Source organism: Phalangium opilio, unplaced genomic scaffold (assembly GCF_054372755.1).
Source record: "Phalangium opilio isolate 3A_F unplaced genomic scaffold, DU_Popi_V2 ptg000098l_1, whole genome shotgun sequence".
In the NCBI taxonomy this organism is placed as follows: Eukaryota; Metazoa; Arthropoda; class Arachnida; order Opiliones; family Phalangiidae; genus Phalangium; species Phalangium opilio.
Window position 1 is genome coordinate 959,057 of NW_028324201.1, and position 72,089 is coordinate 1,031,145.

The 72,089-nt window shown below is 37.9% G+C and overlaps 8 non-coding genes across 8 annotated transcripts; all 8 read right to left on the reverse strand.

The window, feature by feature from the left end:
- Positions 1–35,542: 35,542 nt before the first annotated feature.
- Positions 35,543–35,615, reverse strand: TRNAV-CAC (transfer RNA valine (anticodon CAC)). The gene has a single exon. It is a non-coding gene; the product is annotated as a tRNA-Val (tRNA).
- Positions 35,616–36,230: 615 nt separating this feature from the next.
- Positions 36,231–36,300, reverse strand: TRNAI-AAU (transfer RNA isoleucine (anticodon AAU)). Its single transcript has one exon. It is a non-coding gene; the product is annotated as a tRNA-Ile (tRNA).
- Positions 36,301–36,506: 206 nt separating this feature from the next.
- Positions 36,507–36,576, reverse strand: TRNAV-CAC (transfer RNA valine (anticodon CAC)). Its single transcript has one exon. It is a non-coding gene; the product is annotated as a tRNA-Val (tRNA).
- A 344-nt stretch (positions 36,577–36,920) lies between these two features.
- Positions 36,921–36,993, reverse strand: TRNAV-UAC (transfer RNA valine (anticodon UAC)). The gene has a single exon. It is a non-coding gene; the product is annotated as a tRNA-Val (tRNA).
- A 202-nt stretch (positions 36,994–37,195) lies between these two features.
- On the reverse strand, positions 37,196–37,268 carry TRNAV-UAC (transfer RNA valine (anticodon UAC)). Its single transcript has one exon. It is a non-coding gene; the product is annotated as a tRNA-Val (tRNA).
- A 341-nt stretch (positions 37,269–37,609) lies between these two features.
- TRNAV-CAC (transfer RNA valine (anticodon CAC)) lies at positions 37,610–37,679 on the reverse strand. Its single transcript has one exon. It is a non-coding gene; the product is annotated as a tRNA-Val (tRNA).
- A 2,828-nt stretch (positions 37,680–40,507) lies between these two features.
- TRNAV-UAC (transfer RNA valine (anticodon UAC)) lies at positions 40,508–40,580 on the reverse strand. Its single transcript has one exon. It is a non-coding gene; the product is annotated as a tRNA-Val (tRNA).
- A 1,719-nt stretch (positions 40,581–42,299) lies between these two features.
- TRNAV-UAC (transfer RNA valine (anticodon UAC)) lies at positions 42,300–42,372 on the reverse strand. The gene has a single exon. It is a non-coding gene; the product is annotated as a tRNA-Val (tRNA).
- Between the last annotated feature and the right edge of the window lie 29,717 nt (positions 42,373–72,089).

The window sequence follows — 72,089 nt, forward strand, 5'->3', positions numbered from 1 at the left end:
TTCGTGTCAACACTCCTCCCCGGAACGAAACCATGCTGACAATCATTAGGAAAGGCTTTAAACCACTTTTGTACTTTAGTATGTACTAACATGTCAAATAGTTTGGCTAGTGTAGACAATAGAGATATGGGACGATAATTTTTAACGTCGCATGCTGCGCCAGACTTAAAGACAGGGGTAACCGCTGCTTCTTTCCAAATGGTAGGGAATGTCTGGTTAGTGACAGATAAATTAAATATATGAATAAGTGGTTCTAGTAAAAGGTCACCGCAACCTTTTAAAATAAAGGCGGGTATTCCATCAGTACCGGTTGACTTTTTGTTAGGGAGTTTCATAATAGAACTATGTATGTCATCGCGAGTGAAAAACATATATAATAATAATAATAATAATAATAATAAAAATAAGAAAGCCAAATTCTTGGAAAACGTTGGTTGAAAATGGCCCTTAATTTAAAGTCAGGAATAATATCTCATTTTACAGGCGAATAGTTGCAACAATGGCTTCGGTAATGATTGTTCAATATTATAAAAATAGCTATTATACCGGTAATTAAGGTTTCGATTGATTTAAACTTTAAAGCATAGCGCGGCTCCTGTGGATCCCCTACATGGGGACTTTCCTCCTGAGCTCCGGTTTTGGCTTAGCAAAGGCTAGTGGGCGGGATTCATACATGCACGTATAAATCCCGCCCACAAGTGCCTCTAGCTTCGCCAAGCCAAAAATGGAGTTCTTAAGGAAAGTCAACTTGTAGGGGATCCACAGGAGCCGCGCTATGCAAATAATGGTACCAAGGTTTAATAGATAAACTGAACATTTCAGCAATTGTGGTCCATCTATTGTCTATCTTATTTTGGTTTTTGTAATCTTGTTGTCTAACATCATAAGTATATGGCTGGTTCCGAAACTCTTCAATGAAATACTTGCAGCATCGAACTTCGGCATTCTCGGGGATTTGTACTAGTAACTGACTCGATTATAAACTGATTAAATAACAAGTTGGGAAAACCAAATTATTACCTCTCCGTGTCGAGAAGATTATATAAATTTAAGTATCCAATGAAAACGTCGATCTTTTTGCCTTCATCCTTTCCCGCGCTTTGCGCTTCCGCATTTCATCCTTACTCTCAACATTATCTTCCTCCATTTTACATACAAAAATCAAATACTCACAAAAAGAAGCGGCAAAAATCTGCTGGCTCTTAACAACCACTTAATTTGGCTTAATATGCAACTTCGAAACACAAATATTTACTGGTAGATAAATTGACAACCTACAAGCAAAGAAAATTTCTCAAGAATGGCTCCCGCAAATTTAAAAGGTCTATTTTCAACTAGGTGGGCGTATCTGATTAGATTTAAAATATATTTTTGAAATTTTTGGTCTGACTGTTATCTATACCTAGATGGTTTTCAGTCAAACAAACAAGGAGCATAAACACAAGTTTTATTTAAAACATGTAAAACAATTATCATCTCTGAAAATAGCTTAAACATGTCTTTTTTACCAATCCCTAACCGTTTGGATTTTTCTAAAGCAATCTCAGTACCAAAAAATATTTTTTTATACAAAATAAATGTTTTATATTCTTATTAAGAATAAAACAAGAGGATAAAAAAGGTCTATCCTCTCGTAATTTTTTAACCTTTTATCATGATTACTCTATACAACAGTAACAAGGAGTATAAACCCATTAGTGGAAGCAGTATTTTTTTTCCGAAACAATCTCGCTTATGTTTATCCTCTCTAGACTTCGCTAAAAACGTATTACTCAGACGTAAAATATTAATAGACAGGCAAGGATTCATACCATTAAAGAAGGAGCGCAATATTATCCATATTTTCATTTCATATACAGAGAAAAGAAATTATTATGTTTCTGAGAGGAGCTTCCCATTTTTGTTGTTGTTTTGAAAAATATATCGCAATGCACAGGGCTTGATAGATATAGGAGGCAATGAATGAAATATATCACAATGCAGGGCCTTGATAGATATAGGAGGCGATGAATGAAATATATCACAATGCACGGGCTTTGATAGATATAGGAGTCAATGAAGGAAATATTTCGCATGCACGGGCCTTGGTAGATATAGGAGGCAATGATAATCTCTCTCTTTGCACGAGAGGTTTATCTTTAATATTTAAATAAATATAATTATTTTTAATTATTTTAATCTTCAATAATTAACATAAATAATAGTTAAATCGTTTAAAATAAAGTTATGCCTATTATCATCTCAAACTTTGCTAATATTGACGTTTAAAGTGAAGGGTACCCCTCTTCCCCGCTTTCTTCAAATTTTGGGGTAAGGAAAAAGCGCAATTGCGAAAACCTTTGGTGGCCAATCCCACCTTAGGGAGGCTAGACGTTTCTTGTAACCCTAGCTGATCGCCGCGTATATCCTAAAACCAAACGATGATATTGGAGTAGAAGCCAATGATACAGATTGGTGTCTATGTGGAATAGACGGAAGACCAGTGGATGGTGGTGTTAGAAGCCAGTGTAAGTGCAGACTGGTGTCAATGTGGGATTGACAAAGAACAGAAGATGGTGGTGTTGGAAGCCAGAAAAGTACCAGTCTGGTGTTCATGTGTATTTCACAAAAGGACTTTTGGGAGACAGGTCGCCATCAAAATTAGCACTTTGAGTAGAGCTTACGCCATTTATTAAAATTAGGTCTTCAGATTCTGGTTCGTTAACTCGCTCGTTTGATTCGATTTCGGTAAGAGTATGAAAGCTTTTGTCATATGCTATAAGATCGCCAGATTTATAGTCAACTGAAGCTGAATTAGATTCGAATTCGGAATAGATAACCTCGTCTAGGGTGACGTTAATACCAACACTGTGTAGAGACTCTAACGTCTGAACTTGACTTTCGGAAATTATCATTGACCGGCAGTTCCTTGATGTTATTTTCTTCAGTGCAAAGCTTCTTTTTGTGTCGAATAAATTTTAATGTGACGTTTTCCGTGCTGGTTGAGAGTTCAATTTGTATATCGAGTCGTCTCAGGCGATACACAAGCTCCTGAACAGAAAAATTTATGACGTTTGAAAAAACACTCGCCATGCTACGACAAGCTTGAAAAAATCCTTCGCATTGTTGGCTTCCGACTAATGTGGGCAAAAAGGCTTCTTTTTTGTTTGAATTTTTCAAGTAAATTGACATCATTAGAAGGCAATGAGCATTAATTTCAAGACAAATAAGAAGATTTCGAGAAATGAAGTTTTCTTGAACCGAATACTCCTTTTGTCGTGAAAGCCAAAGCTTCCATCCTCAAAAGAAATAAACTGCGCACCAGACTTGCTCTCAACTTATAATCAAATTTTGATTCAGTTTCAAGCAAAATTGACAAGTAACCTCTACTGCATTTCAAGCGTCCCATTGGAAGTAGGATACTGTGTTGAAGTAGTCTCGTTCGAAATTTATCGCCTACATGTATTGAATCCTGGAAACACAACATCTCCTCTTTAAAAGGTTGTCCAGAATTGTTAAAAGCATTCTTTATTAAATGGTTGACTTGTTTGAAGATTTTGTTAGCCTTTAAACTATCGCTCATTGCTTGAAGATACTTAGGGTCACCGTCGGAGCCCACGGCCATTACAAATATTTCCCTTTGTTTAAGCAAATCAATTAAATGTTTCCAACGAGTTTGGATTGTACCCTTGGTGTATTTATTGTCAGTTCCAAATATAAGCAAAGCGTATGGAGGAGTACCCCTAGTAAGGCTCTGTACCATAATTGTGTGAACTAACTCTGACTTCTTTTTAGAGCGCATGAAAGACCCCGCTTTGTCAAAGTTTTCGAAAGGAAACTGTTGTATAAGAGGAAGTCCATTATGGTCTAAGGGTGGTACAAATCCTACACACTGGTTCGTAGTGGAATCATATGAGACCTTAGCGGTACACCTAGTCGCGTCTTCACACAAGTTAACCAAAAAGGGCTTTTTCCCGAACCTTTCAAGGTGTTTTTCTAAACCATCTAAGCGAATTTTTCCCTCAGCTTTGTCTGTGGATGCTACATATCTTTCCACCTGTCTTACGCTTGGCAAGGCTAAACCCAAATTTGTCGACACGAATTCATAAGACAACTTTCCAGACCAAATGAAAACCAATTTTGCAAAATTTTGGACCGAATCCGAGTGCCTTGGTGATTTTTTTTGGGAGTTTTGTACACTATTTTCGTATAGACTTCGTAACATTGGTTGAATTCCACTATTCTCGTCTTTTTGAAGTGAACTGTTTCTGTTTAAAGTGTCTCCTAAATGGAGGTCCAACCGATCCAGTTCTTCTCACAAGAAGTTGTTTTCCCGACGTAGCTTTAATACTTTGTCTTGATCACTTGAGGTAAGATAAGAAAGAATTATTTTACAATCCCTGGCAGCGTCGTGAAGCTTGCGCTTATTTCTTTCGGTTCTTGACAATTTATTGGGGTAAAATTTTGAGCTAGATGCGCGAGACGGTATTTCATCAAGCCTGAGATAATGTAAAAATCTAAGTATTAGTAAACGAATTCAAAAGTATTTTCGGTAATATTTATTGCTTATACACATTGAGAACAATTTACAAACGGCAAAACTTGTAATTAAACCAAAGTATTATTTGGTAATTAAGATTTTTTAAATGCTATATGAAGCACATGGTTGCCGTAAATTTTAAAATTTAGTTACACTGTAATTGTCGAGATAAGTGTTTAAGGTAATTACTCTGCAATAGGTTCGTGCGTATCCATTCCATTATGCGCGGGCCTGGTATCTTCAGCCGAAGACTCCGTGACCCTGTCCATCGCAAAATTGACTTCCTTTTCCGATTCTGGAATTTCTTGCGCGCGCGAACCAGCGATATTGAAAAATGATTCCACTCTTTGCTGAATTGGACTGCTCCGGCCTATCCCTTTTAATTTTTGGCATATCATTCCGTGTCTCGTATAGTTTGATAAAACTGCACTTCCATTACACATTGACAGTGTTATCGATTTCCCACACGGCAGACATATCATCTTTGGTGAAATTTTCTCATACAAAGCGTAAATTGTTCGTTTACCTTAGGGTTCTTCAAGTGTGGTTCTTTCGCGATTCGAGCACACAAATTACTCATGTTTTTAATCACTTGCTTGCTTTTTTCACTGAATAAAGGCACTACCTCGGTTGTTTTGCGCTTTTTAGGATGACTTTCAGTAGTAATATCCATGACGAGAGTTTCACTACTATTATCTTCACTTGGTCGCATTTTCTTTTTCGCATGTAGTGGGTGTTTTGAATCATTTATGAAAGATTGCAAAATACTCTTATGGCCAGGCAAAAACTCGAAACTTTCAGGTTCACACGCGAAAAGACCATACGCTATTTCTGCATCATGTTTAGCAAGCCTAATGAAAAGAGTCGATTTCTTTTAAGTTGGTTATGGATTTCAAGGCGTTTTTGTCCGAACATCCAGTTAATTCCAAACACTTCCGCAATTGAAAAGGCAATTCTTTAAATTTTTGCTGAAACATGTCATTGTCTTTGTCCTCTTGCTCATTTGACATGATCACACTGTTATTGTTAATTAATCAATCGTTTTAAGTACGAGTTGACGCTACTCTGATATTCTATAATCCAAACTAAAACCAAAACATAAAAAACAGAAAAGAACATAAGACGCCTACATAGATGTCGCCACATGTTCCATGTCTCTCACCAACGCTCACAATATAGGGGCGCATATATATGTATATATATAATGCGAAACCGCATAAAATTGGTATATGAAATGAATTCAACAGACTAAAGCAATGTAAGTATGCAAGTTAAAAATACAGAGATATATTTATTTTTACGACACGTCACTGAATCTTTGCGTGCCGCGAACCCATTAACCCCGGGGGTGATAAAGGTCGTCATAATTGGAAAAAGGTGACCATGTTGATTGAAACAAAGATTCGTTTATTTGAAACGGATTTGAAGATTTGGTTTACTTGAAACGGATTTGAAGATTTGGTTTATTTGAAATGGATTTGAAGATTTGGTTTATTTGAAATGGATTTGAAGATTTAGATGATTTGAAACGGATTTGAAGATTTAGATGATTTGAAACGGATTTGAAGATTTAGATGATTTGAAACGGATTTGAAGATTTTGATGATTTGAAACGGATTTGAAGATTAAGATGATTTGAAACGGATTTGAAGATTTTGATGATTTGAAACGGATTTGAAGATTTTGATGATTTGAAACGGATTTAAAGATTTGAAACGGATTTGAAGATTTGAATGATTTGGTAGATTTGGTTGATTTGAAATCGATTTCCTTGATTTCGTGGTGATTTGGCTGATTTGGATGATTTGCTTGATTTGGATGATTTGTGCGAGCTGTGTACGAGATTTGAACAAGCGACAGCCCCCTCGGTTCTCCCAGAATCAAGAATATATACAAATACAATACATAAGAAATCTAAGCCTTGGTCTTAAAGAACATCCAAAAACCAATATCTTATAATATAATGAAATCAATTACCTTTAGTTTTAAACCTGGATTGCTTTATTCAACAAAATTTCGACCTGATTGCAAAGTGTTTCTTAGCAAAAGTGTTACAGAAAATATATAAAATGAAATAAACATTTTAAGCCGCTAAAATACTTAACAAACGTCGACTGCTCAAAAACAAGTTCAACCATGGAGCCTGTATTTTTAAGATATAGGTTCCATGGTTCAACTTCCACAGAATGAAGCAAACTGAAAATGTCAACTTAACTTGTTATCAGGCACAAAGCTAGGCCCTCCCTTGTTCTCGTTCTGTTTGAAAACTGAAGAAATGGGTATCAGCGCGCTAACAGGTTAACCTGACATTTAACTCAAGAGTCGTACTTCTTTAATTAACTAAAATTAACATACTTAGACTTAATTGTTTTCATCAAACTGGCCGATAGCACACCCTGAATACTTAATTGTTAATTTAAGAGTATTCCGAAAAGTAACTTCGCTGTAGTTTTTAAGTTTTTAAGCAGACGTGTAGGAATGTTTCGAATTTAGGGGGGTACAGTCTAAATATGGATTTGGGCGCTCCTTCCCAAAAAATAAGAAAAATGTCGGAAAATACATTGAACAAGGTTGAAACATTGTACTTTAATTGCAGTATAATGTGAAATTGTGAATTATTATGGTTTTCCAAAAACGGCTGTCCGATAGATGTTGGTTGCGTAAAATTTTCTGCGCAAGAACTTTTTATCAATCTTGTCAATCCTATCTGAATGTGTTTAGATAATTGATATATGATTTGGTCTTTTTGAGTCATTGTTGCCCGTTAGTCAGCAAAATTGTAGGATTTTTTAGGATCGAATTCATCAAATTGTAGGATTATAAGGCACTCATAAATGATAAGACCTACAGTGTGGATAATTTTATTTTAGTGAGAATGTAAGATTCCTTAAAGTGCGTTACATTCCATCTTGATCTAATGAAATAATAAAGGGCTCACACTGAAGACACACTTTCAGATTCACTTGGAAAAAATTACTAATAATTAAAAAACAATATGCGGAATGAGACCTGAAAGTGACTGAAAATGACCAAATCAAGCTATTTAAGGAAGAGCAGTTTTTCAGAGAAAACCTATTTTCATAATTATTTTTTATAATTAAAGATTTTTCATAGGTCTGTGCTATAATTGAGCTTAAAGGGTATGGGAATTTACAATTTCATATCATATTTTAGCACGAAACTGGTATTATATCACACTTTCAAGTCTCTACTTTCAAAAGTTTCTATTTTTAAAATCCATTGGAAAATCACGAAAACTCAGTTTCGATATATCAACAATTTTGTGTTGTCAGCTTGTTCGGTTGGTTTATGACATCACACGGGGAAACCTATACGATTTGTGAAATTGTTGGATACAATATGCACAACAATAAGCAGAGGAATTAAGGTGCAAACTATTGGAAAAAGACTGAGTTTTGTCGTGCAACTTACTTGTTGGTATTGCCTTTAAAACAAGTTTTCTCCGATTCCGCTTTATTTTCACAGTAGACCATTTCGCTTTCCATCTCTACGCAGGCGTGAACGGTCTTAAGCGCCCCAAATTTGCGAAGCTGCCTTGATAAGCTGAAAAAGCTCTCTAGCTTTTCATGCCTTACCAAAAGACGGGCTCTTAGCTCCGCCACTACGACGGGGAACGACGCTGTGCGTAATACTTAAATGGTCTATTCATCTTCATTAGCCACATCGTATGATGTACATCTACGATGAGGCTCTTAGTTTGACCTGCCCTTTTGTCCTTGTAGTAGTATTAGCAGTGGGAAGCCTTCACCTGAGCAGTTCCCTTATGAGCATATTTCATAAGAGCGGCCCTCATAACATCAGCTCTCTAAATAGTGGTTCCCGAAATGGCAATTTACCCATTACAGCAATTACCGATACAGCGGATCTTGTAAACCGGCGTACCGTTACAGCAGTTCTCTAAAGAGCGGAAAAACTGATATGCGAAAAACTATAGTTGTTTATTCTGGTGAAAGCTGGCCCAGCTGGGTTATATGAACTCAAAAAGAAATAGGTCAGATATGGATAATTTGGTTAGGTTAAAGTTGATAGGTCTAGGCTTTTTAACGGATGGCAGTTTCAGAGGTTTGTCTGTGATAATTTGAATAAAACATAAGTGGTTGCTGGGCAGATATTTACTACAGACCTGATAATATATCACCTCACACGTATGCGTTTCGGTTCTTCGAGAAAAATCAATAATTTTTAAACAGTCTTTACAATGAAAAAGGCGCTCACTAGCGGCTTCTTACTGCTGGAAGATGCTAAGTGGCTTTGATAGCAATCATCGCTAAGAACTTGCGTAAACAAAACACATGTTTCCTCGGGGCTTTGGCAGATAGTGGGTCTCATGCAACTAAAACAAAAGTCATTACATTTATGCGATTGTATTCGCCAATAAGCGACGAGGCACTTTTCGTAGAATTGGTCGTGGCTAAAAAGTGGCCTTAATTTTGTAATAACGTTATAATGGTTATCTTCATTTAATAAAAAGAGGCGCGGCCTAGTATCATCGGGGTCGTTTTCACCTAAAATCAAGATAGGAACGCTATTTTCGAATTTGTAGACGAAAATCGAATACTGATTTAAATGAGTTTTGAACTTATCAAAAGATTCAGCCGTCCAACACTCACTAACTCTTATGTCACCTTATAACATAGTTCTAAAGCAGCGTCTTTTTGCGCTTTATTTCCTGGTCTTGCCGTAGATATAGCTTCGTATTGAGTTTTCAGAGCTTCGGTTGTATCGTTAGCATAAGCTGTATGAGCTATAGCCACACATAACGCTCGAGCTAGACACAGGTTATCTGATTTGATTATACGTGCAATACCTCGTATATCTCTACAGAATAGATTAAAAGGTTTAATGTCTCGGGCCGCCGAGAGGGTCTTACCCTCAGGCAATCGTACAATGCCAAAAATCATTTTAACAGGACCTATTTCGTCATCATAGAGCATAATGTTATGTCTTACGGACTAATAAAAACACGGGAGTCACAATAATGTTAACTAAACGAGATAGTTTATTAAGACTAAAAAATTATGAATCAACAGCAGTATATATACAAATCGTTATCAATAATAGGTTAGATGTTTTTTAACAATGTTAGCTAATGGCTATTAAAAAACTAAATACATAACATGCCCTTTTTCAACTAGTTATTTACAATTAAGGAACATAGTCTTTTATCCATACTGGTGGTTTCCGCACTCGAACTGGGCGGCTATCGTTTTGCTTTTCCGAGCTGACGTTGGCAGATGTAACAGGATCAGGCTCTGTTTTGGAATCTCTTATGTTTCAGGAGTTTCACTTTTGGGAACTGTTGTTGGACACTCTGCACTATAATCTTCGATGTTTGAGCGATCCCGACGTATGTAATAATGGTTTCTGGTATAGATAGTACCATCGGCCGACTTTATGCCATAAGATCGTCTTTGTGGACCGCATCGGATTATTTCACCTTGCTTCCAAGGTTCCTTAGGACGCTGTCGAAACCATGCTCTAGCGTGCTCTTGAAGTTGGTAAAGTGGCTTTGTTCTTAGATCCCCAAAGCGCTTTTGGTTCAATTGCCGGCGTTGGAGTTCTTCAGTTCCTTGACTTACATCATAGTGTGGCATTAACCTTTCCGGATGGGAAGGCAGAAGGGATCGAAGGCGCCTGCCCATTAGTAACTCCGCAGGAGATGAAAGTCCATGTGTCGGCGTAATTCGATAATCAAGGAGGACCAAGTGAAGGTCTTTACCATCTTCCACAGCCTTGACTAAACTTTTCTTTATGGTCTGGACAGCACGTTCTACCTGCCCATTCGAACGAGGATAATAAGGAGTTGTCATCGTATGACAAATATTCCAGTCTTTATGGAAGTCTCTCATTGCTCCTGAGGCAAAAGGCGGACCTCCGTCTGATACAACTTCTTCTGGTATCCCGAATCTGGCATAGACGGTCTTCATGGCTGTAATCACAGCAGGTGCTGCAGTTCCATGCATAAGCTGAATTTCGACGTATTTCGAAAAGTAATCCACGATGAGGAGATAGTGCTTGCCCTTGATCTCAAAGAAATCACATCCCACCTTTTGCCATGGTCTGATGGGTATGTCCTGTATGATCAAGGGTTCATATTGATTACTTCGCTGATAGGCCTGACAGGCATGGCATCCATTAACAAGTTCTTCGACATCCTGACCCATCTTAGGCCAATAAAAATATTCTCGAGCAGTAGCTTTTCCAGCAATTATCCCTCTATGACCAGCGTGCAATATGTCCAGAATATCAAGCCTTGCATCCTTAGGTACCACCAATCGCTGACCACGGCAAAGAATCCCGTCGGAAGACATATAGAGTTCAGCCCGACAATGAAAATAAGGTCTTGCTTGTAGTCGACATTCAGACTTGACGTCAGGCCAGCCATTCGTGATATGAAACAGGACATCTTGAATTTCTGGATCGTCAATCGTCATCTTCTTCAGATCATCCCATTTAGACTTCGAAGCTGTGACAATGAGACAAACTTCAACTCGTGCTGGATTGGTTTCTTCCATGAAGTAGGCATCCGGAAGCTGAGCTCTGGAGAGCGCATCGGCCACTAACAGCTTTCCCGGAACGTACGTCAAGGTAAAGTTGTATCGGTTCAGCTTTAATAACATCCGCTGCAGCCTCAAGGAAATGGCATCGTATGGTTTCTGACTGAGTTCCAACAGAGGTTTATGGTCAGTCTGGACTTCAACCGGAACTCCGTACGTGTAATAATGGAAATGCTCAAGCCCGAAGACAACCGCGAGAAGCTCTTTTCAATCTGAGCATACCTCTGCTGCGTTTCAGTTAACGAGGCTGATGCATAGCCGACAGGACCACCGCTTTGCAACAACACCATTCTTACTAGCATCGACGGACAATGTAACTGGACGGTTTCGATCGAAGAACCGAAGACACTGTGCGCGTGCCAGCGTATTCTTGATGTTTTCGAAGTCACGTTGAACGTTTACGTCCCAATGCCATTGTGTATATTGCTTCATTAGCTGACGTAAAGAGTGCGTTAATGTCGAGATATGCGGCGTAAACTTGGCAAGATACGTTATCATCCCCAGAAAGCGACGTACGTCATCTTTGTTCTTAGGTTCGGCATACTTCATAACTGCGTCTATCTTCCCAGGATCAGGTTCCAAGCCATCCTTAGAGATAATATGCCCAATATACTTGATCTTCGATAAAGCCAATTGGACCTTTCCAGGATTAAACTTCGAATTTGCTTCTCTTGCTAGACCCAGCGTGCGTCGAAGCAGAACGCAATGTTCTTCCACGTTCTTGGAACCCAGAACAATGTCGTCAAAATATTGACTGACTGAAGGCTCCTTTTCGAATATAGCATCCATAGACCTTTGGAACTCTTCCGGTGCATTGTTCACACCAAAGGGCAATACCAGGAACCGATATCTACCTCATGGCGTTGCAAACGTCGTAAGATTTGACGACTCTTCGTCCAGAGGCAGCTGCCAAAAGCCATCTTTAGCGTCCAGTAACGTAAAAACACCGCATCCCTGAAGGCCTGCCAGGAGCTTATCCGCAGTAGGAATTGGATAATGTGGCCGTCTAATAGCAACATTAAGATGCCTTGGATCTATGCAGATGCGTATCTTCGTTGGCTTTTCGATCACTACCATGTTGCTAACCCAATCTGTTGGCGTGTCAACCTTCGTTATTACGTTTAATTCTTCCATACGCCGTAGTTCTTGCTTAACTTTATCATGTTGGGCTATCGGAATCTTTCTTGGTGCTGCCACATGAGGAATGGCATCCTCCTTTAGGTGTATCTTGACTACTCTGTCCAACCGGCCCATGCCTTTGAAGACGTCCTCGAACTCTTCAAGTATCTTCTTAGGTGAATCTGTTGCTGCTTGGCAGACAGAGGCCAAGTTACCCGATGTTCTTGTAATTAAGCCAAGCTTGACGCAAGTGTGAGCACTGAGGACAGGTTTGACGTTCAAACTTGTTACGACGAACCGAAAAGTGCCTTCCTTTCCTCCGTTTTTGGTCAAGCATGATAAGAAACATTCCCCCAATAAGGGAATTTCATTGTCACTAAAATCCAAGACTCTTTGACTGGTCTTCTGTACTCGTGGACGTCTCGGCATCTTTTCCACATTATCCTTGGTAATGACATTAACTTGGGCCCCGGTATCCAACTTAAAGGCTATGATAGATCCATTAACTGATATATCCTCATACCAAACGTCGTGTGTGCTATTCACGACTTCCCTAGTAGCACTGCCGACGTAGGGCGTACATGGTCGGCTTTGTGTGTTACCGACGAGTTGGTAAAAAGTCACTAATATGTCGGGAGAGTAATGGTTTGAAAGTCGAAATGTCCGCCTGGAGGGACGACGGCCCGCCGGTTTTCGTACTGTTTTGAGGCTACTATAAAACGACTGTTGGCCGACTATATGTCGGAGTCATTATGCCTACCTAAAGCCGCGCTCAATCCGACAATTTCGCGGCTTTTTAGTATAGGAACGGTAAATCGTCGGTAAAGCGCTGGTAGAGTAATGGTTTGAGAGTCGAAATGTCCGCCCGGCGGGACGATGGCCCGCCGGTTTTCCGACTGTTATGAGACGACTATAAAACGACTGTTGGCCGACTATATGTCGGCGTCATTATGCCTACCAAAAGCCGCGCTCAATCCGATGATTTCGCGGCTTTTTAGTATAGGAACGGTAAAACGTCGGTAAAGGGCAGGTAGAGTAAGGGTTTGAGAATCGAAATGTCCGCCCGGTGGGACGACGGCCCACTGGTTTACATGACACGAATGAAATACGACTCTCATCCAACACGTTTGAGAGTCGACTTAACCGCCTGTCAGCAAGAGGTCCGACGCTTTTGCGATGATCAAACCTTAACTCGAGGCCCGACGGTTTTGGGACGATCAAGCCTTAACTCGAGGCTTCATTCGCTTATAGTAAAGGATACTGATACCTAGTATTGAAATTTCTTTAATACATTTTCAATGACAATCGCTTTAGAATTTGTACTGTTTCAAGTAACATACAGGTTGAGCATCAATTATAACATTTTCAAATATTAAACAATGTATTCGATATTACACGACTAGGCGAATGGAAATATTAGCTGCCTAGCTAATTGCTTTTAACAAAAAGTAAAATTTTTCAGGGCGAGTATAATATTTACATCAATTAAAGCATTTATTCTTATTCATTGTTAATATCTTCGATGTGGCCAGTTGCTATCTATTAAATTACAAAAATCTTAATGAAAAATATACACTTACAAATTTTTTTAAGGAAAAAGAAAAACATACAATTCTAAAGGGTATTATTTCACACATTTTTCTCTTAAAATGTTTGAAACCGCATAAAAATTCTGTAACTAAAACAAATTGAGATCTATTTTGGAATTCAGTATTATTTTCACAACCAAAAATCTTTAAAATATAAGGTTTTTGAACTCCAAGCACCCCAAAACACTTGCTTCTTTTATATTCAAACGAAGAAACTGAAGGTATACATAAACGTTTAAGTTTTGGTTTCACTTTATAGGGGTGTGGTTCCCAGCAGATGAGAAGCTAGGTAAAAAAGCAAAGGCTTATTCATAAAACTGGCTCTAAGAGGTAGATAAATTGATAATTCAATAACAAAATTCAAACCTTACGTGACAAACGAAGACGTTTCTAGTTTATATAGTGTGACAAAGAACCTTAGCGATGAAATTAAAAGTTAGCAAACCTAGAACTAATCATTTTCAACCACAAAAATCTCGCTTAAACATTCTAACGACCCAGCCGCGTCAGAGATACTGGAAAGGCTGTCTTGCTTTCGCACTAGCAGCGCCCTCTTCGATGATGACGTGTATGGCGTTACCTTAGTTACGCCAATAGAACAGAGGCGTGTCACCTGACCCGAGAAATTACAGGAGTGAAAATTCAAACTAGAAAATCAGATGTGTTTTCTTGCTTTGCAGTTTTTTGTAACGTTATGTTTCTAGTGTTGCCAAAAATATACTATTATCAACTTCTGCTTGTGGGTCGAAATATAGTATAAGATTAATATATAACAAAAAAAATTTGGTGGCATATGCGGAATAGTAAAAGTCAAAAAAAAAACGTCCCACGGAAAAAGAAGGCCTATACAACAACTTCGTTTTTCATTTTACTCTTTTAAAACGTGACCATACCAACTAGCGGGAAGGAGTTGGTAATCAATTGGCAAAAATGGGTTACATGTTTAGGACGGTAGGCAAGCCTACTTCAAACCACCACAGTTCCAACTGTCGGATAAATGTCGGTTACTAAACGGCCTAAGAATAACTTTGCTTTTAATTTTACTCTTCTTAAACGTCACAATAACGACTAGCGCGAGGGAGTTTGTAATCAATTGGCAAAAAATGTGTTGGAACTTTCTAGACGGTAGGCAAGCCTACTTTAAACCATCTCTGTTCCAACTGTCAGATAGATGTCGGCATTGCCAACTAAAAGAAGTAGTCGGCTTCATGAGTCGGAAAAGTGTCGGAATAAGCATGGTACAGCCGACTGGACCGTAAACCGACTATTCGACCTTTAACCAACTGTTATGCGGAAGACTTGTGCTACTGGGGTTGATCCGATTTCCTGCGCAACCCAGATTCGTCATTGCCGACTTCCACAGTACCGATGTACTCAACATCATCAGAAAGCTGAGTAATGGTATCAATCCGACGACTACTTGAGGAAGGACGCTGAGGTCTTCCTATCTGCTCCTTCGCATCTTTTTGACATTTTACGGCGAAGTGGTTCTTGTTACCACACCTCAGACACGTCTTTCCAAACGCCGGAGACTCCCTCGGCGCATGCTGGCGACCGCAATACCCACATTCCTTAGTCTCGGTATCTTTAACCTTAGACTTCTTTTTCCGTCGCTTTGCTTTGCTCGCTCTCGGGAAACAACATGTACTTCAGCACGAGATTCATTCATGGCATTTGCCTGGGCCCGTGACAATTCAGCGGCTTTACATTCAGCTACTATGTCATCCAGCATCTTCTTTGATCGGCCTGCTTCCCGCAAGAGACGTTCTTGCAAGGCTCTATCCTGAAGACCATGGACCAACTTGTCACGTAGCATCCTGTCCATAGCTTGTCCATACTTGCACTCCTCAATGGCCAGCCGGAATCGAGAATAGAACTCTTCAAATGGTTCTCCCTGCTTCTGTGAAATTCCCAACGCAATGAATGACGCCGATATCTCATTATGATAGGCATCGTACTGCTTGTCAAAGGCATCGAGAATTTGTTTCAGTGTAACTTCTTTAGCGGGTGAAACCGGCTTCAGGTTAAGCAATCGATACTGCTTCTTCAAATCGTCGCCACACACGTGACGTAATAAGGCTGTCTTCGTGGCCTCCTCCTCGGCGTCATATTTCAACGCGGCAAGGTAATCCATGAAGTCTTGACGCCAAATTTTCCATGCTTCGGCCGGGTTGGATCCAGCACAAAACGGTCTGATCGTCGGTATATTATTAGCCATAATCGCGACTGCAACATCGAGCCTACCCACTAAACAAAACATGAATCCTATTCCCCCGAAAAGGGCGCGACTTTCAGGTCTTCTGACACCATGTAATGTCTTGCGGACTAATAAAAACACGGGAGTCACAATAATGTTCACTAAACGAGATAGTTTATTAAGACTAAAAAATTATGAATCAACTGCAATATATATACAAATCGTTATGAATAATAGGTTAGATGTTTTTTTAACAATGTTAGCTAATGGCTATTAAAAAACTAAATACATAACACATAACACTAAGCTGGTCGAAAAGAATATTGGGGTCGACTTGATCTAATCGTCTAAAAGATAATTCTAGTTCGGACCTACAAATATTTGCCGCACTCTTTAAGGTTTTGGACGTAATATGTAGGCCTGTACTTACTAAGGATGCATTTGGTTACGGTACACACACTAGCGACGGAATCTTCAGTAACTCTAAAAACTACCTCTCGACCATACATGTTAAAATGTTTGCAAAATCTCTCACTTTGTCCTGTTATCTCGCAAGAAGGTACGTTGTCAATAGGTGTGGGCTGGTCCGTTTCTCCCCCTCCCCATTGTATGTCGATATCATCGCCAGAAAGGGCCTCCACAGATCCGTGTTCCCTAGGTAGGGTATCGTTTAATAGTGTCTCCTCTGCGGGTGGTCCTCGGTCCGTTCCGTTTGAAAATCCGGTTATCTCATCGTCATATTGCGAGTTGAAGTCGGTGATCTTTGTCATATTGCGAGTTGTTGTAGTGAGCGCCTTTTTCATTGTAAAGACTGTTTAAAAATTATTGATTTTTCTCGAAGAACCGAAACGCATACATGTGGAGAGATATATTGTCAGATCTGCAGTAAATATCTGCCCAGCAACCACTTATGTTTTATTCAAATTATCACAGACAAACATCTGAAACTGCCATCCGTTAAAAAGCCTAGACCTAATCAGCCTAACCTTATGTACATTTTCTTTGACGTTGAATGTATACAAACCAACGTATGTCAAGAAAAGTTAGGTGCCTATGAACACCAGGCTATCCTGTTAGTTAGCATAACGGTCTCCCTTTCAAAAATCTTCTTTAGAACTCTTTAGAAAATTCCTTGGGAGATTTCTTTAGAAATCCTTAAGGGGTTCTTTGGAAAATTGGGGAATAGTGGCCTCTTTTTCTTTGGAGAATAGTGGCCTCTTTTTCTTTTGAGAATGATTTGGAATTATCTTTGGAATTTACTTGGGAAATAACTTTGGAATTTTATTGGGAAATAACTTTGGAATTTTCTTGGGAAATAACTTTGGAATTTTCTTGGGAAATAACTTTGGAATTTTCTTGGGAAATAACTTTGGAATTTTCCTGGGAAATAACTTTGGAATTTTCTTGGAAAATATCTTTGGAATTTTCTTGGAAAATATCTTTGGAATTTTCTTGGGAAATAACTTTGGAATTTTCTGGGGAAATATCTTTGGAATTTTCTTGGGAAATATAGGGAAGATTATGTGGTAAATTAATTTAGCCCTCTAGAAACGAGGATAGTTCTCACATGCAGCACCATATCCCAATCCAGGGAGTGCGGTTCTTACATGCTGAACAACACCCCTTATAGTACTAGTAGGGTAGTTCTCGCATGCAGTGCGAAACTCCTTATAAAGTCAGACATTTAATCGACTTAAAAACATCCGAAAACAGCAGAAAGTTTTAACCTTGTGCAAATGTATGGGTACTAAGTGGGTTTTGGAGGCTTCAATGGCCAAGCAGTAGATACAGATGTTGATGTTAAGTTTAATAATGTGTTTTCACTGAGAGGTTTTTGAGTACCAGAAACGCGTATAACCAAATTTTGTCTACAATATTTTATATAAAAATATTTATTTGGGACTTTAATTACGATCGAAAAAAAGATAAAACATGTCACAAAATAATTTAGGTTAGTTTTACTTTTCAAAAGCGAAAGTTTCGACTGCCGGCTTATACTCCCTGTAAATCTAAACATAACGATTTTAATTACGCGTATTTTACTTTTAATTTAATTTATACTTTGCATAAACTACTCACGGATTATTAAAGTCAAAAAACAAAAATAGGTAGTTGCACTTGCTGAGCCTTAGCTACGGGACAAGCCTTCATGAAACGTTTTTAATTTTTTAGCCATCAAGTCAATGTCTATGCAGGAAAACTTTAGCAAAATAATTTGGGTAAATATTTTTTGAGATAATTATATGTAAAGCATAATTGCAAATATATCTGGCCCTTTGAAATTCATCTCTAGAATTCTTAACGTATTTCATTGGAAAATAAACCCCCATACCTTCTTTGGAAATTTATCTCAAGATTTCCTTAAGAATTTCGTTGGAAAATATTTCAAAGACGTTCTTTGGAAATTTATCTATTTCTTTGGGAAATTAAACCTAGACCTTCTTTGGAAATTTATCCTAAGCATTCCTTAAGAATTTCGTTGAAAAATATTCCATAGACGTTCTTTGCAAATTGATCTCAAGAATTCTTTAGGAAATTCCAAGGAAGTCTTTGGAAATCGTTTCATTAGAAAATGATCCCAAGGGCTCCGTAGGCTTCCAAAGAAATTCCTTTAGAACTCTTCAGAAGATTTTTTAAGGGTTTGGAAATTTATTTCTAGAATTCCTAAAGAATTTCTTTGGAAAATATTCGTTATACCTTCTTTGGAAATTAATTTCTTGAATTCCTAAAGAGTTTCTTTGGAAAATATTCGTTATACCATTTTTGGAAATTAATATCTAGAATTCCTAAAGAATTTCTTTGGAAAATTTTCGTTATACCTTCTTTGGAAATTAATTCCTAGAATTCCTAAGAGTTTCTTTGGAAAATAAACCTTATACATTCTTTGGAAATTTACCTCTAGAATTCTTGAAGAATTTCTTTGGAAAATATTCGTTGCACCTTCTTTGGAAATTAATCTCTAGAATTTCAAAAGATATTCTTTGGAAAATAAACCTTATACATTCTTTGGAAATTTACCTCTAGAATTCCTAAGGAATTTCTTTGGAAAATATTCGTTATACCTTCTTTGGAAATTAATCTCTAGAATTTCTAAAGAGTTTCTTTGGAAAATAAACCTTATACCTTCTTTGGAAATTTATCTCTACAATTCCTAAAGAATTTCTTCGGAAAATAATCTCAAGACATTCTTTGGACATTTGTCTCAAGACTTCTTTAGAAAATTCCAAAGAAAGTCTCTGGGAATTGTTCCTTTAGAAAATGATCCCAAGGGCTGCATGGGGTTCCAAAGAATGGCCTTTGGAATTCATGAGAACATTTTTGTAAGGGGTCACCTTTTCTAAAATATTGGCCCTTATATTTTGACACCTATTTCAATATATATACCTAAACAATAATAGGACTTTGATAATTCGCCCTTGACCCTTCAATGTGATCCATCTTCGAAAACAATAAATTTTATTTTAATGGGTTGGAGCTATGGGACACGAGTCGTAAAACTACCTCGTGTACTGGGGCTTTAGCTGCTGATAGGGCTCTGGCGTTGATAGGAATCCCATCCATTAACTATAAAAACCTGTCATAACAATAATATACTGGTTTCAAACCATTGTTATGACGAATGGGCCCAAATTATCAATCGCAATTCGATGAAACCGTGCGTACACCGATGGAGTAGGTTAATGGAGTATACTCGGTTTTTTGGGACGGCTTTATCGGCTCTGACAGTCGAAGCTGGATAACACATAATTAGATACTTGGGTAAACATTTATGGCCAAATAATCTTCCTATCTTTTTTCCCATAAAGGGCCCGCTGTAACATCATTGTGGCATGAAAATAGTATAAATTAATTTGGGCCAAGTAATGATATGGTTTTTCTAGTCTTTTATGCGTTGACTCGTAGATCTCGAAAAACTAACTGTTCTTTCGCTATTTCTGTCTTTTTCATCAAAATAACTCGTATTTATCTTTAAACAGCTTACAACATTGAATTCCGTTATATGGTTATTGTATGGACTTCTTCAATGTTTATTTGCTAGAAAAAACCTCCTAGTGAAAGGAACTGAGCAAAACTCTAACGTCTATCTGCATTTTCACGAGAAGGCTAAACTACCTTCGTATCTACGGAAACGTTCCATCGAGTATCATCGCCATTATTGATCCTCTTTAGCCCGCACCCATGTTTTCGAGAAACCGAGTAGTCATTCATTCGTCGAGCCTCTAAATTGTGTTTTCAACTTTATTTACATATAACAATCATTTACTTTCTAGGATACTGTCGTTTAATAGCGCAAAGTTGTACTAATGAACGCTTACATGTTTATCATTTATATAGCAACATATTGCAACGACATGGTTCATTAAAGCATAGCGCGGGTCCAGTGGTTCCCCACTTTGTTCCTGAACTCTTGGTGATTTAAATCTTAGTAGGCGGGATTTACAAGTGCAATTATAAATCCCTCCCACAAACGCCTCGTACTTTCGGCAAGCCAAAACAGGATTTCGTAAGCAAAGTCACTTTCTAGGGGATGAACGTGACCCACGGTCTGCTTTTAAGTTATAATTGGTGAAATAATGATGAATTTTCTCAACGAGGATTAAGTAACTAAAGCACCTGATTGTAATTTTTTTACGATTTCCCTTTCGAAATTTCATCTCCTTTCTTGACATTAATATATACTTTCGCTCAAAATATGCTAAGAACCCTGAACACAATGAAACGAAAATGAGTGTTTTTGTCTCTCGAGAGTTTTAGAGCGCTGTTTCGAGTGATTAAATTTCTAAGTTTGTCCCAACTGCCAAATTACTTTTAAAAACCATGGCAACGCTTCAAACACTTCACCATAGCTGTTATCGACCTAGCGAGTACGTAGTCATTTAATGTTTCAGTCTCCATGGCAACGCCGTTAATCACCCTCTTCTTGAGTGTGGCTTCTATTATCGATTAAGCAACTAGACATTTAATCGTTCAGCGTTTGGACGCTCATTTCCGTTTTAAACTTAGGTTAAATAGCGCAAAGTGATAAAAAGTATGCCATACGTAAGTTATTTTATTTTTATGCCCTAAACTGTAAAATTTCCTCGACCTTCGATTTTAACTATGACTAAATTACTGTAAATAAACACTATTAAGTGTTATTACTGATCGTTTTCAATCTGAGGCTTCAAGAATACATAACAAGTTCAAACGAAGAGGCTAGAGGGGAAGAGATGTAGATTTGGTTGGAGTACGACGTCAGAGAGTAAGAATGGTCTTATATACTCAAAAATTTTACCCCCTTAAATTTTTGTTTATAAGGCCATCCGTCGGGTTGGGGGGATTTAGGACGTCACGTGACCTTGTTAGCGGGAAATTTGAATTGTTGCGCCATCTGGTGGTGGATTTCTGGGCGGGAATTTTAGAGTCCTTGGTGGTGCATGTTGTCGATTGTTATGCCACCTGGTGTTGGGTATTTTGATGACGTCACGTGGCTGATACCTGTCAAGATAGGCTAATGCTATTGTAGATCCTGGAAAAGATAGGTTTATGCTATTGTAGGCTTATTCTATGGTAGATCCTGGTAGATTTATGCTATATTAGATCTTGAAAGATAGGTTTATGCTATTGCAGGCTTATTCTAAGGTAGATACTGGCAAGTTTATGCTATATTAGATCTTGAAAGATAGCCTCTGCTATTGTAAGCTTATTCTATGATAGATCCTGAAAAGACATAGGCTTAAGCTAGGTTATTGTAGTTGTATAGGTGGAAGAATTAGAGTTTGTATTAGAGTTAGAACCTGATTTTTATACAAACACTAGGCTTAAAATGTGTAAAATACACATGAATGATTAAATTACAGGCATTAATATAACACTAACTAAAAACACCAATTTTACCATGCTTAAGTGGATTATTAGATATAATTACTGAATTGACTTTCAGTGCGTCTAACCACAAGTCAGCTTTGGTGATATTTAACGTTAATACTCATGTTGGCAAACTAAGAATATCGTTGAGGTGAAACGAGACAATAGTGTTTATAATATATAATAATGAAAATATAGGGTTAACAGTTGATACATAGACAATTGGGCCTTTTCAAACACATAAAGGTTATATCTCTCCAAAATTTATACACTTTTTTTTCTCATTGACTGATTTCCATGTGTCCAAGACATATCTTTATTGGTTGTAAAATGTCGTCTGCTTTTCTGTTTATTCGCTATGCTTGGAATATTACTTTAATAATTCGTAAATTTTAACTTCAAATAAAGAGAAATAATTCCATATCTAGGTTAATTATGTAAAAAAGGACTTGGTTTGCCCAAGCCTAAAAAACAAAACGATAAGAGTTTTTTCCAGTTGACTGAAGCGCGGATATTTTATTTTTCTATATAATTTTAAAGACAATCCGTATTTTACTACTCTTTAGAATTTAATTCAATCTCCTGATTTTACTGGTAATGGATTTATTTCCTATAAATTAATTGAAATAAAAAATTACTTATCTCAGATTTTTCATGATAAAATGGAATTGTTGAAAAATCTGAGATAAGTAATTTTTTATATCAATTAATTTATAGGAAATAAATCCATTACCAGTAAAATCAGGAGATTGAATTAAATTCTAAAGAGTAGTAAAATACGGATTGTCTTTAAAATTATATAGAAAAATAAAATATCCGCGCTTCAGTCAACTGGAAAAAACTCTTATCGTTTTGTTTTTTAGGCTTGGGCAAACCAAGTCCTTTTTTACATAATATCTGTTCCTTCAGTCTGCATTTGTATTAATCTATTATAAAACAATTTCTTGCCTGAAATGCGAAATTTTTCACTTCTAGGACGAGGTTAAAAATGGTTCTACACTTCTACTAATTCTTATAAGATACGGCTCACAATTCGTTTTAGAACCCGAGCTTTATAGTCAACTTCAAAACCAACACCCTGCCACGATTTTTAAACTATCAAAGCCGTATCTTTTACAGTCCACTTTACGATTGCAATTATCCATGACATTGCGTTCACTGCCCTTGTACGTTTACAGTGAGTGGCACCGTGGCCAGTTATTTTAATTAAAATACCTAGGCCACAGGTCCAGTTTTAGAAAAATCCTTATTTCCAACACTGATCCATCTATCCTTCAAGCTTTTACAATCACCCATTGCAAAGACTCACTCAATAGTCTTCCTAAGCTTGGATTTATAATAGAAGCTTACGCTTCCTTGATATTTCACTCACCTTAAAACGCGCACAACATTTATTCCTCGTCTGAAATAGTACCAGCCTGGCACGCGCGTTTGTGACGTAGAATTTGAGGCAAATTCAGAGGGGGGTTGAAGTTTTTCACATGATCGAGCTCTAATTTTTAATAGCGCGCGCGAAAATATTTTTAGAAAAGCGTGCGCGAAATTATTTTTTGAAAAGCGCGAAATTATTTTTAGAAAAGCGCGAAATTATTTTTAAAAAAGCGCGCGCGCACGCGCGCCGAAAGAAAAAAGTTTGCCTCAATTTCTACGTCATCAGCGCAAATTTTTATGACATAAATGTGTTTAAAATCAAAATGCCTTACTGAAGGCTACAGTGAAATATCCATGAAGCGTAAGCTTCTATTATAAATCCATGGCCTAAGTAAGCCAACTTAAGCCTTGGTTGAAACTAACATCTAAAATATAAATTAAAAAGGTATCTTAAGTATAGAATTTCAACCGAGACACATAATTAACCGAAAATTAGACCCGACAGAGAAATTTTTAATAAATATAGTGGTATATTTATTGAAAAATATCAAGTTAAAGTTTCAAGGCGGTGAAATGGCAAATTAGCGTCGTCTACTTTAGAGTAATGAACAATTAGCGTCGTCTGCTGTAGAATAATCTTTTGAGGTACTTACATTTTTAATTAAATTAACATACTTAGACTTAATTAATTTTCATGAAACTTGAAAAAGGCACACCTTGAATAGTTACTTGTTAATTTGAAAGTATTCCGAAACGTAACTTCGCTTTAGTTTCTAAATGATTCGATGTACAGGAGCACCAAAAACCCCTTGTTATTCCTATGGGAAAATCGGCGAAAATCTGTGAATTTTCATTTAACATTACGGGAGGGTGTGGGATCTTATCTAGAAGGGCCTACCGGCCCTCTAGAATAAGTTTGTAGTAGTATTCTTCCTCTTGACTGGGAGAGGTAATATTTTGGTTTTCCAACATGTTCAAAACTTAATAGCTACGAAAAATAGTTCAAGTAACATAACAACGAGGTTCCGATGAGAATCGAATTCATGATTCCCTGTTCACTAGACAGGCGCTTTAACCACTAAGCCACGGGGCTCTTGTTGTGAAGTGAGATGAATGCTGCATATTTTAGTAATTGAACTAAATTAAATCATTTGCACTTGAACCCTATTGTTTCCATATTTCCATGTCTCATTATTCCATGTCTATTATTTTTAGAGTGACGATCATTCTTTTTCTTAGCTTCCGTGGCGCAATGGGTATCGCGTTCGGCTGTTAACCGAAAGGTTGGTGGTTCGAACCCACCCAGGAGCGTTCTTGTGATTTCTCAGAAGTAACGTAAGAAGCCAAAGTTTTTCCAAAATACGTAACGATCATTGTTTTTTCGAAGGTATCGTTGCGCAATGCATAGCGCGTTCGGCTGTTAACTGAAAGGTTGGTGGTTCGTGCCCACCCGGGAGCGTTGTTGTGATTTCTCAGAAGTAACGTAAAAAGCCATAGTTTTTCCACAATACGTGACGATCATTATTTTTCTAAGCTTCCGTGACGCAGTTGTTAGTGCGTTGGGGTGTTAACCGAAAGGTTGGTGGTTCGTGCCCACCCGGGAGCGTTAAAGTGAAGTCTTATAAGGAACGTAAAAAGTCAGTTTTTTCCAAAATTCGTGACGATCATTCTTTTCGTAAGCTTCCGTGGCACAATGCGTAGCGCGTTCGGCTGTGAGCCGTAAAGTTGGTGGTTCGAGCCCACGCAGGAGCGTTCTTGTGATTTCTCAGAAGTAACGTAAAAAGCCAAAGTTTTTCAAAAATACGTAACGATCATTGTTTTTCCAAGCTACCGTTGCGCAATGCATAGAGCGTTGGGCTGTTAACCGAAAGGTTGTTGGTTCGTGCCCACCCGAAAGCGTTGCTGTGAAGTCTTAGATGTAACGTAAAACGTCAGTTTTTCCACCATACCAGACAATAATTCTTTTCCTAAGCTTCTATGGCGCAATGGATAGCGCGTTCGGCTGTTAACCGAAAGGTTGGTGGTTAGAGCCGACTATGGTGCGTTGTTGTGAAGCCTTAGAAGTAACGTAAAAAGTCATGTAAGTAATGTATTTTCTGACTGTTTAGCAGACGAAATTTTATTTGACGGTTTTTTCAAATATATGAGCTAAAAATAAGTAAATAAGTTACTGAAAGTCCAGGAATAAATTTTAAAGTTTGACAAATTTGATGATTTCGTTTTTCCTTAAAAATCCTCTTAGGGCCCAAAAAAGTCATATCGGGACTAATATTATCTAAAAGGCCTTGCTATTAACACCTAAAAAAGTGTTTTCAGAAGAAAGTGAAGTTGCACCTTTTTGGTGATGAGCCATTGAAAAATTTAAATTCCTGTTTGGGTGTCAATGTCGAGAGATGTAATTATCACAGCGTTTTAAAATATAAGGCAGAGTTTTCACCTCATAGTTTTCTCTAAGTGTGAAATTTACTGATTCTACCTCAAACCAAAATTTAAATATCTTTACTGAAAGGTATTAAAATTGGCATCGGCAAAAAGTCTTTTTAGCCACATCGTAGTATACGATGAGGCTCTTAGTTTGACCCGAGCCGTCGTCCGTAGTAGTGGCCGGGGTTGTCGCTTCGTTATCGTCAGATTTTAGCTTAAAAGGAACTTTATATTACCACAACCCACCCATAGGGGTAACTGGGCTCGGTTAGAGATTTAATTTTAATTAAAATTTTTTCAGTTCCCAGCCGGGAATCGAACCCGGGTCGCTGGCGTAGTAAACTGAAATTCTACCACTGAGCTATAGAGACTTGATAGAAACCGCGAGTTTTTTATTATTTATTTTTATCTCTAAAATGTCGGGTTGATGTGGGGTGGGGTACCTCTTAATCTGTTTGGTCGGATACTTTTGAATTTTTATCTGTGGGGTCGGATACTATTGAATTTTTATCTGTGGGGTCGGATACTTTTGAATTTTTATCTGTGGGGTCGGATACTTATGAATTTGTATGTTTGGGATTTTTAGCATTATCGTATCTTTGGGGTCGTATACTCCACCAGACTTCATTAATTAAAATGAAAGTGGCGAATTTAATTCTTAAATGAACTTGTATCTTTGGGGTCGGATACTTCTGAATTTGTATCTTTGGGGTCGGTTACTTCTGAATTTGTACCTTTGGGGTCGGATACTTCTGAACTTGTATCTTTGGGGTCGGATATTTCTGTATCTGTATCTTTGGGGTCGGATATTTCTGAATCTGTATCTTTGGGGTCGGATAATTCTGAACTTGTATCTTTGGGGTCGTATACTTCTGAACTTGTATCTTTGGGGTCGGATATTTCTGAATCTGTATCTTTGAGGCGGATACTTCTGAATTTGTATCTTTGGGGTCGGATACTTCTGAATTTGTATCTTTGGGGTCGGATAGTTCTGAACTTGTATCTTTGGGGTCGGATATTTCTGAATCTGTATCTTTGGGGCAGATACTTCTGAATTTGTATCTTTGGGGTCGGATACTTCTGAATTTGTATCTTTGGGGTCGCATACTTCTGAATTTGTATCTTTGGGGTCGGATACTTCTGAACTTGTATCTTTGGGGTCGGATATTTCTGAATCTGTATCTTTGGGGCGGATACTTCTGAATTTGTATCTTTGGGGTCGGATACTTCTGAATTTGTATCTTTGGGGTCGTATACTTCTGAACTTGTATCTTTGGGGTCGGATATTTCTGAATCTGTATCTTTGAGGCGGATACTTCTGAATTTGTATCTTTGGGGTCAGATTCTTCTGAACTTGTATCTTTGGGGTCGGATACTTCTGAACTTGTATCTTTGGGGTCGGATATTTCTGAATCTGTATCTTTGGGGCGGATACTTCTGAATTTGTATCTTTGTGGTCGGATACTTCTGAATTTGTATCTTTGGGGTCGGTTACTTCTGAATTTGTACCTTTGGGGTCGGATACTTCTGAACTTGTATCTTTGGGGTCGGATGTTTCTGAATTTGTATCTTTGGGGTCGGATGTTTCTGAATTTGTATCTTTGGGGTCGGATACTTCTGAATTTGTATCTTTGGGGTCGGATACTTCTGAATTTGTATCTTTGGGGTCGGATACTTCTGAACTTGTATCTTTGGGGTCGGATATTTCTGAATCTGTATCTTTGAGGCGGATACTTCTGAATTTGTATCTTTGGGGTCGGATTCTTCTGAACTTGTATCTTTGGGGTCGGATACTTCTGAACTTGTATCTTTGGGGTCGGATATTTCTGAATCTGTATCTTTGGGGCGGATACTTCTGAATTTGTATCTTTGGGGTCGGATACTTCTGAATTTGTATCTTTGGGGTCGGATACTTCTGAACTTGTATCTTTGGGGTCGGATATTTCTGAATCTGTATCTTTGAGGCGGATACTTCTGAATTTGTATCTTTGGGGTCGGATTCTTCTGAACTTGTATCTTTGGGGTCGGATACTTCTGAATTTGTATCTTTGGGGTCGGATACTTCTGAATTTGTATCTTTGGGGTCGGATACTTCTGAACTTGTATCTTTGGGGTCGCATTCTTCTGAACTTGTATCTTTGGGGTCGGATACTTCTGAACTTGTATCTCTGGGATCGGATACTTCTGAACTTGTATCTACAACGTGCACTTAAAAGTGACCACGATCGAGGAAGTCTTAAATAACCCACCAAACTTCATTAAATTGAAAGTTGTGAATTTCATTCTTAAAATAACCATTTATAACCTCTAATTTTTTTAAAACTACATGGTAAAAAGGCTTAGCTTGTTTTTGATTTTTCCCCCTTCTTAATTTTCCTAACGAGCTGCATCTATTGGAAAAAAATATTTTAACCCATCCAGCGAATGTCTCCTAGCTCAGGACATGGGCTGAGAGAAGGGATAACTCTGAATTTCGGGGTCGGACACTTCTGATTTTTTTCTTTTATGTTTTTATATTTATTTTCTTTTTATTTATGTGCTAATTAAATAGATAACGATTTTCCCCGTTTCCTACTGCGCTCCTCGTGTGTTTTGTTCTCGTTCGGTAGCTTTGGCGGTTAATTCAAATGTGTCTCAAGAGTCGAGGATGGGGGCGAAGCACTCTTATTAGTGGGGTCGAATACTTCTGAACTTGTATCTTTTTGGGGTCGGACACTTCTGAACTTGTATCTTTTGGGGTCGGACACTTCTGAACTTGTATCTTTTGGGGTCAAATAAAACGTTCTTGATTGCTGGAACCTTACAAACGATGGGGATCTAATATGGCCGGGGCCGTCTTGTTTAAAATCGCTGTAAGTCTGGAGCTATTCTAAGGAATGGCCCAATAATCGAGATTAGTCTATAATTTGTATCTAGGAACAAGTGTTCTAAGTTAGAACAAAATCGACCGACCCCTGGTGCGAACACTCCCTGATACTACATGAAATCACCCTATTATTAAAATTCCCTGACTCTTTTCGGATAAAGTAGGAAGAACAGGACTAGTCTTCCACGAGAGCACATAAAATATCAACCTTATCAGGTTAACGATCAGAAGAAAAAAATAATTGTACAACATGTTAGGAAAATGCTAAATAACGGGATCATAAGACGTTCCTTATCTCCTTGGGTCTCTCCCGTAGTTTTAGTTGATCAAACGAAACAGGGAAAGCTCTATAGGTTTTGCATTGATTACAGAAAACTAAATAGTGTTAACATTAAGGACCCTTATCCCTTGCCCAACATAGAGGACATGCTAGCCAGAGCTGGAAAATTGAAATATATAACCACCCTTGACCTAAAATCAGGTTATTGGCAGGTCAAAATGCACCAAAAAAGCAGACTTAAAACTGCTTTTGAGACTCATATGGGAAAGTACGAGTTTAACGTACTCCCGCTTTTGGCTTTGTAACGCCCTAAATCTTTCCAGCGGTTAATAGACGAGATTTTTAGAGACGCTATTTCCATTTAATTGACTATTTAGACGATTTAATCTCCCTTAGTGTTTGAAATATATCCTAAATAGATTATAGAAATCAAGTCTCACCCCTGAGTTGAAGAATTGTCGGTTCGCTCAGAAAGTAGCTGACATTTTTGGTCACATATTTGATGAAAAAGGAGTGCATATAGGCTCTACCAGGGTTCGAACCTGGGGCCTTCCGCATAAAAAGCGCACCTGATAGACACTATACCATAGTTACGTCGTAGTACTGAGTTTTCCAAGAAATCTAGTTTATTATTATGTCCTATCACGATGGTTAAACATGTATCTACCAGGGCTCGACCCTTGGACCTTCCGCGTGTAAAGCGGACGTTAAAACCACTACACCCTAGACATGTGGTAATAATGAGTTTCTCAAGAGATCTAAATTATTATGTCCAATCACTATGGTCAAAACAAGTATCTACCAGAGCTCGAACCTTGGACCTTCCGCGTGTTTGGCGGACGTGATAACCACTACACCATCGATACGTGGAAAAATAGATTTTTCCAAGGGATCTAAATTGTTATTTTTCCAATCACGATGGTCAAAGAATGTGTTTACCAGGGCTCGAACCTAGTACCTTCCGCGTGAAAAGCGCAAGTTATAACCACTACACCATAGCTACGTTGTAATACAGAGATTTTCAAGTGATCTAGCTTATTATTATGTCCAATCACGATGGTAAAACATGTATCTACCAGGGCTCGAACCTTGGACCATCTGCGTGTTAGGCGGACGTGATAACCACTACACCATAGACATTTGGTAGCACTGAGTTTTCCAAGAGATCTAGCTTATTATTATGTCCAATCACGATGGCCAAAACATGTATATACTAGGGCTCGAACCTTGGACCTTCCGCGTGTTAGGCGGACGTGATAACCACTACACCATAGATACGTGGAAAAATAGATTTTTCCAAGCAATCTAGCTTTTATTTTTTTTCAATCACGATGGTCAAAGAATGTGTTTACCAGGGCTCAAACCTAGTACCTTCCGCGTGAAAATCGGACGTTATAACCACTACACCATAGCTACGCTGTAATACAGAGATTTTCAAGTGATCTAGCTTATTATTATGTCCAATCACGATGGTAAAACATGTATCTACCAGGGCTCGAACCTTGGACCATCTGCGTGTTAGGCGGACGTGATAACCACTACACCATAGACATTTGGTAATACTGAGTTTTCCAAGAGATCTAGCTTATTATTATGTCCAATCACGATGGCCAAAACATGTATATACTAGGGCTCGAACCTTGGACCTTCCGCGTGTTAGGCGGACGTGATAACCACTACACCATAGATACGTGGAAAAATAGATTTTTCCAAGCAATCTAGCTTTTATTTTTTTTCAATCACGATGGTCAAAGAATGTGTTTACCAGGGCCGCGTGAAAATCGGACGTTATAACCACTACACCATAGCTACGTTGTAATACTGAGATTTCCAAGAGATCTAGCTTATTATTATGTCCAATCACGATGGTAAAACATGTATCTCATGGGGCTCGAACCTGGGACCTTCCGCGTATTAGGCGGACGTGATAACCACTACACCATAGTTAGGTAGTTAGACTTAGTCAGGGCACGAACCTTGGAACTTCCGCGTGTAAAGTGGACTTTTTTATATTATAAAACAAAATGAATACAACCGTCAAAGATAATCAATGCTACGTTTTACAAATCAGGAACAATTATAATCAGTCTAAAAATTGTTTTATATGCTTTAACAAATGTTCATCACGATTTAATAACAAAAAATTGGAGCTGTATGTGAGACGTAGTTCGCGTTATAAAATGGCGTAACGTTTTCTAAAATTACTAACGAGACATTGTCATTACTAATTAAAAAGGAGCGTCCATTTAAAACCAGAAATTTAAAGAGTGACGTTAAGAAATGTACGAATTTCGCCCGGGATTTATGGCGATTGCCAGCCGAACAATGTTGAAAGACGATAAAAGAGTCCCTTTCGGACGTACAACTGCCCAGCACACTGTCAAGGGCCAAGCCTAATTTAGTGACAAAGAGGGACTGCCAGAGCCGAATCGAAAAGGGGCAGCGCAAGAAAATGTGCTCTAAAGTTTCGACAGTGTTGAAGCAAAACACGCACGTGGGGTGAGACGACAGACCGATGGTGAAAAGACGCTCAGACGTAAATATAGCCCCATGCACCACTTGAAGGTTGACGTCGCGATGAGAAGGACGAAGCAAAGACGAATATAACGTTGAATAGGCAGGGCGAGGCAGGGGACCCCCAATGAACCGACGCCAGGCATCCTCACCTGGGGACTCAGCAACTGTGGAGAGCGCAAAACGACCTAGATGACCTTGCTGGTCATGGCAGATGACCTTGCTGGTCATGGCAGTCAAGTAACAATCCGCACCCGTGTGATCGACTAACGTCACTCCGACCGTACGACAGAAGCGGCGCCGCGACCGAACGTGGGAAAGCCAAGTCTCCGGGAGAACAGAATGGATATATTGAACCGCAGTTTTAAGCCACGACGGGCAAGGGGCGTCCGAAGCTAGCCCAAACAGGTCAGAAATCGCGGGACTGGGTAAAAAACCCGGAACCACTTCGTATGTAAAATCCCGTACATACATATACCGTAACAGTTCTTGCAAGCGAAACGTAAGTTTCTTCGTGCGCTAGTCAAACACCCCGAAGCCGCCGACCTTCTTCGGACGCGTGAGCAGAGAATAAGCGACCGTATGGGCGCGATTACCCCACAAAACCCCAGCTTTTCCCGGCGGAAGTCGTCCTCAAACCGTTGCGGTAACGCGAGGGACCGCAGCCAATGCCCCAGTAACGACATGGCCAAGGTATTGACCACCACGATCTTGCCCGACAAGGAAAGGCGCCGACCTTTCCAAACGCGAAGGACACGACGGAATTTAGCCAAACGCGGGGTCCAGTTAAGATCGTCCGAGACCGCGCCATCCGTACTGAGAAAGATGCCCAAAATCTCGAGCGGGTCGGACGAAATAGTGAGGTCCGCAACGATGGACGGGGCGCGACCCCGGTCGCAGCCCAACCACATACCCCGACACTTGGAGATGTTCAAGTCGGAACCCGACGCAATGCCATACCGCTGATATTCCCGCACAACTTCCAAGACGGTGGCTGTATCGCGGACCACCAAGGCATTGTCATCGACATGAATCCACAACAAGGGAGGATGCTGAGAGGTCGGCCAAAAAATCCAGACGATAGCAGGACGGTATTCCAAGGCGTAGCATAGGGGTTCGGAAGACAGAACGTAAAGCAAGGGACTAAGCGGACAGCCCTGGCGGACCGATCGACCGAGCTGAAGAAAGTCTGTTAAATATCCATTTATTTTCAGGCAAGACTTGCTGCCAACGAGAAATAATTAAATCCACTTGCGAAAAGGCTCGCCGAAGCCAAAAGCGCGAAGTACCGCAAAGAGCTAGTCCCACGAAACCTGATCAAACGCTTTCGCGAGATCTAATTTAAGGAGGATACCAGGCCCCCGAGACCGCTGCAGAAAGTCCAATATGTCGGAGAAATGGGCCGGAGTACTAGTCGCGGAACGTGATCGAACGGCGCACGTTTGCGAACCATGAATTAACGATGGAAAAACTTGAAGAAGGCCGTGAACCGAGTACTTTCGCGACGAGATTATAGTCCGCGTTTAGCAACGTGAAGGGGAGTCTGTTCTTGACGTCTCGTAAATCCCCGCCTTTAGGCAGCAAAATGATGAGACCTTACTTCATAGAAAGAGGAAGGCGACCCTCAGAATGACAATGGGAAAGGAGTTCAACAAATTTCTCCTGAATATGTGGCAGCACAAACCGCCAGAACTCATTCGTGAAACCGTCAGTACCCGCGCTTTTGCCGGCGGGAGCGCAATTTAAGACCACTGAAATGTCCGTCCACCGTATCGGGGCATCACAAGACTGCGCGTCGGCCGCGCAAAGTCTGTTAGTAACGAAAGACGCGTAAAAGTCGATTAAAGACCGGTCAGTAGGACGTCGACGAGACATCGCCGCGAAGTGTTCAAAATAGCGCTGCCGAACGGCCCCCGGTTCCGTGAGGAGCTGCGCGTCAGGCGCGAAGACACACTTGATCGACTTAGAAGACTGCCGATGACGTTCCACGCGGAGAAAAAAGGACGTACGACGCTCATCGGCCGTGCGCTATTGCTGCTTAGCCCGAGCTACTGCCCCCTACAGCACCCCCCTGTCGAAGTCGTTTAAGGCCTCCTTCGCCGCAAGAAAGTCCGCGAGACCAACCGAGAAATTAGAGGCGGCCAGCTGAGTCTTGGACAAGGCTTCGCGTAAGCGAGTTCGTTCGGCGCGATAACGCGAGAATTGAACCTTCCCGTCAAACATGGCATGTTCGCGTAGGGACTGCTTTAAAGCTTCGTACCATGCAAATTTGTCCGGCGATTCGCGAAAGCGTTGGCGACTCCGGCGAAGAATGCGTAAGACTGCCTGGCGGTAGGCATCGAACTGCAAGAGACGCGCATTAAGCGACCAAGAACCTGGGCCCGTCTTAACGCCGTCCAAGACGAGACGGAGTTCAAGGGCGCGATGATCCGAAAGGGGACACGGTAAGATCTGACAGGTCGTAACATTCTGACGATCCTCCCCGGCAAGGAGAACATAGTCGATGCGCGATTGAAGATAAGAGCCATACACGGGACCGGACCAGGTCCAGTCAAAAATGTCCGCATGTGTTGCGCGCCAAACGTCAATGAGGTGGGTATCACGTAGAAATCGGAATAGGGCAGTCGAGCCCAAATGCGAAGAGGAACCAGACAATGGTCGGCGATCGAGACCCGGCTGCGCTACGTCGTTAAAGTCCCCGACGACTAGGGGACGCGAACAGCTCGAGACCACCCCCCGCAAGCAAAAGGGCAAACGATCGGGCGCGACATTCGGAAGATACACGTTCACGATATCCAGAGGTTCGCCGTCAATGGACAAAGACGCCAAAATAAACCGGCCCTCTCCACTACGTAGGACGCGGGAAGGCAAAACGTCAAGACCCGCCCGAATGCAAATAGCAACACCGCGAAAACCGGAAACAGGTTCATTATCAAAATAAATGGGACCGCGCCAAAGAGACCGAAAAACCGCGACATGGGAGCCCGACCAGTGAGTCTCTTGGAGACACAAAACGTCGAAACCCTTGCTCCATTCAACCAGTTCTTTCATCTTCGCCAGAGCCCGCAAACCGCGGACGTTAGGAGAAACGATTTTTATCATTTAAGGGCGAGAGCAGCGGAGGGGTCACCTGGTCAGCGATACGACGTGGAGAAGGAGGCCTGTGTGTGTGTTACGCGGACGTGATAACCACTACACCATAGTTAGGTAGTTCGACTGAGTTTTCCAAGAGACCTAGCTTATTGCTATTCCCAATCACGATGGACAAAATGTGCATCTACAAGGGCTCGAACCTGGGACCTTCCGCGTGTAACGCGGACGTAATAACCACTACACCATAGATACCTACTAATTTTGAGTTTTCCAAGACACCTACCTTATTTTTTTGCCGAATCACGATGGACAAAATATGTATCTACCAGGGCTCGAACCTGCGACCTTTCGCGTGTTAGGCTGCCGTGATAACCACTACACCATAGTTAGGTAGTTAGACTGAGTTTTCCAAGAGATCTAGCTTATTGTTATGCCCAATCACGATGGACGAAATATGTATCTAACAGGGCTCGAACCTGGGACCTTCCGCGTGTAAAACGGACGTGATAACTACTACACCATAGATCCCTACTAATAATGAGTTTTCCAAGACACCTAGCTTATTTTTATGCCCAATCACGATGGTCAAAACCTGTATCTCATGGGGCTCGAACCTGGGACGTTCCGCGTGTGAAGCGGACGTGATTACCACTACACCATAGTTAGGCATTTAGACTGAGTTTTCCAAGAGACCTATCTTATTTTTATGCGCAATCACGATGGTCAAAACGTGTATATACCAGGGCCCGAACCTGGGACCTTCCGCGTGTAAAGCGGACGTGATAACCACTACACCATAGTTAGGTAGTTAGGCTTAGTTTTCCAAGAGATCTAGCTTATTGTTATGCCCAATCACGATGGACGAAATATGTATCTAACAGGTCTCGAACCTGGGAAATTCCGCGTATAAAACGGACGTGATAACCACTACACCATAGATCCCTACTAGTAATGAGTTTTCCAAGACACCTAGCTTATTTTTATGCCCAATCACGATGGTCAAAACATGTAGCTCATGGGGCTCGAACCTGGGACGTTCCGCGTGTAACGCGGACGTGATAACCACTACACCATAGATACCTACTAATTTTGAGTTTTCCAAGACATCTACCTTATTTTTATGCCGAATCACGATGGTCAAAATATGTATCTACCAGGGCTCGAACCTGGGACCTTCCGCGTGTGAAGCGGACGTGATTACCACTACACCATAGTTAAGTAGTTAGATTGAGATTTCCAAGAGACCTAGCTTATTTTTATCCCCAATCACGATGGTCAAAACGTGTATCTACCAGGGCTCGAACCTGGAACCTTGCGCGTGTAAAACGGCCGTGATAACCACTACACCATAGTTACCTAGTAATATTGAGTTTTCCAAGACACCCAGCTTATTTTTATGCCCAATAACGATGGTCAAAACATGTATCTCATGGGGCTCAAACCTGGGACCTTCGGCGTATTAGGCGGACGTGGTAACCACTACACCATAGTTAGGTAGTTAGACTTAGTTTTCCAAGAGACCTAGCTTATTGTTATGCCCAATCACGATGGACAAAATATGTATCTACCAGGGCTCAAACCTGGGACATTCCGCGTGTAAAGCAGACGTGATAACCACTACACCATACATACTTAGTAATATTGAGTTTTCCAATAGACCTAGCTTTTTTAATATCTTATCACGATGGTCAAAATATGTATCTACCAGGGCTCGAACCTACGACCTTCCGCGTGTAACGCGGACGTGATAACCACTACACCATAGATACCTACTAATTTTGAGTTTTCCAAGTACCTACCTTATTTTTATGCCGAATCACGATGGACAAAATATGTATCTACCAGGGCTCGAACCTGGGACCTTCCGCGTATTAGGCGGACGTGATACCCACTACACCATAGTTAGGTAGTTAGACTTAGTTTTCCAAAAGACCTAGCTTATTGTTATGCCCAATCACGATGGACAAAATATGTATCTATCAGGGCTCAAACCTGGGACCTTCCGCGTGTAAAGCGGACGTGATAACCACTACACCATAGATACTTATTATTATTGAGTTTTCCAAGTGACCTAGCTTTTTTTAATATCTTATCACGATGGTCAAAATATGTATCTGCCAGGGCTCGAACCTGGGACCTTCCGCGTGTGAAGCGGACGTGATTACCACTACACCATAGTTAGGTAGTTAGATTGAGATTTCCAAGAGACCTAGCTTATTTTTATCCCCAATCACGATGGTCAAAACGTGTATCTACCAGGGCTCGAACCTGGGACCTTCCGCGTGTAAAACGGCCGTGATAACCACTACAACCTAGTTACCTACTAATAATAAGTTTTCCAAGACACCCAGCTTATTTTTATGCCCAATAACGATGATCAAAACATGTACCTCATGGGGATCAAACCTGGGACCTTCGGCGTATTAGGCGGACGTGATAACCACTACACCATAGTTAGGTAGTTAAACTTAGTTTTCCAAGAGACCTAGCTTATTGTTATGCCCAATCACGATGGACAAAATATGTATCTACCAGGGCTCAAACCTGGGACCTTCCGCGTGTAAAGCAGACGTGATAACCACTACACCATAGATACTTAGTAATAATGAGTTTTCCAAGAGACCTAGCTTATTTTTATGCCCAATAACGATGGTCCAAACATGTATCTCATGGGGCTCGAACCTGGGACCTTCCGCGTATTAGGCGGACGTGATAACCACTACACCATACATACTTAGTAATATTGAGTTTTCCAAGAGATCTAGCTTTTTTAATATCTTATCACGATGGTCAAAATACGTATCTACCAGGGTTCGAACCTGGGACCTTCCGCGTGTAAAACGGACGTGATAACCACTACACCATAAATACCTACTAATAATGAGTTTTCCAAGGCACCTAGCTTATTTTTATGCCCAATCACGATGGTCAAAACATGTAGCTCATGGGAATCGAACCTGGGACGCTCCGCGTGTGAAGCGGACGTGATTACCACTACACCATAGTTAGGCATTTAGACTGAGTTTTCCAAGAGATCTATCTTATTTTTATCCCCAATCACGATGGTGAAAACATGTATCTACCAGGGCTCGAACCTGGGACCTTTCGCGTGTAAAACGGCCGTGATAACCACTACACCATAGATACTTATTATAATTGAGTTTTCCAAGTGACCTAGCTTTTTTTAATATCTTATCACGATGGTCAAAGTATGTATCTACCAGGGCTCGAACCTGGGACCTTCCACGTGTGAAGCGGACGTGATTACCACTACACCATAGTTAGGTAGTTAGATTGAGATTTCCAAGAGACCTAGCTTATTTTTATCCCCAATCACGATGGTCAAAACGTGTATCTACCAGGGCTCGAACCTGGGACCTTCCGCGTGTAAAACGGCCGTGATAACCACTACACCATAGTTACCTACTAATATTGAGTTTTCCAAGACACCCAGCTTATTTTTATGCCCAATAACGATGATTAAAACATGTATCTCATGGGGCTCAAACCTGGGACCTTCGGCGTATTAGGCGGACGTGATAACCACTACACCATAGTTAGGTAGTTAGACTTAGTTTTCCAAGAGACCTAGCTTATTGTTATGCCCAATCACGATGGACAAAATATGTATCTACCAGGGCTCAATCCTGGGACCTTCCGCGTGTAAAACGGACGTAATAACCACTACACCATAGATACCTACTAATAATGAGTTTTCCAAGACACCTAGCTTATTTTTATGCCCAATCACGATGGTCAAAACATGTATCTATCAGGGCTCGAACCTGTGACCTTCCGCGTGTACAGCGGAGGTGATAACCACTACACCATAGATACTTATTATTATTGAGTTTTCCAAGTGACCTAGCTTTTTTTAATATCTTATCACGATGGTCAAAATATGTATCTACCAGGGCTCGAACCTGGGACCTTCCGCGTGTAAAACGGCCGTGATAACCACTACACCATAGTTACCTACTAATGTTGAGTTTTCCAAGACACCCAGCTTATTTTTATGCCCAATAATGATGATCAAAACATGTATCTCATGGGGCTCAAACCTGGGACCTTCGGCGTATTAGGCGGACGTGATAACCACTACACCATAGTTAGGTAGTTATACTTAGTTTTCCAAGAGACCTAGCTTATTGTTATGCCCAATCACGATGGACAAAATATGTATCTATCAGGGCTCAAACCTGGGACCTTCCGCGTGTAAAGCGGACGTGATAACCACTACACCATAGCTACTTATTATTGTTGAGTTTTCCAAGTGACCTAGCTTTTTTTAATATCTTATCACGATGGTCAAAATATGTATCTACCAGGGCTCGAACCTGGGACCTTCCGCGTGTAAAACGGCCGTGATAACCACTACACCATAGGTACCTACTAATATTGAGTTTTCCAAGACACCCAGCTTATTTTTATGCCCAATATTGATGGTCAAAACATGTATCCTATGGGGCTCAAACCTGGGACCTTCGGCGTATTAGGCGGACGTGATAACCACAACACCATAGTTAGGTAGTTAGACATAGTTTTCCAAGAGACCTAGCTTATTGTTATGCCCAATCACGATGGACAAAATATGTATCTATCAGGGCTCAAACCTGGGACCTTCCGCGTGTAAAGCGGACGTGATAACCACTACACCATAGCTACTTATTATTGTTGAGTTTTCCAAGTGACCTAGCTTTTTTTAATATCTTATCACGATGGTCAAAATATGTATCTACCAGGGCTCGAACCTGGGACCTTCCGCGTGTAAAACGGCCGTGATAACCACTACACCATAGGTACCTACTAATATTGAGTTTTCCAAGACACCCAGCTTATTTTTATGCCCAATATTGATGGTCAAAACATGTATCCTATGGGGCTCAAACCTGGGACCTTCGGCGTATTAGGCGGACGTGATAACCACAACACCATAGTTAGGTAGTTAGACATAGTTTTCCAAGAGACCTAGCTTATTGTTATGCCCAATCACGATGGACAAAATATGTATCTATCAGTTCTCAAACCTGGGACCTTCCGCGTGTAAAGCGGACGTGATAACCACTACACCATAGATACTTATTATTATTGAGTTTTCCAAGTGACCTAGCTTTTTTTAATATCTTATCACGATGGTCAAAATATGTATCTACCAGGGCTCGAATCTGGGAACTTCCGCGTGTGAAGCGGACGTGATTACCACTACACCATAGTTAGGTAGTTAGATTGAGATTTCCAAGAGACCTAGCTTATTTTTATCCCCAATCACGATGGTCAAAACGTGTATCTACCAGGGCTCGAACCTGGGACCTTCGGCGTGTAAAACGGCCGTGATAACCACTACACCATAGTTACCTACTAATGTTGAGTTTTCCAAAACACCCAGCTTATTTTTATGCCCAATAACGATGATCAAAACATGCATCTCATGAGGCTCAAACCTGGGACCTTCGGCGTATTAGGCGGACGTGATAACCACTACACCATAGTTAGGTAGTTACACTTAGTTTTCCAAGAGACCTAGCTTATTGTTATGCCCAATCACGATGGACAAAATATGTATCTATCAGGGCTCAAACCTGGGACCTTCCGCGTGTAAAGCGGACGTGATAACCACTACACCATAGATACTTATTATTGTTGAGTTTTCCAAGTGACCTAGCTTTTTTTAATATCTTATCACGATGGTCAAAATATGTATCTACCACGGCTCGAACCTGGGACCTTCCGCGTGTAAAACGGCCGTGATAACCACTACACCATAGTTACCTACTAATGTTGAGTTTTCCAAGACACCCAGCTTATTTTTATGCTCAATAACGATGATCAAAACATGCATCTCATGGGGCTCAAACCTGGGACCTTCGGCGTATTAGGCGGACGTGATAACCACAACACCATAGTTAGGTAGTTAGACTTGGTTTTCCAAGAGACCTAGCTTATTGTTATGCCCAATCACGTTGGACAAAATATGTATCTATCAGGGCTCAAACCTGGGACCTTCCGCGTGTAAAGCGGACGTGATAACCACTACACCATAGATACTTAGTAATGTTGAGTTTTCCAAGAGACCTAGCTTTTTTTAATATCTTATCACGATGGTCAAAATATGTATCTACCAGGGCTCGAACCTGGGACCTTCCGCGTGTAAAACGGACGTGATAACCACTACACCATAGATACCTACTAATAATGAGTTTTCCAAGACACCTAGCTTATTTTTATGCATAATCACGATGGTCAAAACATGTATCTCATGGGGCTCGAACCTGGGACGTTCCGCGTGTGAAGCGGACGTGATTACCACTACACCATAGTTAGGTATTTAGACTGAGTTTTCCAAGAGACCTATCTTATTTTTATGCGCAATCACGATGGACAAAACATGCACATACCAGGGCTCGAACCTGGGATCTTCCGCGTGTAAAGCGGACGTGATAACCACTACACCATAGTTAGGTAGTCAGACTTAGTTTTCCAAGAGACCTAGCTTATTGTTATGCCCAATCACGATGGACAAAATATGTATCTACCAGGGCTCGAACCTGCGACCTTTCGCGTGTTAGGCTGCCGTGATAACCACTACACCATAGTTAGGTAGTTAGACTGAGTTTTCCAAGAGATCTAGCTTATTGTTATGCCCAATCACGATGGACGAAATGTATCTAACAGGGCTCGAACCTGGGACCTTCCGCGTGTAAAACGGACGTGATAACTACTACACCATAGATCCCTACTAATAATGAGTTTTCCAAGACACCTAGCTTATTTTTATGCCCAATCACGATGGTCAAAACCTGTATCTCATGGGGCTCGAACCTGGGACGTTCCGCGTGTGAAGCGGACGTGATTACCACTACACCATAGTTAGGCATTTAGACTGAGTTTTCCAAGAGACCTATCTTATTTTTATGCGCAATCACGATGGTCAAAACGTGTATATACCAGGGCCCGAACCTGGGACCTTCCGCGTGTAAAGCGGACGTGATAACCACTACACCATAGTAAGGAAGTTAGATTGAGATTTCCAAGAGACCTAGCTTATTTTTATCCCCAATCACGATGGTCAAAACGTGTATCTACCAGGGCTAGAACCTGGGACCTTCGGCGTGTAAAACGGCCGTGATAACCACTACACCATAGTTACCTACTAATGTTGAGTTTTCCAAGACACCCAGCTTATTTTTATGCCCAATAACGATGATCAAAACATGCATCTCATGGGGCTCAAACCTGGGACCTTCGGCGTATTAGGCGGACGTGATAACCACTACACCATAGTTAGGTAGTTACACTTAGTTTTCCAAGAGACCTAGCTTATTGTTATGCCCAATCACGATGGACAAAATATGTATCTATCAGGGCTCAAACCTGGGACCTTCCGCGTGTAAAGCGGACGTGATAACCACTACACCATAGATACTTATTATTGTTGAGTTTTCCAAGTGACCTAGCTTTTTTTAATATCTTATCACGATGGTCAAAATGTGTATCTTCCAGGGCTCGAACCTGGGACCTTCCGCGTGTAAAACGGACGTGATAACCACTACACCATAGATACCTACTATTAATGAGTTTTCCAAGAAACCTAGCTTATTTTTATGCATAATCACGATGGTCAAAACATTTATCTCATGGGGCTCGAACCTGGGACGCTCCGCGTGTGAAGCGGACGTGATTACCACTACACCATAGTTAGGTAGTTAGACTTAGTTTTCCAAGAGACCTAGCTTATTGTTATGCCCAATCACGATGGACAAAATATGTATCTATCAGGGCTCAAACCTGGGACCTTCCGCGTGTAAAGTGGACGTGATAACCACTACACCATAGATACTTAGTAATATTGAGTTTTCCAAGAGACCTAGCTTTTTTTAATATCTTAACACGATGGTCAAAATATGTATCTACCAGGGCTCGAACCTGGGACCTTCCGCGTGTAAAACGGACGTGATAACCACTACACCATAGATACCTACTAATAATGAGTTTTCCAAGACACCTAGCTTATTTTTATGCATAATCACGATGGTCAAAACATGTATCTCATGGGGCTCGAACCTGGGACGTTCCGCGTGTGAAGCGGACGTGATTACCACTACACCATAGTTAGGTATTTAGACTGAGTTTTCCAAGAGACCTATCTTATTTTTATGCGCAATCACGATGGACAAAACATGCACATACCAGGGCTCGAACCTGGGATCTTCCGCGTGTAAAGCGGACGTGATAACCACTACACCATAGTTAGGTAGTCAGACTTAGTTTTCCAAGAGACCTAGCTTATTTTTATTCCCAATCACGATGGTCAAAACGTGTATCTACCAGGGCTCGAACCTGGGACCTTCCGCGTGTAAAACGGCCGTGATAACCACTACACCATAGATACCTACTAATATTGAGTTTTCCAAGACACCTAGCTTATTTTTATGCGCAATCACGATGGACAAAACATGCACATACCAGGGCTCGAACCTGGGATCTTCCGCGTGTGAAGCGGATGTGATTACCACTACACCATAGTTAGGTAGTTAGATTGAGATTTCCAAGAGACCTAGCTTATTTTTATCCCCAATCACGATGGTCAAAATTTGTATCTACCAGGGCTCGAACCTGGGACCTTCCGCGTGTAAAACGGCCGTGATAACCACTACACCATAGTTACCTACTAATATTGAGTTTTCCAAGACACCCAGCTTATTTTTATGCCCAATAACGATGGTCAAAACATGTATCCTATGGGGCTCAAACCTGGGACCTTCGGCGTATCAGGCGGACGTGATAACCACAACACCATAGTTAGGTAGTTAGACTTGGTTTTCCAAGAGACCTAGCTTATTGTTATGCCCAATCACGTTGGACAAAATATGTATCTATCAGGGCTCAAACCTGGGACCTTCCGCGTGTAAAGCGGACGTGATAACCACTACACCATAGTAAGGTAGTTAGATTGAGATTTCCAAGAGACCTAGCTTATTTTTATCCCCAATCACGATGGTCAAAACGTGTATCTACCAGGGCTCGAACCTGGGACCTTCCGCGTGTAAAACGGCCGTGATAACCACTACACCATAGATACCTACTAATATTGAGTTTTCCAAGACACCTAGCTTATTTTTATGCCCAATCACGATGGTCAAAACATGTATCTCATGGGGCTCGAACCTGGGACGTTCCGCGTGTGAAGCGGACGTGATTACCACTACACCATAGTTAGGCATTTAGACTGAGTTTTCCAAGAGACCTATCTTATTTTTATGCCCAATAACGATAGAGAGTATGCAGCCATTATACCGTACAAGATGGCGGCCACTGTTAAGGCGGGGGAGCTGGGTTTTTCCGATCTCTCTCTCTTTACCTGTCAAGATTTGATTGATTGTATAGGCTTAGTTTGATATGCTTATAACAATGTAGGAATAAATTTATAAAGACTATAATATAAAGTGAAAATTATTATTGACAAATTTATTCTAATCATAATAAAACTAATTGCAATTAACATAAACAAAAATGTCTGCAGACAAAACCCCCAATTAATAAAAAATACAAAAATTATATACACAAATTACTTTTACAAATTTACTTAAGATACCCGTAAGGGGTTGTGGTGTAATCTGGGAAAACTCTTACTTTATCGACGACGGCTTGATATGTTTTTGTTTGATTTATTGTAATGAGGGTGTGATTGGGCAGGCGACGTATTTGGGGACCAATGGGTGTTCATTTCTGGTTTACCATCGTTGTTTACACCTAATAGTTTCTGCATTATATCGAAATTCACGTGATTCACAGTAGACGAATTTAAATAAAAAATTTAAATAAAAATAAAAAATAGCCAAATGGTCTCGACCATTTTTTGAAGAGTATTTATTCGATAGGTCTGAAAATGGTTTTAAATGAAAGGTTGAACATTAAACTGGTGCCTTTCGAAGTTTTATTGAAAACAATTAATATTAAGTATTACTTTTTGTACTTTTAAGCACATACTTAAACTTACGACCTTTTATTCTGTTGGACTTACGTGGTTTAATCCTAGCTAAAATCATAGAGAAACGTACTGTTGGACTTACTGAGCGAAGATTTTTGTTTAGACAACGCGTGTGGCTATGTCGAGCTTAAGGCAAATTTTTTAACTTTTCACATAAAAGAAGGGGTTAATTCGTCCTCATTTTATTTTAATTTCGTAAGTTAAACCTAATTATAATTTAATACAAAAGAATTTAAATTTAGGATTTAGCCGATAATTTTTAAATTCACTGATTTCACTAAGCCTCGGTCAAAATTTAAATACAGCTGATTGTATGTAAAGACTAGAGACCAATTGGCCGTGTAGCGTACGTTTTAAGGTGTTTCTCCTGGTGCCATCGGCCAACGACAGCCGCTAATTAGGTAATTTTTACCTCTCCGAGTGACGTATGTCACGGAGAGGTTCTAATTTCGACGTGTCTGTGTGTGTGTGCGTTTGCATTACTATACTTATGAGGACCGCGACGAGAAAACACACCAATCCTGTGGGGACCGTAGTCACTTATGGGGACGCACACCCCGGTCCCCATTAAACCCAAAAAAAACATATGCTCAAATTATTTATTTTTTGATATTAATTGCTTAAAATTAGTTTTTAAGGTGGTCCCCACAAAGACGGCAAATTACACATTGCCGATTTTGTGTAACACACGGACTGATAATAGCGCCCCCTTATCGGTCCTCGCAAGAACTAGAAAGCACACACTACTACTTCCGGTATGAGTGAAGGCCCCATAAAAGCGGTATTTTTACAATGATCAGAAAAATTAAACACAAACGCACCGTTTTCTTTATTTTGAGAAGATAAGCACATGAATACTTTCTATCTTAACTAGCTCTTATATAAAACGACTATGGAAAGGCACTTGTGTTGCCAGTATTACTGTATTATTAAAAATTTAAGAACTTTTAATTTCAAATGATAATAATAGTATGAATAAAATTATAAGGTGTAGTCAATATTTATGTAGGCCTCTAAGATAAGACAGCATACCGTCTCTAAAGTATAATATATTTATATATATTCACCTATAGATTACTAATTTCCATTACGTCGGAATATACCAAAACTGAAAGGTTCTTAAAGTCCATAACGGAACTAAGAAATCAATAGCTGAATACTTAATGGGTAACTTGAAGTGTACTATACAATGCCTTATTTTTAATATATTTAAAAGTTTAGTTAATAAAAAAACGTTGGGAATAGGGTCCCCATAGCGAATGTAGTAATTCAAATTTAAACACAAAATGTGATTTATTACAAATTTCAATTTGACGGAAAGACATCAGAAACACGAAGATATTTCTACTTCGTTATCGATATCTAATTAAATCGCATTTTTTTCACCAAAAGCAAAAAATATGAAAAACCGTTGGCTCAAAGGTCCCCGTAATGGATTTAAAAATTCAAAATTAAACACAAAATGGTGTAAATTATAAATTTCATTTATAGAGGTTTTTTAAACAATTTTAGATACGACAACTTACGAAGTTTACTTCTATTCAATTATATGAAAAATAATAATACAAGGTCGGAAAAAGAATCCTCATAGCAGAAGTGGTTAGTGAAATTTAAACACAAACTGGAAATTATTACGAATCGGCAATCTAGCTTAATTACCCGCCATCGGTAATCTAGCTTAATTTTCTGCAATCGGTAATCTAGCTTAATTTTCTGCAATCGGTAATCTAGCTTAATTTTCTGCAATCGGTAATCTAGCTTAATTTTCTGCAATCGGTAATCTAGCTTAATTTTCTGCAATCGGTAATCTAGCTTAACTTCCTTTAATCGGTAATCTAGCTTAACTTCCATTAATCGGTAATCTAGTTTAATGATAATAATAATAATAATAATAATAATAATAATAATAGGCTTTTATTTAGGATATACCTTTAAGAATTTTCTTATTTACAAAAGTGTCCTGCTTTTAAGTTAAGATTTTAAAATTAAAATTAATTAATTAATTAATTTTTCTGCTAATACTCAAGACTAGTAAGATTGTTCAAATAATTGTTTATCTTATCTATAACAAGTTTATAAGATTGTTTTTGTTTGATGTCCATTGGGAGCCTATTCCCGAGCTCTATACAATAATGCCTCAAGCTTTTATTTCTATATCTGGAGAAGTTTTCCGTATAGAAGTTATTTGTTGTGCCACGAGTTTTTAAGGTTATTATTTGTTGTTTGAAACCATCCTTGAATAAAGTCAGGGTAATAACTAATTTTTATTCCGCACATGAATTTCAGCACTTCTAGGTGGTAATTATATTGCAGAGATGTAATAATAGAGAGTTTAAGCATCCCCTAAACGCGTACGTGTAGCTACCTTCCACAGTGCATTAGACCAATGCATTGTCAAAGGTGGCTACACGTACGCGTATAGGGGATGCTTAAACTCTCTATTAGCTTTTGCGATGGCAGCTGTAAGTGAGTCAAATTTTTGCGCTTTAGCTATCATCTTGATACACTCTTCATGTTTAGCAGTTCCCCTGCTATGTTCACAAAGCATTCGTTAAGCAGGTTTGCTACAGTTTCTGGATCTTTGTTTTTATTGGCCTTGTATTCCATCTCCGTTATAAGTTTGGTATTCTTTTGCTTGAGGTATGGCTTAATGGTTTTCCAAATATTGGTTGTTTCATTACTGCCGATTCCAATATTAATTTTGAAGTATCTTGTCTTCTCTTTATGGATTTGTCTTCTCTTTATGGATAAGAGTGTTGACCAAGTTTCTCTGTTTCCTGTACATATTTTGGTACTTTTCCTTATGAGCATGGTTTACTGTTCTTGTCTTTGTCTTGAATTTGTCTCTTATGTGAATTTGATGTTTTTTATTTGAGGTTAGCACCGGGGCGCTTTTAGTAGATACATATTTTTCTCTTAGCGGAGCATGCTTGTCCAGGTGGTCAATTATTTCATTTTGTAACATCTGTAGGCCCCTTTCTGGGCTGTCAATGGATTCCTTAGCCTTGTTTAAGTTTGTATAGAGTTCTTGAACGAATTTCGAGGTAATTTTCTTATGCAGTTTTATACTCATTTTCTTCCTTATGATCCATGTTAGGTCATGGTTAGATGCTCCACAAGCCTTTACCTCTGTGATTCGTTCCGGGTGATTTACATAAATATGATCAATCAAACTTGTTGAGTTTAGGGTAATTCTGATCGGGGATGTTATCATTTGTATGAAATTCGCCAGTGTCTTGAGAGGTAGTCTTGCCTTTGCCGATAGTGTGGTGGCTTTGAGGTTACAGTTCGTGGCCCCTAAGATCAGAATTTCGTTGTTTGTCGTAAACAGCAAGAAATCAATGTTACTCCTTAGTTTAATGCCATAGACTTGTGCAGAGCTTGTAGCGTTTATCTTTAACTTTAAGGCAACCCCTTCGTAGCAATGCAAGACCACCTTTATATCTGAATCCTCAAACTTATATAACCTTTAGTTTTACCTTTCTTATCTTAACTTTATGTCTGATTGCATCCGGAGCTTCTATGCTACAAATAACTTCTACTTAATCATCCGAGTTCCCTTCGCTTACCCTGGCACTATTAGGGGGTAGCGAGTTCATGAAATAACTCTTAGGGTATATAGGCTTATGTTACAAGAACACTCTTTGGTTACCAATGAAATCTTCCTCTTTTAATGACATCTTAAACTTAGCACTTAAACTTGAACATAGCATGCAGTAACTTTTTGACTTAACTTTAAAATAACTAATTACAAATTAAAACATTTTATCAACTTAAACCCCCATGCAAAACCCTTCCAAAATAAACATAAAACATAACAACAATCCCCTCCAAAATAAACATAAAACATAACAACAATCCCCTCCAAAATAAACAAAAACAAAATTGTACTCAATCCATCTTTCCTGGCGACCCTGGTTTATTGTTTCGCTTTCGCGTCATCGGTTCCGCACTCTCTGTATCTTGGCGAACGCGCAATCGCGATTCTTTCGAAATCTTCTTCTTTTTAATCCATCTGTACGAGCTCGCTTCTTGGCCTCTTCGTTGTTAGCCCAATGCTTGGGTCCTATCAAGAAGTCGAAGTTCCGACATTGAAGTTTATTCTCGGGTCAAACGGGAGAACCCTCGTTCCTAGCTTCTTCCATTCATTTCTGCTCCAGACTCTCGATTTTCTTCCAAGTCCTCGGTTTTAAAACCTTGACTCACGTGGTTACTTTTGGGACCCGGATTGACCCTTGGCCAATTAACTTTAGCCACTTTCAAGACCCGGATGGTAGGTGGCCAATCAAAATATTCCGCAGCTTCCCGCGTGTTAAACGTTTGACCCGAAGGTCAGCGTCCCTGTTCAGGCGCCAGAAAACCGCGACGTAATGTCGTACCAGAGGTTAGCGACGGTCTCAGGGTGCCAGAAAACAGCGACTTAATGTCGTACCAGGTATCGCCCACAAAAATCACACAGAACAAATAATAAAGCCAAGAACTTTGACAAGTTCCCAAAAATACCTAACAATATATACACTCTTTCAAATTGATGACCTTTGTGAGGTCCATTGGTAACCTTGTGTGAGGGGAACAAAAATAAGTGTAGCGGGCAATTATCTTACGGCGAGGATCTGGACAGGACAAAGAAAACTCGGTAGAATTGAAGAGAAAGGGGCAAATAGAATTCGGCCGCGAAACTACCTGGACCCGTTCCCATACATTCTTAAAAAAGATGCCGCCGCCATGGCGCGACAAATGAAAGAGACATAGGGTTAAGCTTCTCCCTGGCGACCAGCGCTCGGGTCAGTTCTTAACCCCATACCTCGGTGTACGTTCTTATAAGTTTGATAAATGTGACAAGTTAATTATGGTGCCTGCGAACAGAATTTCTTTGAACTATGGTTGAAGCTAAAACTAGGGATTGAATATTGCCTGCACTAACTAAAAATAACCTAAAACTCCACTATTGTAAAATATTTTATAAAAACTTATCCTATACATGAAAACTTATTAAAAACTGGCACTACAAGCTGTATTCTTAAAGAAAATTAATTAGATTTCAACCGAGGTTATCGACTCGCGAACAGACAGCGCTTGGATTCAAGCTTACTTAACTTTCTATAGAGTATTTCATCCATAAAACTTTAAATAGAATTACTCCAATTGTTTTCAACCACTAAACGCTAAAAAATGCGAGTTTCGAACGTGCTGTCAATTTCTAATAAAACAGGGCATCATTGAAAAAATTGTAAATCGAGGTATTTTTGAAAAATTAAAACTAAATATACTTAACATAAAAGTTTCTGAATGAAAAGTAGAAAATGACCTAATAATGATTTAAAAACGTTTTGAATCCTAAGGAATTTATAATTTTTGGAATATACGGTCCAGAATTTGGCTTTTTATTTATAAAAAATCCCATGTTATTTCAATGGGAAGTTTCGAGTTTTTTTTCCATAAAGGCTGATTAATTTTATGTTAATGAAAACCACCCTTAGCAAATTGACTTTTTATAAAATAAACTATTAGATGGATCTCTTCGAAATTTTAACCACATATTGTGAGTCCGGGTTGTTGTTCTATAGATTTTTTTCAAAACAGTAAAAATAATACGAAAAAGGTTAAAACCAATCAAAAAACACCTCATTAATCTCTAAAGGCGGTATGAAGTCTTATGTAAGAGAGATATCACTCTCCTAGAATTATAATAAGTTTCAGATAATTTAATGACAATCCAAAACTGAATAAAGTCAATGCTACGGTACTTAACAATTATAGACCGATATCAAAAGGGGCGTCAAAGGGGCCGCTATCCTCAGTAGACTGATAGAGAGATAGATCCGGTGAGAAAGGGGGTACTACGTCAGCGGGAACGAGTACGCTCTGCCTGCTCAACCCCCCTTTTTAAATCGGTATGCGGAAGATATTTTTAAAACGTCGCGCTTGCGCCGAGAGAAACATAAACGAGCTTCAGTCTCAACTCAGAAGGTCGGGACGGGGGGAGGCGGAAGGGCTATAAACTCGTCTTGTTTGCTCACCGTAACGCGCGCTGGAGAAAAAATGAATTGTGGAAGCTAAAAATTGGGAATTTTTCTCATCCAAAGAGAAATATCATTCCAGCCTGAATCCGTTTTCACCCCCGCATTAATATATTGAATTTTTTATAGCCAAAAATTCCAAATTAGGCAACTCACGGCATTTTTGTGTATATTATATAATATAGCTTAATGGGTTGAGAGGAAAAAATTCGGTTCGATATTCTAATCAAGAATTAAATCTTTCCAGAACAATTTTTTAAAAGAAAGGTTTTTTATGCATATTCAAAATAAAATAGGTTCTAGCACGTAGTAAAAGTATTTGAATATTTTCTATTTATACTGAATTCGAAATTGTTATGTTAATCTCTTTGGAGCTTAACATTACGAGGTGCATAATAGTTTGCGAGTTAGACGTTTTTGTTGTAAAATTTCGAATCATAGCAAATGTTTGAACTCCCCAATTAAAACCAAATTTCTCGTATTGATAAATCTGAAATTCAAATTGTAATACATGTAATAGTTTCCAATTTCTGGGCCTTTGTGAGTTTAAAAAACTGTGGCCAATGATTGTCTATATGTGAAGTTTTTTAAGCACTGCGAAGAAAAACTCGTTTTTGTATAATATACTGTATTTCAATTTTTATAGTCTAATACACTAAAGAATGACAAAGGTTAGAAGAATATATTTACGAATGGCATCGTCAATTAAACTTAGAATAGGGTTTTTAATAACTTCCTCTTTTATCAAAATATTTTCAATGCTCATTTTTTACTGCAAAGTGTTCCAATGGTTTTTTATTTTTTTATTTCTGCACTTAAGAATTTATGATTCATCTTGAGTTTAACTGTGAAATTTTCATACCCGAGATGGTGATTTTTCGTCTTTTTTCTTTTAATGAATATTAAAAAACTTCCTTAACCAAACGCACGAAAAATGATTACAATTTTTGATGTAAACCTGTTTAAATGAAATGTTAATAAAATCCCGTATTGTGTCTAATTGTCACTATTTACACCTATTATATGGACCCTTCTTCCAATGGGTTTTTATGTTTTTGCTTTAGATAAAAACTGGATAATTTCCGAAGGTATCGTATAATACATTAAAAGAGCCTCGAATATTTGATATCTACCTGTCCTGTTTCAGTGAAATGCATAATTCATCTCATTTTTGTTCAATTTTGAACTCTTATATCCACTATGGGGAGCCTTTTTCAAGCGGTATTTCATTATGTTTCTAGTTAGTAGTCTTTGTAAGTAAATAAAATCAATTTTCGATATATTCCCGTTGAATTGTAATTTTAATATATAGTAAACTTCGTAAGGTGTCGTATCTAAAATTTTTAATATATACTTTTTTAATTGAAATTTATAATTTACACCATTTTGTGTCTAATTTTGGATTTTTACACCCTTTGTGGGGACCCTTGACCCAACGGTTTTTCATGTTTTTTACTTTAAGTGGAAATAATACCATTCCTTAAGGTTTCGTTTAACGCAGTAGCAAGAGCTTTGTATTTTTGATATCTACCTGTTTAATTTAAATTTGTGATAAATAAAATTTGAGTTTAAAATTGACTTACTACATCCCTTTTTCCAACGGTTCTTTGTTATTTTCCTTGTGGATGAATAATAGTAAACTTCGTAAGGTATGATGTCTAAAAGTTTTGATATATGCCTTTTTAATTGAATATTATAATTTACACCATTTTGCGTCTAATTTTGGATTTTAAGTCCTTTACGGGGACCTTTGACCCAACGGTTTTCATGTTTTTTGCTTTAGGTGAAAATAATGCGATTTTTTGAGATATCGTATAACGAAGTTGAAATAGCTTCGTATTTTTGATATCTTCCTGTTTAATTGATATTTGTGATAAATAAAATTTTCTGTTTAAATTTGACTTACTATGAGGACCTTTTTTAACGCTTTTTCATTATTTTTCTTTTGGTTGAATAATAGTAAACTTGGTTAGGTGTCGTAACTAAGATTTTTGATATATAATGTACTATATATAAGAGCTGTGCGAGTCTTGATTTTTTGGTTTCGAGTCGAGCCTCCCGCCTCTCTATTTTCGGTTTTCGAACTTCGAGCCGAGTCTCGAGTTTCTTATCCAGCATCGAGCCTTTAGCTGCATGTTGAAAATATGGTTTCGGGCTTTTATCGCGCCTTAAATTTCTATGGCGAGCCTTAAGTACTTTCAATTTTAGCTCTTAGTTTTCAATGCTACTGTTTTATACATTTAATTACTTTTCTTAGGAAGGAACACTACTAAGTCGTAAATATAACAGATATACTTTTTTTGACTATAAATACACTTGAATCCTATTATCACTTTTGTAATTCCCTTTAAACAGAGAAAAAACCACATGAAAATTGTTAATGAATTTTCCCATATTAGATGTAAAAGTGACAAATTAAACATAAAATTGGATTTATTAAAAATAATAATAATTTTAGAATACCTCAAAAAAGCGAGCGGTTTTAAGTGTAATAGGAGATAGCTCGTGAAATTTTCGACGAAAAAATGTATAACCGTTATAACAAGGGTCCTCAAAACGCGAATAAACAGTCAAAAATAAACACAAAAAGGGATTAATTCTCAATTTGAAAAATAGAGGTATATATCAAAAATTTTTGCCTATTTTAAGTACACCATTGGGCATCTATTTAGTTAATCTAAATCATATGAAAACCCTTGGAACAACGATCAGCATAACGGACGTAAACAGTTAGAGACGAGATGGTACATTTCTGGATTTCAAGTAAATAAGATATTGAAAATACAAGGCTATATTAAATGTTTTATACCTTTGAAACAAAAGTTCAAATTTCTGTGCATAGCATTATGAAAAAACTAAAAACCGTTGATTCTGGAGGTAAAAATCAAAGTTAAAAACAGATCCAGATTTATTCTAGATTTCAATTAAACATTATATCTAAATTATGATTCTAATTTACTGCATGATTCAGAATCTTAAGAAATTATCTACTTTCATCCAAATTCTAAAATAGATTTCATATGGAATTATTTTAAATTTCAATTTAATATGTTTATATATTAAATTCGAGGCTATTTTCAGTGCGTTGTACCTTAGGAAATTTAATGATTTTCCAAGAAATTTTAAAAATTCTGAAGAAAAGGGTCCCAAAATCGAATATAAAACCTCAACACCAAAAACATTTTCGATTGATTTTTAAGTCTAATGAATTTGGAAGATAGAAGAAATACCTGGCTTGATTAAGTGTGATATTCATCTAAAGCAAGACCACGAAAACCTGTAGGAAAAAAGGTCCCCATATCAAATGTAAAAACTAAAATAAAACACAAAGTAAGATTTATTCTCAATTTAGAAAAACAGATGTATATCTGGATTACGATTCTTATGTAGTGCATCACTTGATAACTTAAGAAATTATCTAGATTAAAAGAAACTAAAAAAACATGAAAAATCTTTGGAACTAGGGTTGCCACTGCGGATTTAAAAAGCCAAAATTGAACTTTCTATTTATTTCAAAGAAAATTGCATTTATCTAAAATGATGGGTAAATTTTAGTGCGTTGTACGACACCTTAATAAGAAATATAATGAAAAACCGTTAGAAAAGAGGTCCTAATACCGGATGAAGAATGTCAAAATGAAACCAAAAATTGTATGTATTGTAAATTTTAATTAAATAGGTAGATACCAAAAATTCAACGTACTTGCGATACCGTAAACCTTACGAAGCTCACGTATTTTAATCGAAAAACAATTATGGAAAAACGTTAGAACGAGGGGCCACATAGCAAATGTAAAAATTGAAAATTACATCCAATATGGGATGAATTATACATTTCAATTATAAAGGTATATATCAAAAACTCGAGTCTATAGATAATTCTTTTAAATCGAACTTATTGTTTAGGTTTAAGTTGAACCTGGTCCTTGGTCACTCACAAAACATCCCTCATTTTTGTAATGGGCACCATAGTGTCAGCCTATTGTCCAATTCTGAGATTGCCTATACCTTTGATGGCTCGTTTGACGTGCGTTTGTAAGTTTCGATAGAAATGTATCCCTTAACATCTTCGGGTGGGACTACACTCTTAATTTGAAGCGGTTCCTCGGAATCCACATAAGCAATAAACTTCCTCATTAATAGTAATATTGTCAATTTTTCTTTCCCAATTTTGCATGATTTCGATCATTAACTCTAGGAAGTAATGTTTGTTGAGTAATTTCATCAGAGAGCTCAACATCTCCATTTGGAATTTTAAGAATTTTCATCAAACGCAAAAAAACTTCCAAAGTCATTAAGAAAAAGGGTCCCAAAATCGAATTTAAAAACTTACACCAAAAACATATTGGATTGATTTTTAAGTCTAATGAATTAGGAAGATGCGAAAAAGATACGTATTTTGTATGTATATGTATTATTATGTATAATTTTCATCTAAAGCAAAGACCACAAAAAGCTGTAGGAAGTGAAATCCCCACATCGAACGTAAAAATTCAAATAAAACACAAAACGAGATATATTCTCTATTAGAAATAAATGAATCTCTGATTACGATTCTAATTTAAAATTATTTAATACGTTTATAATTATTTAATACGTTAAGAAATTATCAAGACTCATCGAAACTAAAAAACATATATCAAAAATATGAGGTTAATTTTTGTGCGTTATGCGATACCTTAGGAATATGACTAATTTGAATCAAAAACAAAGGTTATGGAAAACCGTTCCCGAACATAAATTGGGGCTGTGTGTATAGTTGTAAACTATAGCTGTTTTTAGAATAGTAGGCTGAACCTTCTCTGAACCTAGACTACATTTGACTGCAGACTCATCCCGCAAATTATTTAGCTAAAAATCGATCTGCATTTTTCTGCTAAAGTTGATAAAGAGCTACACTACAGCTGCTAGTTCAGCTTAACTGACTTAAATCTAGCTGCAAAGGTTTTAAGTAGCCATATAGCTGCAGGTATTAAAATACTGTAAATTGAATGTTTCTTTGGACCATTTTCAAGTTATCGCTGTTAGATGGTTGGAAAAGCTTTGCAAATAAGTCAAATTGATGATACTACAACATGACTGAAATCAAACTGTGATGGTAGCCCATGAGATATGCCTTAATATAGTGGCACTCAAGCTCAGTAGGAAGGAGTTTGCAAATCTCATTGACTGGAATATAACATCAAATACATTTGTTAGCAGCCCTTAAAATAAGATGCTGTATCTTAAAAACAGACTTTATGAAGTTGTGCTAAATTTCTGCACGTAATATCTGTCAGCCAATTATAATGATCGGTATAGGGGCCAAAATATGTTAAATTACATAAAGTTTTATAATTAAAGCTTATCACTATTAACACACTTCTATGTGATCTTGCGTCTTTTCGTTTACATGAGGGCCCTGAAAGGGATAGAATAACTATAACGGTGCTTCCAATGGGGCTTCAGTGATTAGCTGTAAGTGAGTTGCAAAAGAGCTGTAAGTAGACTGCAGTTTGGGTGGAGATACCTGTCAGTGGTCTTCAGCCGCTTTGGTTTATTGCATGTTTAAGTGCACTTGTACCAACGTGTATTACTTAATGTAATTCATTGTTACATGGAATACTGCAGTGCCCTAAGAATCTTGCAGAACTGACAAATTTTCATTACATTAATTCATCCCAACTTAACCGGGCACTGGGTTTATAGTAAGGATTATTCTCCTTAAGTGAACTGGCAGTAGAAAGAGCTTCGGGGTGTTACACCTTATTAGAAAGCTATCATAGGTGCTGTTTGAACGTTTAAACTTTAATTCTGATATCAGAATAGTAAATGTTTCATTCTCTTTCTAGAACATTTAAACTTTACCTCTATTATTAGAACATTAACAGAATATGGTTTAAAGACGGAAAATTAACGAGATATAGTTTAAAATCGGTACATTTCTGAATCATATTCTGAAAGCAGAACATTAGTTAAAGGGTCTGATAGTAGAACATAACGGTTCCATGTCTAATTCCAGAACATTATTGGTTTAATCTAGCTTTATGGACAAACCATTTATGGTTAATTTTGACTGAATTGATTTTCAAACCATAATACACCTAAATTTAAACTATAACTGGTATGATGTTTTAGTTTAAACCATGAAGAGACCATTTTTAAACCTCTAGTTTCTACAGTGTGTAGCGAACTGAAAGTGGGCTGGAGCGATCATTAAGTAGAAAAGTAAGTCATATTATAAATTTGTGTTAAGAAACTGTATAAATTGTACAATATATACATTGTATAGACTTTCCATTAAGGTATTGTAGAAAACAGTAGAATCACAATTCAAACGCCTTTAAAAGATTTTCTGAAAACATTAATAGAAAATTAGCAAACATCGTATATTAAGTTGTGGAAAATAAGTTAAAATAATTTATAAAATTTCTATAAAATATGCTTAAAGAATATTAACATAACACTTACAGAAAAACTCATGGTTTCTGCTTTATATAAAATCTATAAAATGAAGATATAGAAAGTTTATAGATAAGTCTATAGATATATCAATTGGAATAGAGCCCTTACGCACTACACTCTATTGAATTTTGTATATTTTTATGGAAATTTCAAAGAACATTTTCGTACGGGCAATAGTCAGTGAAAGGGCTTCAACTGGACTACAATTAGCAGAGGCAGCGCTGACCCCGATTCTGCTATATTTTAGTAAGCTGGTTACCGAGTTGCAGTTTTTTATATATATTGGATTCATTGCTGCACTATTACTGACTGATAGCCCAAGTGCAGCGAAGAAGAAAATTATTCAGGTTTTTTTTCGTAAGGCTCGTATCCTTTCTGCAAGCCCACATTTGACTGGTGTAAATATTACTTCCACATTTGTGCATACAAAATAATGTAAAATAATTGGAGTTTATTTTTACTTTTACTTTTGGCCCGTTTTGGGTATAGAAAACTACGATTGAATTGAATTATCAATGCGATTGTCTGTTCACGTAAGTACTTTTAATAAGTGATATTAGGATTCAAGTGTATTTATTGTCTAAAAAGTCAATCTGTTATGTTTACGACTTAATAATGTTCTTTCCTAAGGAAAGTAATTGAATGTATAAAACAGTAGCATTGAAAATTAAGAGCTAAAATTAAAAGTCGTTAAGGCTCGCCATAGAAATTTAAGGCGCGATAAACGCCCGAAACCTTATTTTGAACATGTAGCTCGAAAACCAAAAAATCAAGGCTCGCACTGCCCTTATATATAATGCATTATATATCAAAAATCTTAGTTACGACACCTAACCAAGTTTACTATTATTCAACCAAAAGAAAAATAATGAAAAAGCGTTAAACAGAAAATTTTAATTATCACAAATATCAATTAAACGGGATTCGAATTATTGTAAAATTAATGGGTTCGATTCAAATTATTGTAAAATTAATGGAATCGATTCGAATTATTGTAAAATTTAAGGGGTTCATTCGAATTATTGCAAAATTAATGGAATCGATTCGAATTATTGTAAAATTTAAGGGGTTCATTCGAATTATTGTAAATGTAATAAATGTGTCTAATTGAAAAAAGAATAAAAGACTGGTCAGTTACCAGTACATCTGAACAAACAAGTAACCGGTATCTGAGCTACTTTCCTTACCTTTAATTACAATCATTAATAAAAACAAAGGGATTAACGCTTTTGGCCGTTTAACACGTTCACGGTCTTCCTCTAGATTTGAACTTATTTCGATCATTGCCTTATGCTCAATAATCGAAAACAATTGTGTCAAAACCACAATACTAGTGCTATAACTCTGCAAAATCTGCTTGTTTTTCGGCCTACTTTTGAGAGCCCATAACGTCGCAACGGAGCGCTTTACCCCAAAACGTCATAGGACCTTTCGGACTCCTTTTGACCCATGGAACATGCCTGTTAATTTGTGCCAGACTTTCCAGAAACACCCTGTATAACTTCTAGTTTCTCGCAAGGATCTCTGGGACAATGACGTTTGTTGATTGACTTCGGTTTGGCGAATAGTGGACCATATTTATTACGTAGCCGGGCGGATTCATTTTATCAACGAATAGGCACAACTTTTAAATCTGGGACCCAATACGGATTGGTCAATTTAAGGGTTAAAAAAATGTTCTAGAAGTTTCTCTGGCCAGGTACCAGGCTAGTGACTCAAGGTCTTGTTGCTTGGGGTCTAAATCAGCGTGACATTTCTCTGGGTTCTTGGAAAACTCTTTAGTGGCTAGGTATTTCATTTTGCACTGTGGACACTGTGGTATAGGAAAGTTCTAGAAAGTTTTGTGTCAACATTGAGGGGCTAGTTCCTCATCTATTGTACGAAATAATTTCTTTTCAGTTTATTTTAAAGGGATAGGTTTAAGTTTAAAGGGTTAGTAATATCTTTCTAATGTCAATTTAAGGTATTTCAATACTAATTTAATGATTTATTGTAAATTTGATTTTTGTGTTAAGATGGTTACATTTTGTATCTTCACGGGAAAAATAAAATACTGCGTATATAGACACTGTTTCTTCATAATTATTCTAAATTGATAATTGAAAGGAATTAAATACATTTATTTCTAAGCTGATAAATTTATGTAGGACAGCGTTGACTTCATTTGACGTTCTTGTTCCAACGTTTTTCTTTAATATACAATTAGCAGCAACCAAATTGTCTTTATTTTACTTTATTCTTAAACTATTAACACAAAAAAAACTATAACCTAACCTAACCTTACCTTACACATCCAATAAATCACAGAATATATTAATTTTAGAACTGGTCAACCACCTTTCAAAAGTAGTGTTTCAGAAAAAATCATCTTAGTTTGCAAACCTATGCGAATCAAGTCTGAAACATCTGATTTTAAAACGGCACATAAAAATCGGGAACGAGGCTAGGTTTCGGACGGCCATTATTCGGCCAACCTAAGATACTAAACTCGGCTTTACTTTGGGTATACGGGAGAAGTCAGCGGACCGTTGACTTTTTTATTAAAGTAGTTATTGACGTAACAACCCCCGGGTGTGAGCAAAACGAAATCTTTAGATCGAGATTTAGGCATGTGCATCCACCCGCTGACCGGCAAATAAAATATAGCGAAGAAGCGAAGTGACATACCGGAGTATGGAAGATTTCAACGAGTCCAGTCAATGATATTTGGTATTCATCTTCGCGACAATATGATAGAAAGTTTCGTTCGTACAGCTCAAATGGATTTGTGAGAGTTTTGTTCGCCGTTGTCGGAAGATTAAGGTAGTTAGAATGAATCCAAGGTGTAGAGTCTAAATCGCCGTACTTGAACAAAAAAAACGTAAAGTTAATATATTATTCCCATGGTCAATAAAGTAGCTATAATGTAATATTCCGTGTGTCATGTACAAAAACAATACTTGCCACTAAGTCGTGTTTATTGACAATCGGAAAGTACAGTCCCGGACAAACGTTTCTGGACATTTTCATTTCGCTGCCATTTTGTTCCTATTTGAGCTAGAGTAACAAAATAGGACTTTCTAAATAGGTTTACTTCTCAAAATTATTTTAAAATTACAAATGACACTGTGGCGCTAATAGGGCGTTAGCCATAGCGGAAATAGTAAAGCCCCCCGATAATGACGTTAGGAAATAATGCTTCAAATGGATCAACAATTCTATCGTTGCACGCGTCTTTTCGCGTAGAATCCGAAACTGTTTTCAAATTGTAAATCGGTTCAGAAAATCAAAAGTTATGACAAAAAACGTGACGTTCAAAACAATAGCAGATAAGCCTAACGATTATTTATTTCTTCTATATCAACTTAGCTCAGTAGTAAAACATTACGATCAGAAAAACAGGATGTTCCAACCCGAGAATTTTTAGTTCCACACTGACATATGAGAAATGGGAACTTATGAATTAGACTCAGTCTTCAGAAATTGGTGGCGGTGTGTAAACGTCTAAATATTTATATAGAGATTTGGATATGTTTAATGGTTTTTTATAATTTCCTAGTTGCTAATACAGTGGGTGGATATTTGGGGATAATTCTTTTGACGGATATTTTACGGCAGACAGCGTTATGTGTTGAATTGGTATTAAAAGTTGGACGAGCCGCGGTATTGGATGATGGACAGTGTTTCAAGAATATACTTTGAGAAAGTTTAAGGAGCAAAATAGGTGGCATGACTAAAATACAGGTGTAACAGAGATAGTTTATGGAGCAAAATAGGTGGCATGACTAAAATACAGGTGTAACAGAACTTATTTGACGTTCGGTAATTAATGTTTGGACGCTTGAGAATTGGATGTTGAGAAGTGCTCTGAAAATAATATTGTGAAAATAATAATATTTCGACGGCAAATTCATGAGGATGGTTGAGAAGACATTGTTCAATTCAAAGTGGATGAGAATGGTTTGAATTATAATAATATATATATATAAATTTTATTTTATTTATGTATTTTTTCGCAGATGAAGTTTTACTGAAATTATATCATGAATATTTAGAAAAGAATTCATCATGAATATTTAGAAAAGAATTCATCATGAATATTTAGAAAAGAATTCATCATGAATATTTAGAAAAGAATTCATCATGAATATTTAGAAAAAAATTCATCTTGAATATTTAGGAGAATTCCAACTTGAATATTTAGAATAAAAAATCCATCTTCAATCTTTAGTATTTACAGAGTAGCAAAAAAAAACAACCGGCGTTGCCCATCGAGATATATTATTACATTTCAGGCCGCCATTTTTAACGAAGGTGGCAAATCGAGCTTCAAAAGACAAAAAGTCAGTCTTACGGAAATTCGGAACCAGTGTTTTAAATGTTATAGATTCGGTAGAAACACGTAGACGCCGCCATTTTTCAAGATGATGAGGAATTGAAAAAAATCTAAGAGCCCGTTTACTGCCTTTGAGTACCGTCCCTGCAAAATTTCATACCTCTAGGTAAAGCTGTTTGGACTCGGAGTAGATTATCAGTCAAATTGTAACTATAGCTGTTAAGCATACAAGTTACTGAGGTTTACGTAGGCGTCCATGTGATTTAAATTAAAATTTCGAGTTTAAAATTGAACTTGTTGTCTTAGATTAGTGGTGTGTTTCAAGTTTTAGTAATAAATGGTTTAGAGAACACTTTAGGACACGGGTTTGATTTGTTGGTTTTCGAGTATTGTTTCCGGTTGTAGTATACTTTTGACGGTTTATTTACTTTAGCTAAAAACGCGATAGAGGTTTGCGTGCAGTTCAATGTCGCCATTTCAGTTATTGGAAGTAATTAGGTTTTAAATAAGATCGCAGGACAACTTGTGTAATGAATTTTAAAAGAACTATACGATCATATTTAATGCTTTTTTATTAAAACTTGATCAATGAAAAAACAGTTGACATCGCCAGTTATCATTTCAGTATTTACTTGTGTGGGCACCTTTCCACTAAAACCAATAAATACCAGTTAGATGTAATTATTACGATATTTTTAATACAAGATTTTAAGAAAAAAAAATTCAAATCTAATAATAGATCTAAACATACTGTAAAAAATTACACAAAACAAATTAAAGTTTTTACATGATGTAAATGCGAAGTTATCGGTCTAATAATGTGACCAATATCCCTGGTTTTCGTAAACCTCCCAAGCTCTACTAGGCATTGAATGGTGATAAAACTGGAAGATGAACTTTGGCGAGACAGGGTCTTTTTGAACGCTTCGCGAGGCACTTACGAAACGTGAAGTTTCTCTTCACTAAAAGTCTGAAGAGGCTTCAATTTGGAACAGTGTATCTAAATTAGACACTCGAGCAGTGAGAATGTGTAGTCTTTACGGATGATAAACGTTTCGTCGTCGGACACGATGGGCAAGTAATGTTTTAGAGGATGGATGTGCACCAATTTATGCCCATTACTATTTAGTGTTTTTAGACGCTCTTTAATGATCTTTATAATGCCACGGTGCAACACAGCGGGCATTTTTCCACCAGCGGTGCGTCTTGGCGGTGAATTCTTGTGTGTTTGGTTCAAATCGAAGAACAAAACACTGCATTTTTTATGTCCAACTCCTAGCGTTTTGGAAAGGTTTCCCAACGGCAAATTTACCTTCATGCACTACCATTTTGACTCCAATACTCACGTCAAGACTGACCACTCAAGCACTCGAAAGGCTCAATGCGGTTTAGTAGGGTAAAAGTCTTAAAACGGAAGTTAATGAATGCCATTTTTTACAACTCAAATAATAGAATTTATATGTTGCCTTTCATAATTTCTCTGTTAGGTGATAAAATGGTCTTCAAAAAGCTGTGATATCAAATAATGAACCGAATTCAGACCCTTAGGGCGGAAATAGCACAAAGTATGAACCATGTCAACGTCATTAATGGTGCTAGCTTGTTACAAGCGGTCTAAAATGCTTGGCGGGATTTAAAAGTACGCGTGGTAATATTTAAGGATTTCCCCGACTCAGTACCCGCTATATTTCTTTAGGTGTTTGAAAAAAGGTGTTGGTCATACAATTAAATGCTTTTAGCATTTTTGAAATATTATAATTTTTAATAAGCGCTATTATTGCTATTTTAGAGGAAACCTTTTCGTATATTTCTATGTAAATATTGTAATAAAATTGTAAAATATAATGTTTACCAAAAGTTCTACCGCTAAAAATGTTAAAAATCAATTTCTATTTATGTAAAAAGGCGGATCTCAGTCTGTTTTTCCTTCCAAGGGTTTTAATCCTACTTCCGGGTACCATAGGAGCATGGATAAAGAATTCGCGCGAGGAAATTTGTTTTCACGCTATAGGATAGGCAATTCCCCTATTTCTGACAACAGCTTATTCTGTATAATATGATTCAGCTTGGGTTGTAAGCCCGCGCATAGTTGGGTCTCTATGAAACGTAGCTTTGTGCGTGATGACAAGAGACGAAGAAAATAATGATTCTCTAGATTTAAAATGATTCTCTGGATTTAAAATATCCGCGAGTTTTAGCTCAAATGTACGGGCGGAAATTCTAGTAGGCTTCGAAGAAAGTTGAAGTGCCTCGACTGTCGAGTGTCGACTTTTAAAATTTCAAGTAATACCATTTAGACTATTAGAGAAGGATGTTAGAGTTAGTATTATAAATATTTATTACGTTTCTAAATCTTTTGGAAATCTCAAGAAATAATTTTCGCTATTTTTAATAGCACAACGTTCCTTGATAATGTTTGAAGGACCCATCAATTGATTACAAACGACTATGCACGTATTTGAAACTAAAGCCTACAGGTCCGTGATTTGAGGTAAAAATCTCGCGGATACTTATAATCCTTTTTTTTTCTTCGTCTCTTGTCAGCACGCACAAAGCTACATAACATAGAGACCTAGCTTAGCGCGTGCTAACAACCGAAGCTGAAAATAGAGTATATACAGAATAAGCTGCTGTCGGAGATCGGGGAGTTGCCTATCCTATAGCGCGAAAACAAATTTCCTCGCGCGCATTCTTTATCCAAAACAGAAGGTTGAAATTTGGCAAAGAGTTTCCTGAGACCCCGTGAATGGTATCCGTAATTCTAAAACTCCCACAAGTGTTCTTTCAGTGGTTAAACTTACTTTTCCCTTGAAAGGAATGAAAGTCAACGAATTAGTTAGAAATAGTCCAACGCCTGATCTATTGCACTACCGGATTGCTGAAGTGTTTCGGATTATATTGATAATGTATTTTTTCTATGATGGGAATAATTATCGGGGGATTTTTCACTTTTCTCGGATAGGGTTAACAACCGAGGATTTTGTCTGGGGATGGGGGATTTTGTACAATTTCAGTAATGGGAGATTATGCCTGGGGTTCTTTGTCTTGGAAGTGTTTAGTCCGTATACCCATGTGAATCGATAAAACCTAAAAGGTATTTTTCAGTTCTTATATGTAAATCGAGATATTGAACAGGGTTTGAACACACTCCTGCTGTTTATACGTCAATCAATCGTATATCGCGGTTTTTGCATAAGTAAATAAACTGTCGTAAGTATACCAATACAGAAATTAGTACTGGAAGACCAATAAATCAAACCCATGTTCTACAATGCTCTCTATACCATTTGTTACTCAAATTTCAAAGACACCACTAATCTAAGACATCGAGTTTTTTTTACATTGGGAATGTCAATTTAAATCTTAACCACGTCTAGGAAAGGTCAGACACTTTTAGGCTTAACATCTATAAAACCATTCGTTATAATTTGAAAATATTCATGATACATTTTTTCTCTATATATTCATGATGCATTTTTTCTCAATATATTCATGATGCATTTTTTCTCAATATATTCATGGAGAATTTTTTTTCAAATATTCTAGATGGATTTTTCTAAATATTCATGATAGATTTTTTCTTAGTTATCATGATTGATTTTTCTAAATTTTCATGATTAATGTTTCTAATTTTTCATGATTAAATTCTTGAAAATATTCATGATGAGATTCTTAAAAATGTTCATGATCAAATTTTCAAAAATATTCATGATTAAATTTTTGCAAACATTCATGATAAAATTCCTGGATATTTTCATTAGTGAATAAACGTAAATCGTAACATCATCTCCAACGTAGGCAGGCACTTGTTTATCCTGATTATACACTTTGGCGTGGCTGATGAATTAAGTGATTGCCATGCTGCAAGCTTAAAAAACAAGGCAGCCTACCTACTCGGAAATAAAATACAAAAGGTATTTATTTCTCGTTTCATGGAGCCCAGCCCCTATTATTATTATTATTATTATTATTATTATTATTATGATGTTGATGACTGTGTAATTTCCAGTGAACTACTTATATAGTTTTTTATATACACATTAAAAATCCATTTCATTCATTTTTTGAAGACTACTTTTTTAAATACAACGTTCTCTAATTAACCTTAGATTTAACAAAAAATATATGGCATTCTAAAATTTAAAGAGATAGTTGTCTAATGTCAAAAGTGGTGGAAAAATTAAACTTCCAGACAAAAGGAGAAGTATTCGAATATCAATATTTTCATGTCATTAGGACAAGTGAGTCTTTTTAATTTAAATAATATAATAATTCGAACCATTATCTTCGGAGATTACCATCCATTTCACAATGAGGATTAATATTCGCATCCTTCTTCAAGAATTTGTCGTTGTTACATTCTTCTCTAATTCATGTCATCGTGAATTTTCATTCCCGATTCTCCGCTACATTTCCATGGTAGACACGTCAGCTATTCTGCAAACTGGAGTTCTGCCACGATATTTATTCTCCAAGCACTCAAAACATTTCCTAACAAAATCCAACCAAACATTTTTATACCGAAAAGACACCCAAACTTTATTTACCGAAAAGACACAAAAACATTAATCATCGAAAACCCACCCACCCGGAAGCTACACAAAATATTTTTTCTTAAAGAGCCTAAAACATTTACTTCAGAAAGAATTCAACCCAAAACGCAAACTGCGCGCATTATGGAATATTTGCAAAATTTTTAATGTCGAAAATCCTTCAACTTTAGCAATCACAACTTGCTTATTATTCCAAATCCACAGACTTAACACTACCCTGCATACAAATCCAAAATTTCTACTTTCCAAAGCGCCATCCAAAACCTTTATTTCTAAGCTGGAACCTATTGTCCTTTTAAAATCGAGACCCTACTGGCAATAAACTAATAAATCGCCACATTACTGAACGTAATTCTTAAAACCTCATTTCTATAATTTCAGAGTAAAACTATGCTATGGCTTGAACATCCTGTTTTTCTGATGTTTTACTACTGAGCTAAGTTGATATAGATGAAATAAATATTCGTTAGGCTTATTTGCCAATGTTTTTAACGTCACGTTTTTTGTCATAACTTTTGATTGTCTGAACCGATTGACAATTTGAAAACAGTTTTGGATTCTACATGACAAGACGCGTGCAACGATAGCATTGCTGATCCATTTGAAGCATTATTTCGTGACGTCATTATCGGGGGCTTTACTATTTGCGCTATTGCTTACACCCTACTAGTGCCACCGTGTCATTTTTAATTTTAAAATAATTTTGAGAAGGCTACCTATCTAGAAAGTTCTATTTTGTTACTCTAGCTCAAATAGGAACAAAATGGCAGCCAAATGAAAATGTCCTGAAACTTTTGTCCGGGACTGTACATCATTATGATTTGGATGATGGGGGAAGTATGCGTAATCTGAGAGAAACCGGCACGCTTAATGTGTCACAGCTCAGGTTGGATGGGTCGCCAAAAATGGGGAAGAAAGAGTAGGATTCAATGGTAATTGCTTCATCTGTAGCCCATAGTGTTGAGTCCGGCGATTCCTCCCCCTTTTTGGCGTCCTATCCGACCTGAGCTTTGATACATTAAGCGTGCCGTTTTTCTCTCAGATTACGCATCATCCTGTAATCTAACTGTTAACCCTATGGTCAGTAAAGGGTGTGTACTAATCTAAATTAGTTACAACAGCTTTCTTGACTCCATTTGATTAGAACCAGTTTTAATATAAGGTTTTTGTTTTTAGCTGCACCAGTTGCATTAAATCCGCAACCAAATGCCAATGACACCGATGACGAAGTTGAAGCAGAACAAGCCCATGACCACAATGAGCTGCTTCAAGCTGGACGAACGATTCGGCAAACATTGATAGCGCTGTAAACGCTGACGTTGGGTGGAAGCACAGCGTTGCAGTTATCACTTTCGCCTCACACCAAGTGGGAAATTTTGATCATGAACTGTGGAACCGGTCTACTGCTGCGTAGATTTTGCAAGTTCTCTCCCCATACACTTGTTAAAAGAGTTCTCCTTCGTGGTCTCACCCCGTTTCGCCTTTTCATCAAAACGTGCTGCGGTTAACAGTAATAGTTAGTATAGGACGCTGTCAGTTAGCTGTGTCGGTAGATAAAGCTTGTACTACGCAACGAAATGTGTCTACAATAAGTTCAATAACCCTTAACAATTTGACCTTGACATTTCACGACGCTTTAAACCGAAATATTTTGTGTCGGTCACACAGACCCATTCTTCGTGGAAGGTTGAATAGTGTGCTCAGTTGAAAGCTACACTAAACGTTTTGATCTCACAACTAATCATATTCGGGGTCATTAGTTGAGAACTTTGGAGTCTCATTATTTCCGTATCGCGCGTCACTAATTAGATAATGAGACGTGGCTCACAGTGCAGTAGAACCATTCTTGGTTGAAGATAATGATTTAGAGAACATTCAAAGAACTCGTTTGCGTCAACTGTTCAACAGCCATAATAATGGTTCATTGTAGATGGACGTGCCGATCTGGCGAGGCCACTTTTTATGTATCACAAACACATCTCGGCTAAGTTTGTTAATGATCATGATGTACTACACTGGAAACCACACTTTGGCCTTTCCCAAATATTATCTATATCTATATAAATCAAAGTCCTGACTGACTGATAATCAACGCCCAGCTTGCTTGCCCTAGAAGGCTGAAACTTTGCAGAAACGTTACTCATAAGTAGTAGGCGCGTACTAAGAAAGATTTTTCCAATTCGCCGCCATCTTAAAAAATGGCGCCCAGAAATGTAAAGACTCTTCTCTATGCAACAAAGTCCGCGCGTTTCAACCGATTTCACAAATATTTAGTACTATGGCAACCTATAGACGGGCTGAATGGTTTTTTGGGTTCGATTTGTTGCCATCATTTTAAATGGCGGCCAAAAACTTAAAAACCCTTGTTTATGGAATAATGTCCGCATCAAAGGTAGTAAAGCCATCGCCATACCAACTCTCACTGTTCAGGTTTGCCAAAGAAATTGTCTGTTTCCCTACAGCGATTATGGCGAATCACAGCAGACGTTACAGTTAATTGTGGTATTACACTCAATTACTACCCTTCGTGAGGACATAGTTGAAGAACGCGTCAACACAATGCCTATGTCTTCAATAACGTAAGCACATTATCAGTAGGTCTATTTCAAATATAAACTAAAGATATAATGATGATCATATTTTTATATGTAGAATATCACATTACAATGGATGATTCATCTCACAGAAATGGTAAACTTATCACTCGCTGCAGCTTAGTTTCCATCCCGGTTTGAACCGAGCAAACAATACATCTTACCCATTTGAAGTTTGAGACTATATGTTGAGGCGAATGTAAACGAAAGGCGTCTTATGCGTCTCTTTAACTAATGTGACGTCATCATCCAAATAAAACACAATGCCAATCGCCACGTCAAATTCCCAGGGATTGGTCCAGCCTATCACTCTGTCCATACGTCTATGGTTCCACTTTCCTGACTAGGGTTCAGTTCAAGCCCTTGATGGCGCCAAACATGTGTCATTACAACCAGAGATGCTTCCCATATCGCTCAAGCTTTCACTGTAGAGCCTGGTAACGCTGAAAAGGAAATGTATTAATTAATGGACATAAATATATTAACATTTACGACCAAATAATATAGATATCTGTTAAGTGAGTGTAGCTCTTTGCTGATGAAGTTAAGCGTATCTTCGATGAACCTATGTGATTGGACGATGGTCAAAGTGATGTAAACTGAACCCGTGAAGAAAGAGAGTGCTTATTATTCTCGCTCCATATATTTAGGAACAGGCTGATTTTGCAATAATGAAAAGATGTTTATTAACAATTACGCATCACAAGAAACGTGACAAGCATGAACCTCCTACAGACTATAAAGGTGCGAGGCACACCATGAAATCAAGAACATGCAATAGAAAATAATGAGAGTAATCGTTTTTAAATATATCATGAGCTTGCTTAATAAAAACATTAAATTACAATAAAAGCGCATGCCAGACTAAGCATGTAAAACATTAAATTACAGTAAAAGCGCATGCCAGACTAAGCATGTAAAACATTAAATTGAGATAAAAGCGCACGCCAAATTTTGCGTGTTATAAATAAATGAAATGAAAAAAATGGTGATTGAGAAAAGTGCATGCCAAATTAAGTGCGAAATAAATAATACAAAATAAATAATACAAAATAAATAATACATGAAATTAAGCAATACAGTAATGAAAATAAGCAATACAGTAATGAAAATAAGCAATACAGTAATGAAAATAAGCAATACAGCAATGAAAATATACAATGAAAATGTGCAATTTAAAGGTACAATGAAAATAGACAAAGAAAATAAGAAACAAAATAGAAAAAGGTGCGTCTTAAATTAAGCGCGAGATAAATTTTAGAAAAGAATTTGCATATCAAGTTTTGCATGCAATAAATAAATAAAAAAAAACAAAAAAAAGAGGACTTCACGGAAACATGCGTTTCTAGACCAATGCAGCGTCAGCCTGAAGCTTAGCAGCCTCGGCTTGAATTTTAGCTGCCTCAGCCTTCAACCTTTCTGTTTCATTTTTGTGCTTCTCATTTTCGACTTTTCTTTCCATCTTAAGTTTCTTATACTCCAGCTTGACCCCTTCTTGTTCCAACCTCACCCGTTAATTTTCTGCCAGAACTCCCATTACGGAGTGAAGGTGTTCTTCACGCGCATTAGCTTCATTGGCAGATACAAGAAACTCTTCTTTGAAGGTTAAAGGTCTCTTGCGACTGTTCCTGTTAGGCAATTCAGCTGTAAAAGAACTGTGTTCAGTTATGATTCCAAATACTAAGCAGCGGACGAACACACTGTAAGTGTACGATGTATGTAATTCATCCGCTGTTGTGTTAATGAAACAATTTCATTTTTTCAGAGCAATGTCTCTTACAAGTAAATTCTCGCAAGATAACAACGAATGTTGCGACAAAAGTTAATGTCATCTTGTGAGGTTCAAATGTTTAAGAACAAAACAAGGTCATTATTTCCCCATTCCATGGATGACGCCAAATAACTGTGTCGAGGATTATGTTCGATACCACAGCAGACGGTAACAAACATATGAGGAAATAACTATTAACAGGTAACGTTATGATAAACGCCTAACCACGGGAGTAAATTACCCAATTCATAGAACACTGATAGACATTTGTATTGTATAGTATAGTATACGACTTACAATTGGTATCAGACAGTGGCGGTTGACCATCACTGGTGGTTGCTCTAACAGTTGTTGAGCAACTTGCATCGGGACCCTGGATAATAAGGAATTAATTAATATTATTCACGCTTCCAAATCCCTCAACGCAACTGACATCCAAAACGTCGTCATGGCTACTATTTAACGGACAAAAAATAACTTGGTCATATTTTAATGTATTGAATCGTGTTAGTAATGTAATATGTGTAGGAGTTCAATGTTGACATGGTAATTGAAATATGAGAGGGAGCCGAATCACAGACAAATACTGAAATGTGTTATAGGACATGTAGGAAAGAATTGTATATACAAACACTATACAATAAGAAGCTGCTTTGAGCGTTTTTTATATATCTATTCCATTGTTTGAATTAAACATTTCATTTGGTCATGAATTATCTCAACACTTATCATAACATTGTTGCGTTTAGACCTTTTCAAAATGATAAAAACCAGTTTCAATGTGTCTAGTTCATAATGTTGTATTGTATAATAATAATCTTAAGCTTTTGCTTACGGAAAGATATCCACACGAAGCCTATGGCCTTCATGTTCGTTCAACTGGACATTTGGCAACTACAGGTAAATTACCCGGTCGTACACTTGCATTTCCACCGGGAAAAGTCTTTGAAAGCGTATGATTATTATGTTTATACGACAAGAAAATCTAAAGTATATTACAATGTGAGACGAAGTCACAAATATTGGCATTTTTAGGATTGTTTATGAAACTATCAGTGAACGTTGGTAACGTGACAAGTAATTGACAACTAGGCCATTTGCTACAGTATGTTTAGGTTACTTACATGACTTCGCAAGGTGCAGGTTGTGAGGAAGAGCTGCAAGTCTCGCTGTAAATGTAATAATAACTCTGGTAATAGTTACTACACCAACAAGTAACATTCTACAATTGTCCAGGAACCCTCTGAAGAAGGGTTAGGTCACAAACAACATTGCGTAATTCCTCAAGGTGTTGGCTTTTACATCTGAGAGCCGGTTGTCCTCGTAGTAAACAGGTAAAACAAATTATAAGATTTCAAGCTCACTTTTGATGTAAATCCACCGTTTAGAGCTGACACTAACTTTAAAGATGCAATACTTATTGCTGTCAAGGAGTACACAAATATTGTGTCAGTCATCGAACATTAGCAAATCAGGAACTCTTTTGTTAAGAAGCCAATGTTCATGGACTGAGCAATTCTTGCAGTTTAGGATCTAATCATTTAGGTAAAATGCACCGGGATGTAGGGCTTGAAATACTTATGTGGCAAGTATTACATTTTAGGGCCTTGATTTACAAATAGATACAATTACGCAATAGGTACCATTAACAACAATCTCTAATAGGGAACAAAATTGTACGAATAACAGCGGAAAAGACCACTTCACACAGGTTCACTTCTGATGCTTTTGAAATAGGGAAATGAATTGGAATAGTTTCTTAAACAGTGATGAAAATACGTACATAACACGTTAGGTCACACCTGTCATTAGATGGGACTGTTGGTACAAACAATAACAATAGGATGAGGAAAATTCTGAAAGAGGTAGTTCCAAATGTAAATGCTCTCATTTATGGGTTAGTGAAACCTTTTAACTCACGATCTTCCAACCTTATCAAGTTGAAGGAGTACCTAAATGTACGCTTGTACAAAATATGGACTTACCGGCATAATGTGTTTACTATTC